The sequence below is a fragment of the Glycine max genome, chromosome 15, assembly GCF_000004515.6.
Source record: "Glycine max cultivar Williams 82 chromosome 15, Glycine_max_v4.0, whole genome shotgun sequence".
Taxonomy (NCBI): domain Eukaryota; kingdom Viridiplantae; phylum Streptophyta; class Magnoliopsida; order Fabales; family Fabaceae; genus Glycine; species Glycine max.
Genome location: NC_038251.2, coordinates 10,163,085 through 10,235,173, shown reverse-complemented (window position 1 = coordinate 10,235,173; position 72,089 = coordinate 10,163,085). Strand labels below are relative to the sequence as shown.

Sequence of the window (72,089 nt, the reverse complement as noted above, 5' to 3'; positions counted from 1 at the left end):
CTAAAATAAGTATTTTAAAAGCAAAAAAATAGAAACGACTTAGACATGCATGTTCTCTCTCTCTCTCTATATATATATCCTATACAACAGTCTTATTTAGTTGAAACTTAAAGCTAAAACCTATATATTATAGTTATCTCTTAATTTGAATTTATGTTTTAATTATTAGTTGATATTATCTTCAATTTGTATTTTAAATAATTTTTATCTATTTGATTTTATCTTTAATTTATATTTCAAATAGTTGTTACTATATAGTAGGTTGTTATCCTATTCTATTTCTATTATACAACCACTTCTTCTATATTTTCTTATGTATTTGATGTATTTCATATAATAGATTAATGAAATACATTCATTTAAATTACTTCTCAATAAAAAACACTTAATTTAAAAACATTAAAATTTCTATAGAAATGTTTTCACGAACTCTTGCATTTTAACCATCTAATATAAAAGAAAAAATTATTACTGATTTGATAAACGAGTTTTGCTCGGGGTACGTAATAGAAGTAGCTAGGAAAGGATTTGCTTTAAAAACAAAAGACGTGCAAAAGAGTTAGCTGCAGTAGCAAGAAACTATGAATGGAGTTATGATATGAAGAGTAATTATAGTTACCTGAACAAAACAGTCGTGAAAATGGAGCCTGATGAGACTTGCAAGTATGCGGGGATCAGATTGAGAAACATTTGAGAGCACCTCACGTACAATTGAACTTACATTTGAACAAGTGCTATCGTAAAATGAAGGATCTAGCTGTGCAAATGAGAAGTGTGGTAGTGCTCCAAGCACTGCCACCACACAACATATAGTGAGACGAAGGGAATTCATTTTTTCTTTCTGATGTTTGCAATTATGAGGGTGTTGTTGTTGTTGCAAGAACACGCAGAACCGGGTGCTTTTTATATAGAGAGAAAAATGATCAATGAATGCAATATCCTTGTTTCAGGGTTAATTACTTTCTTGTTGGTGGTTTGAATTTTATTTCATACTGTTGTAATAAGCAATTTTTTTAGTACGGTGTATTAAATGGAGTAGTTTGTAAAATTAGGATAAATTTAAGAACCATTATTCTATGTAAAAATAAAAGGGTAGTACTTTCGTGCACTTCATCACCTTATTACCAAAAGCATATATATACCTCACATATACAAGGGGATCAAGTTACATGTAAATCGATAGTAGTACTTAAGTGATAAAAGTTATACAAATATGATAACGGCTATCGCACCTGGGGATGGTATTTATTTGTAAATTCATCAATTTAAGTTTGTTATTTTGCAATATACTTTTTATTAAAATTTAAAAGCATCTAAATGATTACATATGCAATATAAATATGTACTTTTTGGTGAGAATATAAGTTTATTTGTGTTTATCTTGATTCATTTAAATTTATAGAAAAGGAAAACTCTCTACATTTGAGTTATGAGGTGGGGACATATATCGTATTCAATCACAGATGAGTTCTGCTTTTAGAAGTTTAAAGCAAAAGCCGCACATACCAAGCTTCTTTAGTTGGTAGAATGTATATAAAATCATATATTATTTTGATTAAATTATTAAAATATAGGAGATGTGTCGCTGTTAAGGTAATGTTTGAGAATTTTTCACTAAAGCATGAAAAAAAAACAAAGCATTGAATTTTTTTATTGAAAGCTTTTAAACGAGGATAGATTGTTATATATAGAGCATGTTTGCTAAACGTTTAGTGAGGATAAATATAATTTTGTTAACCGATCAGGATTCTCTTTGTTATGTTAATTTTGCATCAGTTGGATTTGTTTCAAAATTTGTGTGATAACAATTTAAATGCAGAATCAAACATACACTTAGACAATTTTAATTATAACAGTCAAAGAAAAAAATACACCACTAATAACTACTCTATTTTGTAAAAAACGTTAATAGAAAATGAAGAAAAAAAATTGAACCGGACGTTTAACGTCCCAGTCTCCAAGTAAATACTTCCTAACTTGGCTACGATATGCGAGGACATACTTAACTTCTATCGTATTAAGTGAAAAAGTAATGTGAAACTTTGTGCATGCACTTCTTTTTTAATTTTCCACGCGTTCATGTTCGAGTATTGACTACTTTCTGGACTTGGTTCATAGTTACTAGAAGAAATATAAAGAAAGAAAATTCCTTTTTCATCCACTTCTACTTTTCTAATTTCAGTGTTCCCTCCAACGTTACTTGGAGTTCTTTTAAACTACTACAAATAAACAGACAGTCTGTAACCTAGAATTATGAATTATGAAAGTCTCCCATCAAAACCTGCTTTTTTTCCCCCTCTCTTTCTAAAGAGCATATTCCCATTTCCCACACTTAGCTCGTTATATTTTTTCTTTTGTTTAATTTACCCAAGAAGAAAGAGGTTATTTACATTTACATAAAGTTACAGAACACAGAATAAAGTATCATTGAAAGATGTCCTTTAAAAAATATAAACAACTTAAAAGTTCATTATGTGAATATATGTTATTAATTAAAATCTGTTTCTGTTTTCTCTTTTAAAATATCTTTAAAAGTTATTCTAGTTGCTTACTCATTGGCGATCTTCCCATTGAAGTTGTCAATGTGGTCTCCAGTTAGGTTTTTCTTCCAGAATATATAAATGTCTGCAATTGCTTTCTATGATAAAGTTGGTTTGACAATATCTGTACAGATTAATTTTTTTTACCAATGCCTTCTATAGTAAATTTATAGTCTTTTTGCTCATCACCTCTCGCAATACTATTTGTCAAATTTATTGCACTTTGTGCTTTGTCCGGCCGTAATCTCTTACTTTTTTTTAATTTTTTTTTTATCTAAAGACAATGTTTGTATTATGAACCAAGTTTGGGTCTAATTAATTGAAGTAATACTCTTAACTCAACTTCATTAATACATATTGAAATTTAAGGCAACGGAGGTCATGATTGCTTGTGACAGCAATTATTTAGTAGTATATAGAATACAGAGCTAGGTGTAGTGTATAGAATACAAAGTACAAAGTTTATAACGGTTCACCACATGCACACACAAAACTCTTTATTGACACCTCCTTTAATCCCAGCATTTTCCAGCATAACCTTTGCCCATCTAACCATGCCATCTTGTGATGATTCTTTGGTGGTAAGGGCAGAAGAATTTCCGTTCACAAAATTACATTGTGTTCGAATTTCTCCATCTGATCCCGTTAGCACTCCAATGTTGGCCATTTTAATCATTGATGCTGCAAAGTTTTCAAAGAAAAAAGTTTGGTTACTAGTGAGACTGTTAACAATGGCAACAATATCGGTACCATTTGCACTAAGAAGCTCTTGGTCACTCTGAAGCAAGCCCTTTTGAAGTTGAAGATTGGAATAGTAACTCGAGTCCAACGTGCCAGGAGTGGTTAAGTCCAAATTGGTAAGATCAGACTCAGGTCCACCATTGGAACATATTACTTGCAATGATTCTAATTAAGTTGTGTTGAGAGTAGGATCTGGATTGCCAGTGCCATTGAAATCGTACAATCGATCAACAATAAACTTGCATTGAGCTCTACCAATAGTATGAGCACCTAAAAATGAGACATTTTCAATAAGTAATACAACAAAATAATACCATTCTTATTAAAGGGTTTAATTTCATTGCTTTTTTGGCTACAAGAACATTCTTCGAAATATTTTTTTTTTGTATGTGAGAATCGAAAAAAAATATTAGAGATTTATAAAAATTCATATGCCATGCTCAATATATCAATTGAGTTGCACTTCATTGATATTGTCATTTAATTATATGCATTTCTACTCTTGTCTAATTAAATTTGATTATATACAAGAGCATAGATTACCAAAAAGAAATTTGATAAAATGTATCTAAATTATTGGTTAAGTAATAAAAACAAGAGTAGCAAAATGGATGTATGTACGGCTATATAAAAAACTCATGACGTTTAATCATTACTTATTTAAACAATTTAAAGCATTTGACAAGATATATTGAATATACTGTGCTTGTAATCACACACTATAAAACCTTTTATTTATTTATTAAATGTAAGAAATTTCATACCTGAAAGTGCAACTAAATCAGTGTAATGTTGAGGCCTTGATTAGCAAATGCGGATATAAGTTGATCAATGCAAAGAGAAGGAGCTGGAAGATTTTCATTAGCAAGGGTCTGATTTGCTGAGAAACCATCCCTTCTTCTTAATGGAACTTCCCAAACAGGACCACAAGCCTGCCAAACAGTACAAAAGGTGGACAAAATAGAATGCAAAAGGTGAATTTTTTTGTTGTTGAGAACTTATGGTTTCAATTAAGATTAAAATTCCACCAAGAAATTTAGTTATATCTTTGGCAATGATTTGTTTGAATCAATTCCGCCTCTCCATTCTTATTTTCTTTATTCTTGTTAAATAATGACCCAATATGTGAGCATACTCATAATTTAAAGTAGACCACCAAAAATCCTAAAAACAAATATATTGTTTTCTTAATAAGATTATATTAAGATTAAAGTTAAAACAAAATGAAGGGCAATCAATTTTTTAATAAATCAATTTTTTCACAACTGCTCTGCATAAATTCTAAAAGCACCATAAAAATACATAGAGAAAATTCCTCTACTTCTTTCTTTTTCTTTAGACAGATTTATATAACTATTAGATCAATAATCCCGTGCTCGACACAGAAGAAAATCAAAGCAGTAAAATTATTATTGCAAATAGAAAACGATAAAATAAGTAAGACTAGAAAAAATTACACTGAAAATTGACATGTGTCAACACCTGGATAATTTATATATATAAACTAGAGTCCGCTTCTCCATTTGCATGGAAAGAGGAAATAGTATAGCTAGTACAATTGTTTCTTTTTATATGTTTATTTAGGAGGATAATATATACTCATATATATTAAGAAATATAATTAATATTTTTTATTTATGTTAAAATTGTTTTTCCTTTTTTATAATAATTTTTAATATTATTTTTTATTTAAGATAAGACTGTAAAATATTTAATGATAACGTGAGAATAAAAGTATTATTAAAAAAAGTAGTAAATATTATCTTAAAATTCGAAATGGACAAATAAATTAAATCAAAGAAATTAACCTTTGCATGAATCACGAACAAAAAAAGCGAGAAGTCCAATTTCATTGCGAATATAAATTAAAAAAGAAGCTAATTATACCTGTGATCTCTTTAATTTATATTATTTCTGATTTTGATTTTTTAAAATTATGTTCAAATCAGTTTTATTTTGAATATTAAGCAAAATTGATCATTCCAGCTTTCTTCTAGATTTCTTAAAAAAAATAATTCTTCTACCTAAAATCTTCAAATTCTCATTTTCTACTTAAAAATTTAACAAATTGAATCAGTTAAATTATTTTAAATTTTCTTTTACTCATACTCACTAACTAAAACATCAAATTTTACATAAAAATAATTTCTTTAGAATTTTCATTCTTTAATTTCTAACCTCGCGTCCTTCAAACTCACTAACTTATAACTTTCTTTGTTTTTATCAAATTTCACGATGTAAATGAGTTGAACCAAGTGAAAAAACTTGAGGTTGAGTTATTAACTTATTAAGGTGTCTTGATTATTTTTTCTTTATTAATTTTATTTTTATATAAATCTTTTATTTTTATTAATTTAGTATATAATTGATATCTTTGTGCTAAAATAAAGTGAAATTATAATAAAATATATAGTCATTATTTGTGCGTGTAACATATCATAGTAATTTGTAATTAAATAATTATATAAAAATTATATATATATATATATATATATATATATATATATATATATATATATATATATCATTCATGAAATATTAATGTCAAGCCTACAAAACTTAGATTTCACTTATTTAAAATAGTTAAATCTAACTATAAATTTGAGATTATTAATTTATTTAAAAAATTATTAAAGTTGAATAAATAACTAACCTATAAAACAAATAGTTTATAAACAACTCATCTTATTTATATTCCTATCACATATCAGTTGAGTATTAATTAATTTGTGTCTGAGGTGTTTCTTTCTTAGGCCATTTAGAAAAAAAAAATCCTATCACATATCAAGTTAATTATTGTCTCTAGTTTTATATATAGGTTTCCATTGAATTTCCAAACAATATTTTGAAACTTCAAGGCGCGTTTGATTTCTATTTTTGATTTTTTAAAGAAAGAAAACAAAAATCAATACCAAGTTCATACCTCACCACATGCAATATCACTTCATATGATCCATATCCTATAGAATAAGAAAAAGAAACTGTTGAGAAAACATTAATTTCTCATATATTTATGTTTTTTTTTAGTTTTTAAAACACTTTTTTAAAAAATATCTTTAAATTGAATAGATTTTGGATTAGAAATTAATTATTGAGTTGGATCAAATAATTAGTTTAAAAATCAGATTTTTCAAACCAAAACTGTAAAGGAAATCAAACTAAAACTGTATGGAACATTGGTTTTTCTTATTTTTATACGAATAAAATATATTTTTGATATTTCTAAATTTTCTTAAAATCGGCTTTGGCCGTCCAATTTTTTTCCTTATTTTTGTTCTCTAACATGTAAATATTCTATTTTTAGCCTCAAAAGTATATTTTTTGACAATACAGTTACAAACCGTCATAAAATATTAATTATAACTAGTTTAAAGAGTAAAAGTTGAGGATATAAAAATAGAACAATTTTTTTAGAGAAAAAAAATTAAATTTAATATTTTTTAGAGAGACTAAAAACATATATATTTTTCCCTTTTCATAATAATACTCAATATTTTGATTTTCTATAAATTAAACTAGAGATTTATTAAACAAATTAATTAAAATGCATATATATACCAGCTCAGAAGATACTTCAGCTGCTAGGGCAAGAGTATCAGCACAAGAAACTATGCCAGGACAAGCATTTTCCAACCTGGTCTTTATCTTGTTCACAACATCCAACCCTCTTATAGAGTTGTCATTTGGAAAAGCAGTTTGCTCACTATCGATCTCATCCGTTTGGTTCAATAGAATTGATGCGTCACACCCCTGGAAACATATATAATTCACTTCAATTCTCAGCAACAAGAAATTTGAGTCATATTAAAACAAAACACTCTTTCTCTTATTTAATTAACTCTTGATTTATCAGTGCCCATAAGGAAAGCTTGACATTTCAAACTGCGTTTCCTTTTACGCATAAAATTGATGGAGGGGACCAAAGACATGTTTGATTGATCCCCTTCTCATTGTTTCATTTAAAAAATTATTTTCTAAAACGATTTTACATCACTCATTAATTATTAATTAAATCTAATAAATTTTAAATTGTTTCTAAAATAAGTGTCTTAAAAACCAAAAGAAAAAATAGCTAGGAGGTATTTAATTTTCTCATCTTCATGTTTTTGATTTTATCTTATTCAACTGCTCTTTCAATTTTACACTTTGACCTATGTGGTATATCGTGAACCAGCCTTTACCAACTGTAGTATGAGCAGTCTTATTTAGGTTGAAACTAAAATCAGTTTTAAAAATAGAACTCAAACACATCTACTCTTTAAAATAGTAAAATTTCTATAGAAGTGGTTTGAGGCTTTCCTCCGTTCATGAATCCACATATATACATTTTAACTATGTAATATAAAAAAAAAGTTTATGAATGAGTTATTCTCGGGGTAACAGAAGTAGCCAGGAAAGGATTTAGTTTAAAATAAAAAGAAAAAAAAAACTACATATCACATTATGGAGTTAAGATATGAAGAATATAGGTAGTTACTTGTACAAAACAACCGTGAAAGTGGAGCCTGATGAGACTGGCAGGCATGCGGGGATCAGACAGGGAAGCATTTGTGAGCACCTCACGTACGATTGAACTCAAATTTGAACATGTGCTATCGTAAAACGAGGGATCTAGTTGTGCATATGAGAAGTAGGGTAGTGCTCCAAGCACTACCACCACACAGCATAAAGTGAGACGAAGGGAATTCATTTTTTTTTCTCTTTCTGGTGTTTGCAATTATGAGTTTGCTGTCGTTGTTGTTGGTGCAAGAACACACAGATTTGGTGTTTCTATTTATAAAGAGAGTCAACTTGCAAGTGAATGCATTGTCCGTGTTTCATGGTTCCATGTTGGTGGTCTGAATTTTATTTCATATTGTTTTCGTAAGGAAAATTGTAGTAAAGTACGTGTATTAGATGGAGTGTTTTTAAATTCGGTTGAATTTAAGAACAATTATTGTAAATAAAATAAGAGAAATGTTACATGTACAACCATTCATAAAATAATAAAATAATTTGTATATTCAAAAAATGTCAAACACTTTCTCTAACATTCTTTTTTTAATATCTTTTTTTTATTGACTAAAATGTATTAAAATTATTAATTTTGATAACTTACACCTATCATTTAATGATTCTTTTTTTTTTAATTTAGATATGAGATTTACTAAAGTTATTATTAATTTTAAATTTTTTTAAATAATCACAAAGAAAATGTCAGAAAGAATATTAGTAGTATTCCTTTTGTTTATTAATATTTTATGTGTGTCTATCTCTTCCTTTTACATCATTTATTATATGTCTTAATGATAAAATCTTGTACAAATTATTATATGTCTATCACATGTCATAAAGAAGTAATCATCATTCAAAAAACATATCAAAGTTTAATGCAGATAGGTTCTTTAAACATGTTGGGTGATATACGATTCCCTAGTCATGTTAATGGAAAATTTTGGCGAGACAAATAAAATTCATTTAAGAATTGAAAAATATCTTTGATTCATTAAAAATAAAGGAACTTGTCAACTCATCATGTGAATATTATCATGGCTGTTGGTATCTTTTATTAAAAAAAAAAAAAAAGAAATCAATGGTCTACGTATTTTGGTGCACTTCGTCACCTTATTGCGAAATGGATAACCTCATGACATATACAAGTGGATTGAGTTATATGTAATGGATAGCAGTTAAATAATAAGTTATACAAATATGAGAATATGTATAATGCTCGGGATGGTATTACTTTAAGCACAACACTGCCGTATGCCATGAAAACCATTTTTTATAGCACTTGTACAAGTTAAATGAAAAGAATAATAATATATGAACACCTCATTGTTATTTGATATATTAAGAGAGAAAGAGTCATCGGAGAAGAAATATAAATATAATAAATGCTATAGTATATATAATAAGAAAAATAAGATATATATATATATATATATATATATATATATATATATATATGAATGATTGTAATTAATTAAGGTGTGTCTATATATTAATTTTGAATTTTACTAAAACACGTATTTCATTTAATTCATATATTTCTTAAAGATTTTTTTTCCTAACATATATAACATTGCTGTACTTTAAAAATTTAGTACTTAATTTGATTTATTAATAAAAAAATGTTGTGAAAACCAAGGATAATAAAACATAAAAATATCTTTATCAATACATCACAAGTATAGCACACAAATAAATTTAATATTACAATTTAACCTAAAATCTCAGAATATCATGTTTGTAAATCTTTCTCATTTATATATTATACAACTTTCTCATTTCTATTCAAAATATGAGATTTCATACTTGAACTCTAACAAAAATATTTATAAAGTTAAAAACAATATATTATTTTGATTGTCTAAATACAAAATTTCACTTAATTTGGTCGAGGTTAAATAAAATTTGATTTTATATTGGTATTTGACTTTAAAACATTAATTAGTCTTCCTAATTAATCCATTTTTTAAGTTGGGAAGACAAAATTTGTCAAAATAAAAATTATTTATATTTAATATGCTTTCATATATTTTTATTTTTTTAATTAATTAAGTATCCGAATAAACTGGCATGGGAGGTGGTTTGAATTTTATTTCATTCTGTTGCTGTAAGAAAAAAATTTCATACAGTTTATTAAATGGAGTAGCTTGTAAAATTCGGTTAAATATAAGAACCATTTTTTCTATGCAAAATAAAAGGGCAATCATCACTCTTTCATTTAAAACTAAAGGAACATGTAAATTAACTCATCTCGTGGATATTATATATTCTCACTTTTTAGTATTTTTTAATAAGAAATTAATGGTACTATGGTGCAAATTCGTCACCATAATATCAAATGCATGACGTCACATATGCATGTGGACATGCACATTTATTTTTAAATAAGCAAACATAATATATTACTGGAAAACACAAGCAGTGCCAGAGTACAATGTTATATAATAAAGGTTATATATACAAACATAGCATGTATAATACTTAGGGATGAATTTTTTTTTAGTAAAGCACAAATAATATATTACACAATTTTATTCAAATCAGATAAAAAGAACGAATTTCTTTAAACACAACTGTTAATAGCCAAAGAGAAAAAGATTGAATTTTTTAATGAAAACTTTTAAACGGGAATTGTAGAGTTAGAAAGTTTTAATTAAAATAGCCAAAGAGAAAACAGGCCATTAATAAATGGTTTAAGTTCAAAATAATATACTATTAACTATTTCTGAGGAAAAGCTGATATAAAATGAAGAAAAAAAATTGAACCCCAAGAACACGTTTACCGTCCCAGTATCCAAGTGAAACAGTAATATATTGCCTTTGGAATGGGATTGCATGCACTTCTTTTTTAATTTTCCACGTGTTGATGTTCGAGTATTGACTACTTTTCGGACTTGGTTCATGGTTACTAGAACTAGATCAAATAAAGAAAGATAATTCATTTTTCGTCCACTTCTATTTTATTGGGGGAGATTTGTAATCAATTGGTTATTGTGTATTTATGTATAGCGGTACATAAATATTATATAACCAATTTGGGGAAATGATTTGAGTATCATATTTGTATATATTAATGATTAATGATAAGTAATTTCTCTGATAAAAAAAAAACTTTTCTAACTCAGCGTTCTCTACAACGTTGCTTCCTTGGAGTACTTTAAAACAGCATATAAAGAGACAGTCTGTAACCTATATTTTTAAAAAAAATTATTATAATATTTTTTAAAAAGAAAAGTTTACATGTAATATTTATATATATTTATTACTATTATTTAGTTATTTATAATAAATTTTCAAATTTATGAAGCATATAATATGATATTTAATATTAATTAAAAAATTTATTTAACTTTTTTATAACATTAATTTAACTTTTTGTAACATTTATCATTTCCAAAATTTAATATATTAACTCAGATTTGATATCTTAACCCAATGTGTAATTTAGTTGATAATGCAACATAAATCTATGGAATAACTCTTGAAGAAAAGTAATAATTAATGTAAGATGTGTGACATATCTGATCTAAGAATCAAAACTTATAAAAATAACGAGAATTTCACGGGGAGTCAAATTTCTTTAATTACTATGGTTGAAAAAAGACTCGATGTGTTCGGGTGATGGTGATTTATCAACTCGAGTTTTGTCGGTCTTGTTTGTCCGCAAAGTTGGTGTGACCTTTGGCGAGATAATAGGACATCGTGTAATTGACGTGCGCGGTGTAGAATTTTCCCTTCATTCATCTAAATTTGACAGCTAAAATTCTTTGAATATGAAGATTATCTAGAACCACATGCCACTATGATTTGATTTTTTTTTTTGACAGAACTATGATTTGATTATTATTACTGCTTTTCTCCAACTTTCAGTTAGGTTCCAACCTAAACATGTAGAAATTTGAATTTTGGGGCCTGGTTGCACATATCTTACCTTTTTTTTTTGCATAAAATCAAATCAACTGTCCTGTTTTAACTCAAGGTAGTATTCAAAATTGTCTTAACAAAACAATTAAAATGTATATAGTCTCAGCATGTACCCAAATCCGGATTTATTTCCGTATAAGTTCATGCCGTTGTTTGCTTGAATATTGTGTACATTTGTAATTAACATTTGATTTGATTCAATTCATTCCGTTTTTATGCTGTAATGCCTTATAAAATGTAATATATATGGGATTATTTGAAGGAGCAGTAGTGTTATATTTTCATATAAATCCTTTTAAAATTTTATAAAAAAATAAATGTATTTAATGTTTCAAAAATAAAAATATATTTCATATTTAGAACAAGTAAGAAGATTAACAGAAGAATTTTACAAGAAAATTTAGAATCTCTACAATTAGTTACGTTGTTTGTCTTTCAATTGCTTCAATATTGCAAGTATATATACCACAACATAGCTTGTTTCTAACTCTTAAAATGCTAGAGATCATGTATGAGAATGTATAATGCTATATATATATATATATATATATATATATATATAAACACTTGGTCCATCTTCATTAGTATGGACAAAAAAAGATTCATCAATTATCATTTTCATCTCATAAGAAATACCCCAGCCACAGCCTTTTCACATGATTATCAAATCAACATGACAACTTAGAATTCTCATAGCATAGGAAATCACATCTTACAAACTCTATGAAATCACATTCTGAAGCTCAAGGATACACACTAACTTGTTTTATGATAGGCACACTAACTTTGTTTATGTCAATTTATTTAGATTGAGGAAGTGCTAATTATTAACCATGCCATCTTCCGATGATTTTTGTGGCAGCAGAATTGATTCCTACCTATTAACAAAATTACAGTGTTTTCTGATTTCTCCTTGAGACCCCGTGAGCACTCCAAATGCTACCCAATTTTATCATTGCAGACTTAAAAGCTCTCAAAGAAAAGAGTTTGGTTACGACTGAACCTCTCTCTCTCTCTATATATATATATATCGACAATTGCATGTCAATGGTATAAGCATCAGCCATCAGACGTGGATAACAGCTCTTGGATCCGTCACACCCCTGCACAGATGTCTGAAAAGAAGGAGAATTACACTGAGATGAGATGGATTGAAACCCTATTGGGTGGTTCAGCACACAATGTATGTGTCTATGTCCACGGCTATACTAGGAAAACTTTTTATTACTTGCACATAAAAGCTTACAAGGTGTCTCTATATATAACACTAATGAGACACAAGTTTTTATGTGCAAGTAATAAAAAGTTCTCCTAGTGTAGCCGTGGACGTAGGTATATACATTGTGTGCTGAATCACGTTAAATTTTGTGTCTTTTTCTTTCTTCCCTTTATTTCTTTATCTTATTTTATTGCTCTATACTAACAAACGGCATGTAAACACTGCTTTTTTACTTACAAGAAAATTTGATTATGTTCAGAGAGCTATTCCATGAGAAGGGTTGGAGTGTATATTTAAAAGGATTATTAAGTTGGGGAAATAGGGCTTGCTTTCAACCCTTATGGAGGGAAAATTGCTGAGATTTCTTCTGATGCGACGCCGTTTCCTCACCGTAAGGGGAACTTGTTCAAGATTCAGTACTTTGTGAACTGCTTTGATCCTTCACTTGGTGCGGCTAAGAAGCTGTACAGTTACATGACCCCTTTTGTGTCAAAGAATCCCAGAAGTGGTTTTTTGAATTATAGGGACCTTGATATTGGAGTTAACAGCTTTGGTGAGAATAGCTTTCAAGGAGAGGTTTATGGGGCCAAATACTTCAATAACAATTTCCAGAGCCTCGTAAGGTTGATCCAGATAATTTTTTCAGGAATAAATAGAGTATTCATGTATGTCCGAGCAACAAACAAAAGGGGTCTTTTAATGTAATCGTCTAACGTTAAAAAAAATACAATTTAATATATATAAAAAATAAAGGATTTTCGCTAACCAGTGCCCTAGACATTGGTTAAAAAACTAAAAGTAAAAAATATTTATGATAAAGATCATAATGACAATATAAAAGAAGTCATCAACATCATAGTTTTACGCATCACATCTTTTTTCTTTTAGTTTTTTAATTAATACTAAGGACACTGTTACCATTTGGCCCAAAAAAAAATTAGAGAGCAATATCATAGACATGGCTTACTTAACTAATGAGAAAGAACCGGTTACGTACTGGGAGAAACGTAACAATCCAGTTTATACTTAAATGGGTCCGTCACACCCCTGCATGCCACAGGCACTACCAACATAATCAATGCTCTTCATTATTTCTTGTGATCATTCTCAACAACTACACATGATTTAAAAGGAAGACTAAATAAATAATACACTAAAAAGAGTAAATTGTATAGCTTATCATTTCTTAATCAAAATGGTGTTGGATCCCTTTCTTAGCAAAGGCCAAAATGTAAGAATTTGTAGCTTTTATTTAACTTTTACAACACACCAAAATGCGTTTTTCAATCTTTGGCTTGATGGAAAATGAGTTGTATATGTAAAAATTAGAAAAGGAGTTGATAATTAATGACACCAAAAACTCGATGAAATTAAACGTACTTGAACGAAGCAGTCATGCTGGTGGAGCCTTAGGAGGCTAGCATGCATACGGGGGTCTGAATTAGAGACATTTCTAATGACTTGATGTACAATAGGATGCACTCTTGGACATCTTTCCTTGTAAAATGAGGGGTCTAGTTGTGCATATGAAGAGAATGGTAGTGCTCCTAGCACAACCAATGCACAACACACAACACAGCTATTACTTGCTCACAGAGGAGACTCATTTTTTCGAGTTAATTTAAGTATACTGAACCTGTAATTGTGAGCAAGTATTTCAAATAATTTTCAATCATGCCACATAAAGGAAGAACGAGAAAATTGAGCAGAAAGATCTCGAGGATTTCAAGTGTAAGTAAAAGTTATGTATTTGATTTCATGTTTCAAAATTAAGTTGAAAAATCACCTAATCTAATTTTATGTTAATGTTCACATGGTTGGTTCTGTGTTGAAAAATTGACTATATATAGATTCAGAATTAATTTTGTGTTGAATTAAAACTTTTATAATGAGTTTACGTATCTCTCTTGAATTGTGTCTCCTCTCTTAGGTTATGAAGTTTTCTTCACTATTCACGAATCATACGACTTTATCTAGTTAAATTGGACCATCCTAATTCTCTGTCCTCACTCAATTGCATGTTTGAATCCAAACTTTAGTTACAACTGGCAAAATGTTCAACATGTGTGTTGGAACCACGAGGGTACAAGCAAATTGTGTGCACTAACTTTTTCAGATTTTTAACTATACTAGGGTGCATATCAACATATTATTGTAACTTTACATTCATTTGTTGTTAAAATAATAATTTTAATCCAATTAATACAGGTAGAAGATTAAAAGCAGCATAGATAATAATACTTGGTAACAAGATTCAGTAGTTCATCAACAAATACCCCAGCCTCTACTATGCTATCTTTTCACATGTTTATCTGCATGATATGACTTAGAATTCTCATAATATATATATTGACCAGATCTTACAAATAAAGTGATAGCATAGGTGACGCAGTGCACAAAAGTACAGACATATATATCATGGTCCACCGCAGGCACGAGCCATGTACGTGCCTATTGAACTCTTTATTAGGTACCTTTTAATCTCTGCATTTTGAAGCATACACTAACTTTTGTTTTTGTTAAGTTATTTAGATTGAGCTAACCATGCCATATTCTGATGATTCTTTGGTGGCCAGAGTGGCCAGTCCAGCAGAATTCCCATTAACAAAATTACATTGTTGTCTGATTTCTCCTTGAGATCCCGTTAGCACTCCAATGTTACCCATTTTTATCATTGAAGCCTTGAAGTTCTCAAAGAAAAGAGTTTGGTTACTGCTGAAGCTATTGACAATGGATATGGTATCGGCACCGGTTGTGGAAAACAGCTCTTGATCACTCTGAAGCAAGCCCTTGTGAACCTGAAGATTGGAGTAGTAGTTCTTGTCCAATGTGTCAGGTGTGGTTGGGTCAAAATTGGTGAGGTTAGTGCCAGGTCCACCATTGGGGCATATTGCACTAAGTGTTTGCAAGTAGGTTGTGTTAAGAGTTGGATCAGGGTTGCCAGTGTTGCTGAAATTGTATAATCGGTCGACGAAAAATCTGCACTGAGCTTTGCCAATTGTATGAGCACCTGAAAAGTGAAGGGTCAAAATGTGCTGACATTTTTTTAAAACTATAGAGATGAATTTTCTGTAGTGTGAAAATGTTCAAATGTACCTGAGAGTGCTACTAGATCAGTAGTGTTGAGACCTTGAACAGCAAAGGCATCTTTGAGTTGAGTAAGATTGAAGAATGGAGCTGGAAGATTTTGATTTGCAAGTGTTCTGTTTGCTGTTAAACTGTCCCTTCTACCCAATGGAACTTTCCAATCAGGACCATGAGCCTGTGGATGGTTGTAAATATAAGAAGGGATAATAAAGTAAAAGCAAAAGTCATACCTGTTAACTTAGACTTTGATTTAACACTTTAGTATATTAAGAATGTTGTAGTATGTAATTTTCAATGTCGGCTGCGAGTGGACTTTCCTTACTAATAATTTGTTTTAACTAATTCATCAACTCACTTTCATTTTCTCTGTCTACTTAAATGGTCAGTTAATTTATGAGCATATGTTTATGGGAGACCATAAAATTGATCTTAAAATATATGAAATATTAAGGAGAATCTTAGAAAAGATTGCTAATGAAATCAAAGGAAAGTGATTTTAAGAAGTGAAACCTCCTTTCTTATGTCAGTTAAGAATTAAAATTGACACATTCTAGAAACTAAAAGAATGAAAAGTTAAAATATTAGGCATACAATTTTGATAATATGCACATTAAGAAAACACACACTAAACATGGAGAAGGTCTAATCTTATAAAGTGGAAAGTACTAATGGCATCAAACATTTCAGAAGAAATTTATTTAAAAATAGAATGAGACATATATACCAGAACAGAAGATATCTCAGCAGCAAGGGCAAGAATATCAGCACAAGAAACAACACCAGGACAAGCATTTTCCACCGCAGTCTTGATCTGGTTCACAACATCCAAACCTCTTATTGAGTTGTTGTTTGGAAAAGCTTGTTGCTCACTTTCTATTGTGGCAGTGTTGTTCAACAAAATTGATGCATCACAGCCCTGCATGCCACAAGCATGAGAAACATCATCAACTTATTATTACCTGTTAACATATGACTTAAACTTAAGACTAAATAACACACTAATTGGCAGAAGAATTTGTGATACATTTTCAATCTTGTGCTGATTGAAAATGAGTTGTACTTTTAAAATTAAGTAGAAAAAGCTTAATTAGCTTAAAGTGAAAACTGATCAACGTATGTATGTGTAACAAAATAGAGTTAACAATCACACAAAACTTTGGAAAAGTGATGAACAAACATGAAACATACTTGAACAAAGCAGTCATGAAAGTGGAGCCTTATGAGACTAGCAAGCATTCGGGGGTCTGATTTAGAAACGTTTCTAACAACTTCACGTACAATAGAATGCACTGTGGGACATGTGTCCCTATAAAAGGAGGGGTCTAGTTGTGCATCTGAAGAGAATGGTAGTGCACCAACTAGCACAACCAATACACAACACACAACTGTTACTTTCATTTTTTCTATCAGTAATTTGTTCTAAATACTGTGCTGAAGCTGTTGATGAGGAGCATCTATTTATAGAGACACATGGTCCCTAAATGAATGCAATGTCCTCCATGCATTTCGTACTTCAGTGATTCAAATAATTTTCAATCATGCCACTTGAGAGGAAAACGTGTAAAGTCGTCAGAAAGATCTGGAGGGGATTTCATGTGTATGTGAAAGGTTAAATTTTGGCTATACTTTCAAATTGCTTCTCGAAATTACATCAGTTGTTGAGCATTTTAAGCCCTGGTATATATTTTAAAAACTTGACTTTACCATGACTTTCATTTTTACATATAGTCCTAATCAGTTTGATTTCTTTTAAAGTTTTATTTTAAAATGTGAATTTTTTTGTATAACCATTTATGATAATGTAAAAAAAAAGTTTAATAGAAGTTTCAATTCAATTTCTTAATAAAGCCACATTTGATTTTAATAATGTGCAAGGTGACTATAAGAAATAAAGTGAAAAAAAACTAAAATAAATGTCTTTTTATGAAATCAAGAACTGATATAATTTTTTTTTAAAATCTCATAAACTAAACTCTATAACTACACAGTACCTCAGCTAAAATCACAAAGTTTTAGGCTATGTTTGTTTTAACGTCAAAACCCTCCAAACGGACATTCAATGGCATTTCAATGCTTTCCGAGACAATGCTATGTGAGGGAAGCTCTAAAATGAGGTCCCTTACGTTCCATTCAACGTTTTCGCAAACACACACTTACTATCTAAAACAAGGGAACAAATATTAATTTGAGTAATTAATGAAACAAATGCTGAAAACTCTTTTTCTTAATACCTTATAAAAATATTAATTAAAAATAAATGTGTGCATAATGTTTTAAAAGCATAAAATTATTTAATATTTTTATTTGTAAAATTATTATATTAGTATCAGAAAATATTTTAATTTTTATTGAGGTTAACATTGTTAATTTTATAATTATTTTATATTTTAAAAGAAAGAAAATACCCAAATATTATTCTTGTCATTTTAAAATAACTATAATTAAAATCATTAAATAAATTATCAAGAAATTAACAACATTAACAAATAATTTAATTTTTTATATTAACATTTGTACTAAATAAGAAAAAAAATAAGATAACAGCATAACAGCTGTAACTAAATAAATTTATAGCATTAAAACTTGAAATGTAAGTTTTTTTTTTTTACGATTAAATAGAAAGATTTAAACGCCTTTTAAAAAAACCATAAGAATGTTTTAAATAATTATTGTTTTAAAATTGAAGAAAACATTGTATTCAACTAAAGATGCAGTATGTCTTAAATCAAGCAGTAAAGCCATCTTTATCCATAAAGTGAGAGGTAATTTTTAGAGAATAAAACACAATTATAGTTATGGATTAAAAATTTTAATAATCATAATTATAATATAGAGAATAAATTTTAAAATTATTAAATTTTAATTTTTTTGTCATAATTTTATTTTCTTAAATATACCTTACTCACTTTTAAGTTAGAAACAAAAGGGCAAATTAGATTTTCTTTTTTGTTGTATATATAAAAGCAAATGAGATGGATCCTTGTTTTTTTATAGAGACTAAAGTTTGTTTTCTTTTTGAGATGGAACAGACTTCTTTTTTAATTTTCCACGCGTTTTTTTGGGTTCTTGTCGATCCATTATTTGCAAAAGTTACTTCCGTTAAACATTTTAATTTTTAAAACTAGAAAACAGAGCAGGAGCCATTTCTCCATCATAATGGGTTTAAAGTCTTACAAGTGTGTTTGGTTTATTGTTAGAGAAAAAAGAATTGAATCAAAAGTTATGAATTTATATTTCTTACAAAACATACTTGAAAATATATATTCTTTCGAATTAACTTAAACCAAACACACACTTTATAAATAAATGCTTTCCAAAAAATACTTTCTCAGTTCCTATTTAGATAATTCTTTCTATAAATATTTATAGAAATAAATGAATAATTTATTTATAAATTAAAATCAACTATTATATCTACCTTTTAGAGAAGTTAAATGTAAAATATTTATATAAAAGTTAAACGGAAAGTCAAAATCATATCATTTTAAAATTAAATAGGATGTGTCACAAATTAAATCAGCCCATCTAAATTATAGGCATTGAATATAAGCCTGGCCAAGTAATTCATTTTTTATAAACTCAAAGGTACAAACGTGATAATTGATTGAAGATAGATAACGGGGGAAATTATCACAGAAGAAACACAATTCAATGATAACTTATATGAATTTATAATTATTATTCTTCCAAAAAAATTATCTATTTAAATTTTTCGATTTTATAATATCTTGAGGATGACATTGACAGGTCTTGGGTATAATTAGAGGTGGGCATTTGGTCAATTCTAACAAAATAATGATTTCAAATCATAATTTAAATAAAAGTATAAACAATATTTTTTATTAAGTCAAACCGTGGTTTGCTAATTATAAACCTGACACACATGAATCTTGAATAGCTGGAGTACGTTCGGGGATCTCTAGTTTGTTTTATTAGCATCTATATCTTCTTATGCCAGTTTAATTTCTTGAGTTTATGAGAAAAAACGCATAAAAAAAAAGTTTATGTGAGCAAGAAGACAAATGTATTAAAAGTAGGCAAAATCAAGATGGCTTGATGTTTAAGGGACACATTTTTAGAATTTTTTTTTCTTAATCCTCTTAAAAAAAGATTTTGACTAATTTAAAATTCAATTTAATCAAAACATAAGTAAAATCTGACCAACTCGAATGATTAAACCTTACTTATTATTATTATTATTATTGGAATTAAAATGCTGTGAATTATATAAACAAAATTAAAAATTAATATTTCAAATAAAGATTAAAAAAAGTTATATTGTCTTTGAGTTATGTGTAATATTTATTTTGAACTTTATTTATATATTTTGCTGTATAATATTTGGATTTAATTTTAATATATTAATAGTATAAAATTTTATATTATTATCTAATTATAAATTATTATGTATAACAAAATTTTTAATTCTTATAATAATTAATTTTGAAAATATATTGTTAATATTTTTACTTAATTAATAGTATAAAAATGTGGAATTATAAGATTGGTTTAGTGATTAAAGGAAGATATTGTGGGTTAGAATCTTTTTTTAATAAATTAATAGTTAATATTTATCAATAAATAAATAGTATAAAAAATATTACTGAAAACATGGAAATCAAACATATATTTTTTATGAATAAAACGGAAAATAGATATAATAATTATATTTGATCTCGTTTAAAAAATAAATTTTAACATATTTATTTTCAATTCTTATTAATTTAAAGATTTTCTTTACCGTTCAAGGCAACAACTAGTGCATATATGTATCAGTAGGACATGAACAAATCAACAATGAATACAGCTAAGTAACGTGTCAAACATAAATGACGAGAGACCAATTGGGGAAGCTTGCACCTCCTTGAAACTCTTGCTTCCAATAATTTCTAATGAATGTGAGGCATTGACTTACACTAAGTTTTATTATATAGTTATTTATTTTAAAAAAAAACTTAAATAAGAAGGTAAAAGGCTCGTAAATAAAACATAATATTTTTTTTAACAAAATCAAACATAATGTACGGGTATATAGCAACTCCTTTGGTCTAACAAAAAAAAATAGTCTATATCACAATATAATAAATCAAGATTTGAAATTTGATCACTACTAAAATAGATTTTACATTTAATATTTAAGTATGTCTCGAACAAAATTACACGTTAACAGAAAATACTTTAAAAAAATGTATACATATATGTTTGACATTACTTATGTTTATGTAAATACGAAAAGAATCCGAGTTTCGAGATCTTCGGGGAAGAAATAAAACCTACTTTTGTCGGTCTTGTTTGTCTGCCCAGCATATTGCTGAACTTTTTGCACAGAGAAAGAACATGGTGTGGTAAAAATGTGCTTGAGGCAGACACATGCATCTAACTTGGACTGCTAAACTTTTATTGGTGGGAAGAATATCTAGAACCATATGTGACATAACCCACTATAATAATTTATCACATTGTTTCAAAGTTTCCGTTAGGAACCGATCTAAACCTATAGACTTTTAGTGCCTCGGTTGCTAATATCTTACTCCATTGTCTAATACTAAACCAAGTGTACGTACGTGTCCAATCTGACATGAAGTTTTATTTTTGAATGTCAAAAAAGAGTTTGAAAAAAAACCGTTTCTAAAAGAAAAATCTTCACTTCTAATACTACTCGATCATTAGTTAACTTTCTATAAATTTCTTCTCTTTTCTTTTTTTTTGGATAGAAAGATTCGTTATCATAAATTTTAAGAGGAGCTTGCGGTACTAGAGTTTAATTTTGATATATTAAAATTTTTATATTATTAACTAATTACAAATAATTATATATGTAAATTTTAAAGAAACTATTGTAAAAGTTAAATTTTTTTATTTTTATTTTTATTATAATTTTATGGTTAAATAAAAGTATAAATATTCCTGATGAACAGACCACTTTAATCAGCTCTGTCTTAATTAAATTATTGCACACACAAACGTATGAGGTGACTCTTTATTTTAAAAATGTGAAAATTATAAATCCTAATTATATAATAATATATGTATAGTCGAAATTAAAAATTAATTATATTACATACTCGCTTAATAAATTGTTATATAACCACTTAAAAAATAATTTCATTTTTTAAACATTTAAATATAATTTACAGTCATATTTATTTTTTATTTACCAAAATAATCAAAGTTTTAACTTGATATGTTAGTATGTATATATATAACACATATACGTACCCAGATTAGATCAAGATTTGGCCATTACCCCTGAACCATATAATACCTCCCGCAATTCAACAATCAATTGGATAATATAAAAATATTATGAATCACTTCAACAAAGAAATTTGAAACATGATAAAAAGACAAAAGAGCAACAACCATCTAAAAATTGATTTTCCTTATATATTAATTGTTGCATATTCAACTTACTAGTGTTAGCTTGTGTACCGTGCAAGGCATGCCTTAATTAGAAGGAAAAAATACATAATCGTATGTTAATGATCTTATTCATACTTCTTAACGAAAAACCCAACTTATTTATATTTTATTCCAACAATCTCATTCTAGAGTATAAGTTTATTTCATATACTAAGCTTTCCTCACTAAAAAAAACTTTTTTAACTTCCGTTGATAGATGGCGTGGAAATCATTTTTACATTGGTTGTAATTTTAACTGGTAATTTTAACTGATGTAAGAAATGCATGTGTCAAAATTAAAGAGCATTTATTACATCAATTTTTATTAAATCAATGCGTAGGAAATATAGTTTGACATCAGTTTCTCTTAAAACCCATATAAAAGCAAATTTTGTTGTCGAGAGGAAAAGGTAAAAGAACAACAATGTATACTAATTTTGGTTGTGAGATGTATTATTCTTATAAATGATTTACAAAGTCAATCTTAACTTTAACATGGATTAAAAGTTTCTTTTCAACACAGACAACCAGCTAATAGGTCAACAATGAACATGCTCAAGAATGTTTGGGAATTTAAATCACTCACTGGCCTGACATGGCTCATGATGCAATGACATCTGATTATCATGTAATGCCGTGATCTAAATAAGGAAGACAGAATTCACATTATGATTTTCCACTTTATTGTATCACAAATAAAGCATGAATTATGATTTTAGCTTTGTACATTTGGTGTGGATGTTACTTGAGTCCATGTTCAATATCATGAATATGCTAAATGCGAAGTGATAACAAAAAACATATTTAAAGTCAATCAAAATACACTAGAAATAGTAATTAAAACCATAAATGTATCACACTTATTATATAGAGCACTAAATTTAATTTATCTAACATTACCGTCTTTTCAGAATAAAATTGGCTAATAAAGCATCAATACCTGATTTTATAATGAGTAAATTACATTCGTACCTTCTATGTTTTTTTTAAATTACATTTGATATTTTTTTTCTTTTTCATCCTACAAAAAATTTCTTAATTATTTAGCTCATATTATATTCAGACTTTCTTTCTTTTAAACACCTTTTAATAATTTAACAAAAAATAATCACATACTGGTTATATGACTTTTAATGAAAACTCATGTTAAAAATACTTTCATCTTTTTCCTCACACTGGCATCTATGTGTCTTTTCAAATTGCACCTCACATCCTTCCTTTTTAGTACCTTACAAAAAATTCCTTAATTGTTTGGTTCACATTACATTCAAACCCTCTTCCTCCTAAATATTGTTTAATAATCTAACAGAAAGTACATGTTGGTCACATGACTTTTAATGAAAATTTATGTCTAAAATATTATCATTTTCTTCCTCTTAACTCCTTAAAAGACATGACACCATTTTCAACTTGAAAATATTTTAACATTCCTCCTTCTTTTTCTTTTTTCTCTATTTGGATGTGAATTCAACTTATTGTTGGACGTGAACTCACCTTGTTGGTATGCATGTGTTAACATCCTTTCTTCTTCTTCTTTTTTTAGTTTAACTTTTTTTGTGCATGATAGGTTGTTTGGTTGTTATGTTTTTGTTGGACGTATTCTCAGTAATGCTTATTGATTGAATATGATCATTTGCTTCAAATTTTAGTATTTTGCTCATATATTTGTGTTTTTAACTCCTTTCTTTGAGATATTTATTTTTGATAACTAGGTGTTTGATATAATATCTCAATCAAGAATAACATCTTCTTCAAGTGTTAGCAACGTGAAGTAAGAGTCAAATATTAAAGAAAAAATTGTTATTGTCTTAAGAAAGGTCCATTCACAGGGTTAATTAATTTATTATTAAGTATTTAACAAAGATGTTAGGACAATTTCATCTGCTTATACATTTCAATTGACATTAGTTAACGATATTAATAAAATGAGAACAAAAGTAATGTAAAAAAGGGAGGGGTATTGAATGTAATTCGAGAAAAACACAAGAGATGCGAGTGTAACAAAGAGTTGGACCAATTTTGTCTGCTCATATATTTCAATTGATGTTAGTTAACAACATTAATAGAAAGATGATAAAAGTAATGTAAAAAAAGAAAAAAAAATATCGAATGTAATTTGAAAAAAAAGTAAGGAATGAGGGTGTAATTTACTCTTTTGTAATTGATTTAATTCTAGTGAAAAAATCAAGTTTCTCAAATATAAGCATACCTGTACAACACATAGGCACAGATACTTTCACAAGTAAGAATCCTCATCTGTCGAGGCTCTTTGCATTGGCATTTATCTCCTGTGCAAGTGCAAGCATTACCTTGCAACCCATTTTCAACAGGTTTTTCTGTCTGAATGACTGCACCAAATAGTTGAAATGAAATAGACACAAATTTTCTTGAGTTGCTAACAAGGTCTATGCCAAAGGAATGGAGACTACCACGGCTAATAGGTGACAAATTCATCAGATTGAGGGCTGCCAATATTTAGCTCTGTTTTCAAAGGTTTCAGCCTTGGAAATGTGTTGTTCCCAAAGGAATTACCCCAAAATTAAAAATTAAATCAAAATAATAATTTAAAAAAAAAATAGAAGAATCAAAATTAAAAAAAAAATACAAAATCAAAATTATGAATTAAAATTTACCAAGTTTCATTAATTTAAAAATATAAAAAAATAACTCATACATTTAATGGAAATCACATAAATTTCATCTAATAAGATAAATTTTATAAAAGAATAAATATTGAAAAATGTAACATTTTTCCTTCATGTAAAAAAAATCCTTAAAATATTACCGAGTTAATAGTTGTAAGTTGTCAGTTTTCACCAATTGAAATTAATGTTCACAGTGGCTAGTGTGATGTGTGGAACCCGCAAAAGCAAAGGCCAAAATTGCTGATTGCCACCAATTGAAATTAATGTTCGTATGTTATATTAAAAATTCAAGTGGTCCTGCTGAAATGACACGTGGGCGGCACACGACCAGGATTTGTTTATATAAATTTCATTGCCATTTACGTCATTAGAAAACATGGTGGACTGTTATCAACAATTATGTTGTATTGAAGTAAGTGGTGCTTTGCAAGCCCTAACACCGTGTTGGCAAGTTGTGTGGGGTTAGTCTAAAGACTTTTCAATTTTTCCACCCATTATTCATTTTGCTGTTTGTGGCTTGGACTTATCTTCCTTTTAATTTTGTCTTGCTTACTTTCTTGTACACTATTATTGGCGCCTTTAAAAGGTAAAGTCACTTATAATTTCTTTTTTTCTTTATTTTTACCTTGATATAGATATGAAAATTTATCGATTTTATCAATCATAAATAAAATTTGACTAATTATCCTTAATAAAATCTTTCTTTTTAATCATACTTTTTCATTTATAAGATATAAACTTCAAATCATATACTTAAATATTTTAACTCAATTTCACTCAAACCAATAAAATGTTGTAATAAAAATACCTATAATAATATTATGACTAAGTGTTCATTAGGAATAAGATATATCTTAAGGCTCCACGAATACTTACAGTAGTTCTTACGGATTGTTCACTAATAAAGTGACTACATGGGTAGTGAGATTAAAAGACGTCCTTGTGAAATATAAATATCATCCTTACCCACCTTTCTTTATATAAATAATACAAAAGAAGAGCTTCAAATGATTATATATACCAAATAGGTTGAACATAGAGATAAATTATTTTAAACTCTTTAGTATCTTATCTTTGATTTTTACGGATTATATCTATATATATATATATATATATATATATATATATATATATATATATCAAAGGATTATTTCTTGTTGAGATTTATTTTTAATTATAATAATTATAAAATTCGAAGTATATAATTAGTGAACTAAACTTAACAATAGCTTATTCTTCTTTTTTACACATGAAGTGAATGGTCAAGGAAACATTTTGGATTAAATGCGAACTAACAGTTAATTATTATTTTTTTGAAAAAATCCAGATGAAATATTTCGGTCATTTCTCTTATATAAAGAAAAAGAAAATGTAGGTCCACCTATGAAGATTTCTTTTAAGCTGGTATCACTATTAGATGCATGACAATCTGGTCTATATATAAGCCCAATTAATGGAAAAATATAATTTATAGTTAATGAAACACTTAACTAATTAATCATAAATTAATAATGGTTCATTATAAATAAAATATTGCCTGCTACTTTTTCAATAGCTTACCTTTTTAGTTATGCCACATTAATATACACATGATTGATAATATTTTAGTCTCAGGATCTTTTTCAAAACTTGGGGCTCAGTAAGAAATTGGTTATGAACACTGCATGATTCAAAATTAAAAAAAGAAAGTGTAACACAAACACAGTACACAACAAGTAGTGGCGGGCACATGGCATGAATGTGCCTATAGCTTCTTTATTTGTGGTCTCTAATCACACCATTTTAAGTGAAAACTATTCATCCTAATCCATTTAGATTGAGGTAACCATACCCTCTGTTGATGATTCTTCTGAGGCCACACTAGCAATATCAACTTCAACAGATTTCTTGTTAACAAAGTTACAATGTTTTCTGATTTCTCCTTTCTTCCCAGTGAGCACACCAATGTTACCCATCTTAATCATTGAAGCCTCAAAGGCGTCAAAGAAAACTTTCTGGTCACTGCTGAACCTGTTGACAATGGGGATGGTATCGGCACCAGGTGTCGAGAACAGCTCTTGATCACTCTGAAGCAAGCCCTTCTTAACCTGAAGATTGGAGAAGTAGACCCTGTCAATTTTATCAGGAGTGACAGGGTCAAAATTGACAAGGTTGTTAGGTCCACCATTGGGGCATATTTGGCGCAATTGTTGTAAGTAAGTTGTGTCAAGAGTTGGATCAGGTTTGCCAGTTCCACTGAAATTGTACAATCGGTCAAGAATGAAATTGCAGTGAGCTCTGCCGAATGTATGAGCACCTGAAATTGAATCTTGTGTGAATCATATACTAATCAATCCATCATGGACTTTCTTTTTCCTAGAGTAATGTTAATTTATGGTTTCATTAATAATATATCCCTTTGAATCTAATATATTACCTTACCCTGAATTTCAAGAAATTCCTTATTTATTATTCTTATTATTTTAATTGTTGCAACATATAGGATGAATTTAATTGGGAAAAAAATTCTTACCTGAGAGTGCAACTAGATCAGTGGTGTCAAGACCTTGAACAGCAAAGGCAGATTTAAGTCGAGATAGGTTGAAGAATGGAGCTGGAAGGTTTTGATTTGCAAGGTTTCGGTTTGCTGTTAAACTATCTCTTCTTCCCAATGGAACTTTCCAATCAGGACCACCACCCTATATTAATACATACTTGTAAGATATAGTATCATTTTAAGACCAATAAAGTAAAAGGTGTTCTTAATTGAACATGACTAATAATAATATAGACTTTGAGCTATGTAATAATCAATGTTAGAAAAAGATCATGATGGCATTTAAATATGATTAGAAGGAGTAACTCAGAAACCACCTTAGACATATCATTTCTAATTGATTGCAACCTTTTGGTTAGTATACTTTATGATAATGATTCTATCTAAACTCTACTCTCGAAATTAAATATTTGTCAAACATTGAAACATATATATAATGTGATTTTATTCTCAGCACAGAAGCAAAATGAATAAGAGATAGCATTAATTTATACCAGAACAGAAGATATTTCGGATGCAAGGGTAAGAATATCAGCACAAGAAACCACGCCGGGACAAGCCTTTTCCACTGCTGTCTTAATGTCGTTCACAACATCCAAACCTCTTAGTGAGTTGTTGTTTGGCAGAGCTTGTTGCTCGCTCTCTATGGTGGCAGTGTTGTTCAACAAAACTGATGCATCACATCCCTGTAGCATGCCACAAAAATCAATAACATAATCAATTCATATTTCTTGTTCATTCTCAACAACTACATATATGATCGATCGACATCAATTGGTAAATCAACTTCTGATTGATCAGATTTTAGAGTGATTGAAAAAGGGAACATGTTCTCACAGAAGATGACATTCCTTGACGTGAAGATAATTGAATTTTACTATTTTAATTTTCAACTATGAGTTTAATATTTATATATTATTCAACCATAAATTACTGCTTTAATTACTTGAAGACTTTTTACACTGATAGTACATCACTCTTTTTTCTTTAACTATATTTATTCAAACAAAAAAAAAAACAAAACAATGACAGAGGGTTCAAAATAATATATAGGTAAAGAATAAGTGATGTAATTCTTAATAATTTTCACAATATGGATCGAAAAGAAGAAAAGTGGAATATAAAATAAATGATACAGTGAAGTAAGACAGAGAAAGAAATATTGTAAAAAAAATATTATAAAATTAGTGAGGAAAAGTAAAAAAAGAAAAAATTTGGAGCTTTTAATTTTGGAAACTAGCTTGTCCATTATGAAAATCTCATCTGACACTTTTTCATACTTTATTCTTCTCTTATGTTATTTTTTTAATCCTATCATTTCACTTATTACGTTTATCTTTGTTTTTCTCTCTATGAATGCCCGGGAATCAAACGTTATAAATATTCTTAAGAATCATGAAAAAAAAGGAGGTCATAATGAGATGAGATTGAATCATACGGAAAAGGAGGTTATATAACATAGCCCACCAGTACTCCCTCCATAAATTAAACCCTTCAAAGCACCAATGGTTGAGAATGAAAGTGGTCCCATGCATCATGCATTGCATCATGCATAATACTATTATTTATTAGAAGTGGTGAGTGGAGGCCTCCAAAAGACCTGTCCTTTAAGATCAGGGAAATGGTGGTATTTTCTGATATCTTATAGTGTATGATTTTCACGTATATCTTGCTAAAACAAAGACATGTGGCTAAAGTGCACGGTCAAATTTAGTTATGTATGACCCATTGATATAGATATTTTTGTTGTTTATTCCCTTGAAAATTACTTGCAAGGGATAGACAAATACACATACATATTATATGATTAGCAGATAAAACTTAAAAGAAATAATAAAAGTGAAGAAGTCACTTGAAACTTAGTTAAAAATGATGATGAGTAAACGTACTTGAACAAAGCAGTCATGAAAGTGAAGTCTAATGAGACTAGCAAGCATACGGGGATCTTTCTTTGAAACGTTCCTGACGACTTCACGAACAATGGAGTGAACCCTGGGACAAGTGTCTCTGTAAAAGGAGGGATCTAGTTGTGCATCTAGGGAGAGTGGAAGCACTCCAAGCACAACCACTACACAGCACAAAGCTGTCACTGTGAGATGGAAAGACTTCATTTTTCTCTCTCTCTGCCTTGTTCTTTGTTTTTGCCACACTTGACCAGCCTTTATTTATAGACCCAATTCACCATAATGGATATTGCATGTTCCCGTCGGCTACGGACGAATAATTTGAAACGATGCTTCACTCTCTCTTTCGTATTGTCTTTATCTCGTTTAGTTTTCTTTTTATTTACATCTATCATTTTTCTTTTATATATATTTTTCTCCTCTCTCTTGTACAAGAAGAGATTAATAAAACACTCCATGAGAAAAAGATAACAAAAAATGGGCTAAAGTAATTTAAACATATTCAACGAAAGCTACAAAAGACACGAGAATATATATATTACATGATTTTTAATAAAAACAAAGTCCATCTAATAAAAATATTTTATGAATATAACAATTTTCCTTAAAACTCTTTCAGTTCCTAAATTTTAACTTTTTTAAGCATTAAAGCTAACGAAATTTCAATTTTTTTTATAAAAATATTTATTTACATGTAATATTTTATATTTGTATGTATTTATAAATAGAAAAAATATTTTATATACAATATAATACATTGTTTTTAATAAAAATTGTGTATTATTGATTATTAATTTTGGTTTGAAATTTGAGGAGTGTTTTTTTTAATGGAAAATTCGAGGAGTGTAGGTGCTAATAATATATTCAACACTAATAGTATTTTTTATTAATTAATATTTTCTGAATTTCACTAATTTAAAAATAATCAGTAAGTCGTATACTGGTATTTAATAAAAACAAAGTCCATCTAATAAAAATATTTTATGAATATAACAATTTTCCTTAAAATATTACCAAGTCTGTTGCAGTGCGTAGCTAGTGCTAGTGTCATGTGTGGACCCTATAAAAGCGAAGCCCGCTATTGCTGATTGGCACAAAATCGAATAAAGTTTAGTATTCCTATATATATATATATATATATATATATATATATATATATATATATATATATATATATATATATATATTCGTATATGAATTAATAATATAATAAAATCAAGTGGTCCTGATGAGGTGACACGTGGGCGGCACGACCAGGATTTGTTTTCACAATCTAAATTTTCTTGGCATTTACGTCATTAATTATTTGCTCCAAATGGCATGGTGGGAGTATGTTATTCAACAAAGCATTAGTAGTGTTGTATATAAAGTAAGTCGTGCTTTGCAAGCTCTAATAATAACCAGTTATGGTTTAGTCTATGGAGTTTTCAAATTTTTCCACCCATTTATTTCGATGTTTTTTCCATGGATTTCTCTTGGTCTTCTCTTGCATTATTTGTTCAACCGCTGCTTACTTTCTGGTATAGTCATTATTGCCAACTTTAAACATCAGGTGAAGCCATTTATAACAATATAAAGTAAAACATGTGGTATGAAATAAAAAATAAGCTTGTCGATCTTTACTTTTTACTTAAAATTAATATATCTCAAAGTTAACTCATTTTATCAAAGAACGTGAACGTTGAAGAGTCAAATTTGGAAGGTAGATTGGGTTTAGCAAGTTTTATATATTCTATGCAAGTGGCCATCAAAATTATTGTTCTGTTTACCATCCAATGGGTAAATCAATTGACATGTAAGTATTTGATTTGAGCAAAATTATCTTTAAAAAAGGATAAATGCTATTTGCACCCAAAAAAAAATATTTTGTTTAATAGAATGATTATTTAAATTAAGTAGTAACCATGATATATTTTATAACTAAATAAAACATTTGCAAGTCATGAACCAAGAGAAAAGTATGAATACCTAATTGACAAATATTATTTCTTTGTTTTTTCTTTAATTTTTTTACTAAATTTAAATAAAATTGGTGATTTTTTAAAAATCAAAACAATATTTAGAGCATATGCTCTATAAATGTAGCCGATGAATACAATTTAACTTTCTCATCGTAGAGATATGGATATTAACTCTAGGCAGTTCGTACAAGAGCTGACTTTTGTCTGCAGAAAAGGACATCACGTGGTAAGTTGCTTGCTTCATACAGATAACTTGGACAACTGAGACTTCTTTTTTGATATATGAATTGAAGAAATAGTCATGTAATATTCAATATTGTAATGCTCCTACCACATGCTGATATGGTAGTTAAATAGACTAATTCAACATTTTTTAACTTGTCAAAATATTTTGTTAAGTTAGATTAAACTCATTTTGATAATAAATTAGGATTTTCCCAACTCAATAATCCTATATAGGTGAATTGCGGGTTAAATTAGGTTAGCTTGTCGAAACTTTTTAAGAAAAAAAAACTTAAAAGAATGATCCATGAGTTGACCAAAAAAATAAACAAAATTAGAAAGAAAAAACATGAATTTAATTATAAAAACATAATTATAACAATTATATATTGATTAATCTATCAAAACATTCAACGCTTAAAATATCAAATGCATCCACAATTGACTTTAAAAGCAAATATCAGAAACATTAAACTTTAACTTATTTTTAAAAGAAACTACAAAAATAATAATGGGTTACAGTAAACACAAATTTTTATTTATTTATTTTAAAAGGAAAACTTTTTAATCCAACCGAATTTACTCTTAATTTATAGAAATGGACTAAATTTAGTTGGATTCATTTTAAGAAGAGGCCTAACTTGTCCCTTTGCCACCCCTATTGATAGCGAAGTTCGGCTAAAAAGTACTTAAGATTTTAGACAAAAAAAACACATTATTAATAATATGGAATATGTTTTAAAAAAAATCCTTTCCATACAAAATCAACTATTCAATTTCTTTAGAAATTAATTTTCTTCAATTGATAAAATAAATTTTTTTAATATATTACCGGGCATATTTTAATCTAAATAATATTTTATTAAATTATTAAAAAAAATATTTCTTTAAAAGTTACAAGTGTAATAAAAGTAAACGTTAATAGTAAATTAGAATATATCTAAGTAATTGATTTTAGGTTAGAAAATTGATTTTAGATTATTTTTGAGATGCTTAATTTCACATGGAAGAATAGTTCATAATTAATTATTAGTCTAAAACTAATTCTGAATTGAAACAATTTTAGATAACTTATGCATTAGATAAAAAAAATATACTAAATTTTATTTTTAACTTATTTTTATGATAAAAACATACAAATATAAATTAATCAGTCGTTTAATACATACTGAAATGACTATTCAGTCGTTTGTCCACGACAAATTTGTTATATATGCCAACGTACGCAACCATGTATATTCTCTAGTGCACGAGAGAATATGCCAAAAAAATAGAGCTAGCTGTTCTGCTTGATACCATATGTAAAGCAAAGATATCTTCACTATATTCATAAATCGGTAACACATTTAAGGTTTTTATACTTTATTATAATGTCTGTGTTGATTTGGATTAGAGCCCTCCCCCTCTCCAATAATAATTAATAATAGCATAATTGCTTTATTCATTATTAAAAAATTCATTTTTTACCAGAAATCCTCCTAACGACAATGTGACAATTTTATAATTAAAAGAAATTAATAATTTTTTATGCTTATTAGTGAATGTTGAAGTCAGCATTAGAATGTTTTGCAACTTAATTATTTCTTAACTCAGGTGGGGTCCTGTAGTAGTTATCAGCATTAGACTGATCAATCGGCTAATTTGCATCTTATTGGTTTAGCTGGATTTCTAATAGAACAAGCATATGCTTCTTATCTTTTGTCTAACTGTTTACTTAGTGGAACATCTTCTGTCTAACTATTTATTCTACTTTTTAAACTTTCCCTTATTTGAGTTTTTCTTTTAGATAGAAGTTGCCATGATTTAAATTTACTTCCTTCAGGACATACGTAAAAATAAAGTAAAGTAAATATGAAAACAATTTATTTATAATTAAAAGAAAATATATTTATATTTTTTATAAGATTATTTTATTAATGGAAAATTTTTTAATTTAATAACCTTTCCAATAAATAAATATTGTATTTATCACTATCTTAAACATGAGAAGAAATATTTTTATTTATAAAAACATGAATGCAATTTTGGAAATAACATAATGAGCTGAAAAAACAAAATGGAAGAGGGAAGTTAATTCATTTTTTTTCTCTTTTTACTTCACCTGATCATGCTTTTATTTGTTTTATTAATTTTTTCTTATAATAATCTTTTTTTATTTTATTTATTGTTTAAAAATATAAAGAAAATAATATTTTTGATATTTTATTATATCTATATATTTTTTAATAATATTACTTTTATTATATCTATAACAAAAATAATATTTTTAACTTTTTTAACTTTTTTTTAAAAAGACATTTTAAGATTTTCATTTGAAAAATCGTCTTAGAAAGTGTAGATTTTAAGATAGTTATTTGAAAAATCATTTTAGAATCTTTAAATTTTTTTATTTTTTTTAAAAAACGAGAATTCAAATATGATTTTCCAAAAATCATCTTAAAAAGTCAATTTTTTAAGATGCAATTTTTTAAAAAACTATCTTAAAATAAAAAGAAAACACATTTTAAAACGATTTTTAAAATAAAATCGTCTTAAAAGAATATCATTTTAAATATTAAAAGGATAACTTTCTAATACAGTTTTTTAGAATTATCATAAAAATGAAAATAGATTTTATAACGTTAGATACAACTGACGATCAAAAATCACTTAAAATAACCATGATAGTAGCACTATTTTCCGGTAGTGACTATATGTATATCCTAGTGACCATATAATTATAAAAGTCTAACTATTATATGTTGTGGTAAACAACAGATGAGGTATCGAAAGGACAAGAGAAAACAACTCTAAATTATAAGTTGATACATGGCGGCTTTGGCTGCTTCTTTCCATTAAAAAAAAAAATAGTTGACACATTAATTATAAATAGGAAACTTCTATATTTAAAAAACTAATTGTCGGTTGTATTTGGATTGGTTTTTTTCACTACATCTCTTTAACAACTTTTAACATTTTTAAGTAAATGTTTGTTTTATGTTTTTTTTTGTATAAAAAAATGAGAGTATGGATTAATAATAAAAAAAGGGAGTTGTCGATAAGTAGTTACATAATATATATATATATATGAGACAACTTCAATCTTGTTTCTAAAATTTTACTGAGAATGTAATTAACGTCTTATTGACGTTGGATTAGACTAATCCACATAAGATATGGAAGGTTCAATTTTAAATAAAATGTTCATTAAAATAATTATTAAAATATGAGAAAAAATTTCACTATTTAAATTTGATAACGCCATACAAAATTAACAATAAAGTTTAATGAATTTTAAACAAATAGTAAATGTTGAATAATATAACATCATGCAAATTAATTATAAATGAAATAAGTACCGTACTTCTTGACACTAAATTTTTTATTAGTAAAAAACTACAAATGTTTTCGAAATTACACTTATCATTAAACCAGTCAAAACAATAATTTAAAATTCAATGATTCAACCAGTATCAAATTGGTTTTAATAAAATACCGATAACAATCAAATAATATATAAAATAATATTTATAAAACATCATATTATAACCTTATAATACTAAAAGTTAAAAACATAACGTAGTCTATAGGTTCTAATTAGCATCTAGAGTACATATAAACGTTCAAATAAAATATGTTGTAATACTTAAGTTGAAGTTTTAACAATATACATAAACATTGATTAATAATAACAAGTTTATATTTGGAACAAAAAAGAACATGGCAAATAATTTAGGTTTTTTCTTACTTTTTTAAGAAAAAAAAGAAGAAAATGATCGATGTTATATTAAGCATTTTTTTATTGACCCGATGTAAATCGTTTTTTTTTTTGTTGCATTTTTTTATTAATTTGAACGGGTCAGGTGACTCGCTCACCTATTTTAATGGTCTATTTCTTGTTAAATTTCTGGTGAAGTAATTTTTGACAATTTTTAATGACAAAAAAAATGTTAAATGTTTTTCAAACTTGTCCACTAAAATTTTCTAGTGGTTAAACTGCCACAAAATAAACCGTGACAAAAAATTAACACGTAACACTCATAGTTACAGTCACGTCTTTCATTAATGACAACACTTAACGGGATAGACAAAAAATGTTAACGAGCATAAATTTCAGGGATTAGGAATATTCATTAATTTTTTGTTTAGGAATTAAAAGTAAAAACTCGAAAAAAATGAGGGAAAAAAACAAGATTAACCATTTATTATATATTGCATTTCTGTATAGAATTTCAAGCCATATTTGTCTATGTCTGGGATTTATATGTACAGATTCTCTGGTTAGCGCGATGGGAAGCACGATGATCTAAGACAAGATCCGTGTAAGATAGAGTAGAAAGTACTAAAAGTAGTATTAATCCAATACTGCTAGTAGATTACACGTAAAATTCTGTAATATGTGTGGAACACTGCGCTAATAACAACATATTAAGATTGTTGCACCCCACGTTTATTATACAGATTTCCTTATGACATGTTAAAAAAATGGGAAACAATTAATATTACAATAGGAAATTAGTGAAACGACAAGAGAAACGATCCAAGCTATATATTTTAATTTTAATTCTTTAACATTATTATTTATGAGGCTTTCTTTAACTAAGCCCTTTTATTTAGCATACGGGCAGCTTTGATCTAACACGTAGCACTTAGCACGAAGCAAGGATTTGGTTTAGAACTTAATTACTTGGAGTTGACCGTGCATGTTTTATATTGATATTTTATAATATTATAATAGTTTTTTATGCTACTATAGTTATTTATTATTTAAATTTTAATTAATAAAAAAATTATCATAATAAATAATAATATGATAAAAAATTATTTCGTATGTTAATATAAAATCCTCTTAGAATGAGAATGTATACATGCATTAAACTTTTTTGTTACTACCACTATAAGCTTTAGTTGATTACTCTCAATTTAATGCTACTACCCTAATCAGTTTGTACTATAAGTCATTGTTACTTCTAACAGAATTTAAATTCAAGTTAATTAATATAACCCATTCAATGTTAACTAATGTTGAATACTTTTCTTTCTTTCTTTTTTCTTGGGTATTATCCCTCTGATCTCTCTGATTGCTCTCTCTCTCTGTCTCTCATTTTTAAAATTATAGATCCCTCATGTATTCTACTTGTTTTTAAATAGACATGCAATTCAGCTGCAACATATACTATATGCTAAAGGACTTACAAATTAAGCCAAAGTCTTGTTTGAGTTCTGATTTTTAAAATTCGTTTTACTTTCTTCCATCACGGATCCTTTCCACTTTAAGAAAAAATAAATAAAGTGGAGTGTCCAGATTAAATATCTTACAATTCATACATATTTTTCCAATATTTTATATATTAAAATTAAACAAGAGCTGAGATTTCATCCATTTTTTTTAAAAAAATGGTGAGAATCTTCTTCCCCCTTCATCCATCGTGGTGCCAACTTATACACAAGAGGAAGTTTGCTAACCTCTAAGTCGTCTCTCAAACATGTTTTGTTCATTATTTTCAACTAATATTTTTTGAAAATTTGAAAAGTTTTAGATTACATTCAAAACACGTTTGTCAGAAATGTGTTCATTTAATTATTAGTATAATTAAAAAATGACTTAATTACACTTTTGATCCTCCAAATTTAACATAATCTTTGGGTTCCTACATTTTAAAATAAGTTGATAGTTTGGTTTTATGATATATATGATTTATTTAATAATAGAAAATATGTATACTATTTTGATACTCCATTTAAGTGTTATATATTATAATTTTCGCTCATACACTGTCAAAAGTGGAAACTTTAATAGTGATTTCATGATATAAAAGATAGACATGCCAGTAAACTAGGGAATACTTCCAACACTTCCTTACACTTAATCTGAAATGTAAAATTACATTTCGAAAATGTCTTTCCAGAATATAAATTTTTACATTCTGGAAATGTCTTTCTTGAATTAAGTGTTTTGGAAGCTTAAAAAAGTGCAGAAAGTAAAATTGGAGGAGCAGAAAGAAAGTAAATGCCGATAAACCAAAGAACAAAGAATGAATGCAAAAGTTCAGCACCAACACAAAGAGTCAACACAGGTAGTAGAAGAAATGAAAAAAAGGCTGGCCCACATCAACAAGAAACACCAGACGCTAACGCCATAAGCAAAAAACCCACCATAAAAGGAAACAAAATGGAACAAGATGTAGTACTATAATAACTCCTTTCACATATTAGCATCAGTAATTCACAAAATTACATTGCGAGCGAATTTCTCCTTCATCCCCAGTCAGAACTCCAATATTACCCATTTTTATCATTGAAACTCTAAAGTTGGCAAAGAAAGTATTCTGGTTACTGATGAAGCTGTTGACAATGGGAATAGTATCAGCACCAGGAGTGGAGAAAAGTTCTTGGTCACTCTGAAGCAAGCCATTTAGCTGCTGAAGATTGGAGTAGTATCTGTTGTCAAATTGATCAGGTGTGGTCAGGTCCAAACTGGTGAGGTTATTCTCAGTTGCATTCTGGGGGCATCTCGCACGCAATAGTTCTAAGTAAGTTGTGTTCAGAGTTGGACCAGGGTTTCCAGTGTTGTTGAAGTTGTATAATCGGTTAATGAATGTACTGCAACGAGCTCTTCCAAACGTATGACCACCTGTATATATGTCAAACATAGTTTGAAATTAGGCTTACTACATGTTGTGTAATTGTACATTTTTCTCTTTAGATCAGATAAACCTCTACATTGATCGATGCGCCTTGATTTTTGTAGAAGTCGAATGCAAAGAGCTTCTATATATAAAATTTAAGTACATAAGTTGATGCGAGAAGTTCAATTTATTTTACCTCTTCTTAAATTAATTCATAAGATGAAATCCATTGATGCACCTTAAATTAGTTTATATGAGAAGCTTAATTAATTCATTTTATCTTCTTATTTCATTTATTATAAATTTTTATGGTGAAATTTATCTATATATGCCTATATTAGTAAATATGAATTTGACTATATATGTATACCTGAGAGTGTAACTAAATCAAGGGTGTTGAGACCTTGAACAGCAAAGGCAGCTTTGAGTTTATCCAATGTGAAGAAGGGTGCTGGAAGATTTTGATTTGCAAGAGTTCGGTTTGCTGTTAAGCTATCCCTTCTTCCTAATGGAACTGTAAATTAATAGATAAATTGAACTACTTTAAGTGGATATCTTATAAAACAAACAAAATATTAATGGGGGATAATTTTAGCTAACATAAATTTAAAGTTATATGCCTGGAAGAAAAGTACAATTTATGTTTTGGGGATACCACCTCTTGTACGTGTAAGAACTTAACCAATAAGTTCACTAGTTTGCTTCACATTAGATTCCGATTGTACATGTAAAAGAAATACTAATTAAATTGATTTGATCCAATCTACTTGTAATGAAAATAGTAGATAAAACGAGGAATAGGAGAAGACAGGTAGGTGGGTGCATTGCCAACGAACAACTTAGTTTTAAAGATTTCATTCACCAAAATTTCAAACATACACAAGAGCCCACAATTTCCTTTGCCCGAGAGATTGATAACTTACTCGAGTATATTATTATTCTTATTTTTTAATGTTTTGAACTCACTCAAATACATTGTTTGTTTGTGTAGTGGTACAGGAGAATAGGCGATGAGGGGATGCATATTTATTTGAGAGATACAGGAACATAAATACTGTTTGATTATTTATTTATTATCATCGTCAAGGAGAAATTTTTTGTTTTAAGTTATTTTGAGCCAAGTTTTTGAACTATTATATTAAACCTTTTTTTTCTAGTTACATTTTTTAATTCACAAGCACACGTTATTTATTTACATTTATTTATTTATTTATTATTATTATTATTATTATTAATGACAATCATTAAGGAATCATTTCTCCTAATTATAATTTTTTATGTATAAGAATCAAAACTCAGACTTCACTTAGAGAGACCAAATTCAATACCATACAAAGGATTTGTTGGTCAAGCACATGCATATCTTGTGTTGACATATTGGTTTTCTTTTTTATCTCAAATTCTTCTCGTATGATTTTAGAGAAATTTCCACAAAGCCCTGTTAGGATATTTAAAGACTCGATCAAATTTAGGTTTAATTAAAGAGGTAAAACAGTTGACAACTGCTTTATCCAGACACATTGAATCTTAACCAGTGACCCGGTGCCATAAACTTCGTGCTTTGTAACTTGCAAGGTATGAATCATCCCACCTTTTTCATTCAGAACTCAAATGTTACGATCCCTTTACAAATACATAGGTGTACATTTACCGAGCATACTAAATTACCGTTTTGATCCTGATACATTAACATTAAATGTCCAATGAACAATATGTAACAATTATATGATCGATGAACAGAGTTTTAAATCTTTTCTGAAGCAACCCAGCCCCCGGGTCTCTTGAGAGGGGGGGAGAAAAGAACTCATACAAAGAAATCTGTCAAAAATAAAAAGCATTGGAAACTGGCATCCAGGTTAGTTGATCATCAATATGTCGTGCTTGGTGAAAGCATTAACTAGCTAATGATTATAGTTTGTGTTTCTTTTTCCCCTCTCCATGTCTTGACCTCCTAGGTGCCTCGTCCTCACTTTCACTATCATCATTCCTGAAGTTGTTCACAGCAGGATGATCATCTTGGTTCCCTTTGTATCCTTGTTGATACTGTGCGTCATCATCAGGTCCGCCACTTTGACTGAGCATGTCTTGACTCTTACCCTGCTCGGATCCTGAACCAAACCTATCATTCCGATCAGCAGTTCTTTGATCTCTTTTGGCAGCACGGTTTGCGTTCTGTGGTAGCGGTGGAGGTGGTGGAAACATTGGAGGCATATTAACTGGCCTACCACCTCTTGGTGGATTTGCACCTCCAACCCCCATCCCACCCATGAAAGGACCACGTCCAGGATTCATCATCATCCCAAACCCACCACTTGGAAACATCCCAGGTTGAGATGGTCGCCCACGAAACATCATGGCTGCTGGGGGACCTCCAAAATCACCAGAGAACCTAGGACCATATGGAGCAAAACCACGGGGTCCCACACCGAAAAGATCTGGCATACCAAAGCCATCAGGTCCAACAGGACCAACAGGCCCATACGATAACCCATCACCCATCATTACAGGGTTAAAGCCCTGCATTCCAGGCATGGGTCGGGCTCCACGCCCAAGAGGCATATGAGGCGGCCACATCATACCTCTTCCCCTACCTCTGCCTTGGCCAGCTGGCCCTACACCATGACTGAAGCTCTCCTCCTCTTCATCACTCTCTTCTTCTTCCTCTTCTTCATTGTCTTCAAATGGTACAATATCTGGATTTTCTCCTCCATTATCTGGATTCACTCCCTTGGCTTTCTCTTCTTCCCGTTTAGATTCGGCTGCAACCGAGATAGCCTGTAAAAACAAGAGAGCTGGGATTAATCCAATTCTTAAAACATCTCAGTTCAATACTGAAGGTTGACAGCTCAGACAACATGTGACTATTGTAACATCTTAGAACCAAGCTTAATGATGATATCTGTGTCTTTTCAGGGACTTTCAACTACATAAGTTTGTTGAGACCAACCAATAATCATGTATAAAATTTCTTAGCAAGAAAGTTCCATTTTATATCAAGTAAAACAATTACCATATCAATCCAGATTCCAGAGTCACTCAATTTCTCACAGTAACATAACAGAACAATTTGGTTTTTTCCCATTTGTACATCATGATTATTGCTTATCAGTTTTTATTCACAAAGCAAGATGATGACTCAAAGGAGAATATACCATAAGTTCACTATCTGGCTCAAGATAAAGCAAGGATGCCAGCTGCTCTCCAATAGAGGGCTCCAGCTCCTGACAATCTCTACTTATCTGCAATTGCATGCACAAGCACAATATTTAGTACTTGTCACGAACAAACTCTCCAACAAACTTAAGCTGTTAGGTGAAAGCTCATAAAGTGAATCAGAGGTGCAATTTGGTGAATAAACATAACAAAGAACAAGAAAAACAACCAATACATGTATAGCGATAAAATATGTGGGCACACACGGCTCAATGATTTAAAAATACATCCCATTTTCACAATACAGAACATGCAACATCTACACAAAAATAAAACTTCAAATAGCCTTGAGCAGCCATAAGACCTGTAAAAAATGGTTTTTCTTGGTCTTGTTATATATCATTACCACTTTTCTGTAATACAGCACCATAAAAATTTAACCTAAAGATTAATACCTAATTTTAGTTTCCACAATCAGCATACATCCAGTGTAGCAAGAAATAGACATTGTGTCTCATCATTAGGAAGGTGAATGATGTTGCTGACTGACAGCTGTGGCCAGATATAAATCAACCCTCATTTGTTAAATGCCAAGCAGTTAATAATGATATCCTACAATGGTCAAAAGTGACATAAGACTGCACCTATTTATATTAGAAAGAAAATTTTCTCTCTCATGGTAGCCTGCTCTAGTTCCCTTACAAAACTGTTTGGTAGATCTAGGATTCCCTAATAAGTGTTGATGCAGAATGGCTACTAAAAAGAACCAAGGTAGCAAATAAAAAATTTTAAACAAGAAAACAAGGTAAAATTCAAAGTATAGCTAAGGGAGAGGTGGACCAACTAACATTTTCACAAAGGATCACATCAACAGCCAGATGGATTCAATCCATGACATATTCAAGAAAGAAGTGATTTCAAAACACAATTTCTTTTATATAAAAACCACTCGAAAAAGAGTTGAGTACCAAGTCAAGAGTAAAGCAGGAAAACAACTATCAACGAGCTTTAATACCTTCACTGGTAAGTTCTCATTGTATGGATTCCTTAAATGGCGAGTTTTGTGGAATGACAGTTCACATAACTGCAAATAAGAAATGTTATTAGACAGATTATTTAATGTACAGAAGATTTCCTTATATCATTATGCAGTTTCAAATGCTAGTTCATGTATACAAATTTCTACCAGTAGCTGAAGCTAAGACACAAAACCATTAACAAAGGAAACTCTAGTAAACAATGAAAAAGAAAATTATATTATTGGTTAATTAGACAGCTCACGGCTGCTTAGGTGTAGTGAGTTATTTGAAATTTTGAGAAAGATTTCTTCTTTCTCCCTTCTCTTTAGCAACCCAAGAAAAATAAATAAGAAAATTGACTTCCACCAGAATAACCCCACCAAACTTCTTTTTCTTCACTTTGGGAGAAAGGTTGAACCTTACTTCTCAACTACTGAGCAATCCTAAAATCTCAAACCAACTAACTAATGGACAACCATTAATGATGTCCAATAATATTCACTGATAAAGGAAGGCAATGGATGATCAATTTGTAGCGAGAGAATGGTTAGGTATGGGATGCTTGATTTGATGGGAGGTTTGAACATTTGAAAGAGGAATGGAAGAGGAGAAATCTGAAAGCTCTTAGGACAATTAAATTGCAGCATCTGGATAGAGTATGAAAACAATGGGTGCTAGAAGACAGATAATTGAAGCAGCTTCTCAATTGAAAAGCTTCTTCAAGGATGTGACAGCAGTGAGCATCTTTAGAAAATTATTTTGAAATCAATGTTTAAACTAAGAGTGATGCTATATGTTACAAAATTATTCTCTACGAAAGTATGTACAAAACAATAGTTTTCTTTTCATTGGATAAACAGTTAAATAAAAAAGGAAAAAGTAAAGGAATTTTGACGGAACTCACAAAGTGCTTATAAAGCTTAGGCAATCCTCACCTTACAAGCCAACTTTATGGGGCTGAGTTACATTCTAAAAGCTCAAATTCTAAGATGGTATCAAAGCATATTCTAATAATTATTGTTGGGCCTATCAAGTCACCCATTATTGGGTCATTATCAGACCACTCGTATTAGTCAAGTCTTGCAAACTTCATACTCAAAATGTTCAATCATTAGTCTGAAGGGGTGTATTGGAAATCCCACATCAACTAATGATATGCCCAAAATAGTGTAAATAAGTGGGGGGCAACACCTCTTAAGTTAACTTTTGGGGTTGAGTTAGGCCCTAAGCACAAATTCTAAGAGTAATAATGTTTTAATCTTTTCCTATTTTCCTTAGTTGACTCCAATCCCTATAAGTTTAGGGATTATTCAAAATTCAAATAGTGTAAATATGAAATATTCATTTATTCTTTGCTAGGTTCCTACTTTCTAGTTTCCTTAATTTGTTGATTCAAATCCAATTAGGAATTGATTCTGTTATTGATCCCATTCTCATGTGTGTGTGTATTCAAATCATTCATCTTGCATCAATAAAAATATTCAGATTCAAGTAAGCTCTCGAATTCCATTCCAACATAGATGGCATTGCTCCACACAATCTAACATCTTGCACCCTTAACTTTAAAAAGAGTCATCAGGATTCTCCTCAAATTATACGGGCAACTGCTCACCATAAAGGACAAAGGGACTGTCCCAAATATTATAAACTGTATTGTAACTAAAAACACAAAAAGGTAATAAATTTCTCCAACGTTTGTAATTTTAGTTTTCCTTTAGCTATGGTCCTATTTAAGTCTGCTTCCAGGGTGTTTGGTTTCTCCTATGACACTATTACTATCCGTCAGATAAATAAACTCATGGAAGTTGTTGGGAGAGATTTCATACCTTCAACCATTTAACAGAGAAATTTCGTCCATAATGTGCAGTTCCATGAGCATATTTCCAATTCCCCCCAGCAACAGAACCACCAATTCTGGATGTCATCTTTGCACAACCCTGCCAAAACATAGATACCTTCAAGTTCAGGATCTTGGCCACAACCACAGCAAAGCCATCTAAGGGTTCTTTTTCATTTTATAATAAATAAAAAATGTTAAGTTCAGACAGGCAGCATTTGATTATGTTAATGAATTCAAGTAACCTAAAGGGTAAACATAATGCAGATTTGAAAATTATATGACTATACCTCTTGTGGAATTAAATTGTCAGCAGAAGACCAATTAAAAATCAATCAACAATACAAAATTAGTTGGGTTAATGCATTTCTTCATGCCTAAAATATCAAATTTAAACATCACAACAAAATCAAAGAAGAAGCATCAATTATCTCTCCGTTTCTCCCACTAATCCAGTACGATGAACTTATCCCAGGTATTTAAAGACAACGTTAGCAAGTTACTTTGCATTCTTATACAGGACTGTTATGAGAAGTTTCCATTAAAAAATAAACAAATGCATAGATAAATAAGAAAAACCATCTACACGAACATTGGGGTTGATTAAATGTCAAAAGAAACCTACAAACAAAAAATTGTTAGATAGAGGAAGAGCTGTGATTTTTATTGTTGGTTTGTAAGCTAAACAAAATACTCATGATTTATATAGAAAGTATTATAGGTCATAGCAGCTTCTAAAATCAATCATTGATCTACTTCTAGAAGTCTCCAAATCAAAAAGGCAATACTTTTTGTATATTGCATTGATAGCAGCAGAGAACTTGATGTGCCATTGAAAATTTAGAGATAAAAAGGCCAAAAACAGTGCACAATATGCAACATTAAACTACCTGTGATTGACATCAAATTTTTTAGGCTTCTAATCATTAAAAGCAGTACCAACAACACTTTCATGGATGTAACTTACATTAAGAGGCTGGATTGAAGATTTAAAACATGAGTGCCAGACAGGTAGCATGGTTCAATCACCATATTAAATAGGAAATCTTCTCAAGATTATTTTTTAGTTACTAACATTGACAAGGGATTTCTTAGCCAAGAATTGAGCCAGTAGTAAGTCTGTAAAGCTGAATATTTTCATTTCCACAGTCAATTGGATAGTGAAGAGATCTTGGCCTAAATCCATAAAATTTAGAACCTAGCCAAGTGGGGGGCTTGATACAAAACATACCTGGAAATGTCTAGTACGGTTGACTGAGAAAACTAATATCACATTTTCCACAGAGTCAAATGCTTCATTTAGTTTGGATTCATTGCTCCTTTGAGTTGCCCAAACTCCTTGTTGTACAGATAACTCCAAATTTTCACGATTGCAACTTTTAACAATAAAATACCTAATGTTTTGGTGGAGAAGTATATTAGAGCAATTCATACAGGTGAGAAAATAGAGATTCAACTGAAGCAATACTTTATAGGTTTGTTTAAATACTCAAAATTTGAACCCAAACACCTCATGGAAACTTCTCCATCTTTTAACTTCTGGACCAGTACATTTGTATTAATCTCATGTTTAGTAATGGGCACTTGATTAAAATCATGCAGCAGGTAATGCTAGTTTACACTCTAAAAACAGAGAACCAACACCAAAAATATTTATGTCAGTAATAGACACGACTCAATAAACAAGTAAAAAAACAGAGAGCTCTGACAAATTTTCCTTTCAACATGTCAAACCTTTTTATATATTAAAAAACTTCCTTCTCACCTTCAAGGTGTCACGACTAAAAATCTGGACAGTATTGAACTAAAATGAATGAAGTTCAGCTCCTTACAACAGAAAACTTCTCTGCAAACACAAAATCAACGGTAGAAAAAGCAACCTATCCAAAACTTTGCTGAAATCAGTCTGACTTTTGATGTCCAGTTCTTGACATGAGCAGAGATGTTTGAGTTCCCACATTGACTAGTAAAATAGGCAAAATAGTGTATATTAAGCCCAAACCCAAACCTGTTTGGTTCCCTATCCAATCCCTTTACCTCCTTGTGTCTTTGGGTCAACATGTTTTGTCCATAATCTTAGTCCTAGTCCTGATAAACTTTCTATTCGTTCTCACAAGTATGTCTTCCTTGGTTACTTAGTCTCAAAAGGGTTATAAATGTTATTCTCCTTCACTTGGTCATCACCTAGTCTCAACGAATGTTACCTTACTTAAGTCTATTCCTTTTCTCAGTTGCACCTTGGAGTCTGAGTATATTGCTGCCTTCCTTCCTCCTTCTATTGTTTCGGTCACCTATACCCAATGTTGTCAAAATCACGAGTAAACTCACTAACTCATTCAATACTACGAGTTTTGGTGGGTTGTCGTGCTAACTCACACAAGGGATCGTTACTTGTGCAGATCGTTTGTGGATTGCAAGCTTCCGCAAAAAATTGTTTGATTGTCGATCAGCTTTGAGTCTGGCAAAGCGAGCTTCTCTCTTGTCTAGCCAATCTAGACCCAGTGTTATCAATGGTGAAAAGCCGAAATTTCGCCATATCAACTTGCCATTGAGCCTTATGGCATCGCCATGGCAGGCCTCCCTTCACAAATAGCCTATGGCGGTTGGCAAAAAAATCCACCACGCCATTCCTTCCTGGTGGCGTCATGGCCTCTATTTAATAACAGTGTGTAGACCTAGTTCAAAAAAGAAAAAAATACATATCGGGTTCAAAGAAATCACAAAACAGACACTTGTGCTTTCCTCTTCAGCCTCTCCCTTCCTCTCTATTGTTTGCCCTCGACACTACCATCGCCATCAGTCGTCGTCGATGCCATCATTAGTTGTCATCCATGCTCACACCAACAGACTTGGCCTTTAATTTGTTGCGCATTGAGGTGCTTGGAGCTATTTGGACTTTAGTGCGCGTTGGGTGTTGGCTGGTGTGTGGCAGGTGTTTGGTGTGTGTTGTCCTATTGGCTCTTCTTCTATTTTAGCCTATTTCCTATGTTGTGTTCTTAATCTTTATGATTTATATTATGAGTTGAGTTATTTTATTTGTTACTTTTTATGTGTATATATGTGCATAAATATAATTTTTCATTTTAGAGAGGATCTTACGATGAGTTACAATCCCAGAGTAGTGACCTTTTTACACCCCCCCTCCCTTCTAATCTCGAGTTTGACAACATTGCCTATACCCCACCAGATATATTTATTGGGTCACCTAACCCGCAAGAGAATCCACCTCCGTTGGAAACACTTCTAACTCACCTTTAATCCCAACTTATTTGTCCCCTTCAGCCCTCTCACCACATGCACGGATTTAGTTTCAGTCATGTCTCTTGCTTTCTCTTCTTTTCAACATAGAACCAAAGAGAAAAATAGGAATACTAGGGCACACTCTTCCAAGCCAAGGCCACCTTCACAACCCCAAAAGTCTCAAATGCAACCCTCACTTTCTTACACCACAAGCCTTCACTACTATTAGGCCCATCTTTATGTTTTCTCTTGTTATATATAGATGGGTCAACGGCCCATCAATTTTTTTAAAGGTAATTAAAATTAGTAGCCTGCAAAGTTTTAACATTCAGCAGTGAAGAACTTGATGCTTAGCCTGTTTGGTTATCATATTTCTAAGATGAACTAGAAAATAGAATGAGTAGTTTGTAAAATTCATCCAATTAAGTTTAAATTGTTCAAAGTCAGTCAGTGGTAAAAGAAAATAGAAAATGAAAGAAATAAACTAAAGCATATGTGTGTAACCAGCCAACATTTTACAGCATGAAATGCATGTGTTGACTGTCAAGTAGCAGTAATACTGAAAGAAACTAGCAACATGAGGCAAATAATGGTATAATGTCCCAAACAAAAGATACATAAATATGTACCTCGCTTATAGTATTTATGTAACTGTAAGCATACTCAACAGATTTTACATAGCTCAATTGAAAAACACAGGACCCTGAACACACCTAGATATTCCTTGAGGTAAAGGGGTTGCAGTTCTATTTGCTTGATTAGGCTGGCCATTAGCAACATTTTGCATTTGGCTCTGGTTAACCTGCTGCTGGGACTGCTGAACTTGTTGCTGTGGCTGGGCATTTCCCGACTCTGCTGGTAATGGTTTTCCAGTCACCCCTTGGTTTGTAGAATTAGTTCCTTGAGGAAGCTGGGGTTTTTCAGCTTGTTGATTATAACTAGCACCTCTTTGTTGGAAAAATTTGTTGGATGAGTTATAATTGTAGGAAAATAAATGTTGGATCTTTTGAAGAACCTCTTCAACAGGAGGTGGAGGTCCAGGAGATTTTGCATGCCTATATCGACAATCAGGTCCATTAGGACAAAATCCCAACTTGTACCTGCAGATGCAAAAGTTTTAAAATTATAAGCATACAATTTGACAATCTTAACTTGAGTAAAGAAGTTAAAGTCAGACACTACAAAATAATCAGAATGAAAAAAATTTCTTTGATAAAAGAGGGGGGTTAATAACACAAATGAAACAACCAAAGAATAGCAAATCCTCCCAGACAACACCGAAAGGCAGAATAGAGGACTGCCCACATAATCCAAGCACAACAAACCAATAAATCCTTCCATGTAAAACTTCATTACTCGAACATAACAACGATGCCAAGAAGTAATTAGTAATGCTACATCAATAACAAATAAGGTAGAAACTTCTTTGAAAAAATTCATTTCCCAAAGTCCAAATATCACAAACACCCAACACAACTCCACAGAATCTCACCCTTCCTTCCCTCACAACCCCTGAATGAAGTCAGTCAAGTCACAATGCTTCTCCAACTATTATGGGCCAGTCAACACACCGCTCAGAAAACAAGCTTAAGTCATCATCCCAAACAAACAGTCCAGCAGCTAGAATGCAATGCATAATGAAAGTAGAAACTAGAATTAAAAATGTCTGTTCAAAGTTTAATCTCTTTGCACAATCACTACTTTTCAATACTCCATCAAACCTATAACAAAACATCACTCGATTCATCTAATCAAAAGTTACAAGTGTAGCAGTGTACATATATCAAGCAACATGTAAGTACGAACTCAACCAAAAAAAAACGAAAAGACTGAAAATCAATCATCAAAATCTAAACAGGGACAAACATATACATATATATACACACACTTACATGTTACACTCCTTGATGTCTTCATTGGTGTGTTTATAGACGCAATCCTGTTCTCGGCACTCTCCGTAGAGCCTGAAGAAGCGGCACACCGGCATCCTCGCCTTGTCGTACTGGTGCAGGAACCCGCACGCGTCGCCCTTCATGCACAGGCTGCGCAGCCAGTGCCGGCAAACCGTCTGCCGGAAGCTCCGCCGCCCCGGGACGTTGCCGCCGGCGGGGTCCGCCGTGGACGGGGCGGGGGCGGCGTGGCCTCCGTTGGACACGGCGGAAGCTGCCGCGGAGGAGTCGTGCTGGACGAGGGGGCCGGAGGGAACGGCGGCGGCGGCGGAGGAGGGAGCGGCGTCGAGGCCGCCCTCGAAATCGAAGCTGAGGACTCCCTCGGAATCCTCCATTGGGATTGGAAGCGGATTAGGGATTTGAAGGGGAAATATGAATATGGTGCATTCGGAGGGGAAGAATAAACGCAAATTGCAGAGACCAAACAGAAGGACTCGCTTGTTCGTGGTTTTGTAGGAGGCACTTGGGCTTTTCTTTTTCTATTGGTTTTTAGGTTTAAATATAAGACTTTAATTTTCACACGCAGTGAGCCAGTGTATTCGATCAAATCACTCATTTTAGATTTTACACTGTTGAAGAAACGGCATTTAGTCATGAGACTAATTTATTTATTTTTTACGTAAACATGTTTACGCTCAGAGAATGCAATCCTTATTAACAAGAACTCAGTTATATACAAATTGTGTTGTAGCTTAGGTACAATGTAATAAGTGTTTGTAATATATATTTTTGCACAATTTTTTTTAATAAATTTTAGTCAATAATAAATAATTTATTTTGCAACCACCATATATAAGATTTTACCTAATTTTTAAATATTTTATTAGATGTCAGCGGAAGTTAGACACATTTTTTAAAAAACGCATACATGTGGCATCAAATTAACAAGTTTGATTTTAACTATCGCGTAACCTTAAACAAATCTACTTTTTTTTTTAACAAAAACCTTTATTATTTGAAAGCAACACACTCTATTATATTCTTTAAACACATTCTTTAAGATAGATTAAAATTTATTAAAAATCACAATTTTTTTTTATTTCACTTCTCGTTTAACAAGTCTTTATTGATTTTATAGTTTCAATAAATCGTAACTAATAATGGAGTGTATTAAAAAAATATGTACTCCTCTTAATATTTTTATTTACTTTAATTGAAGAAAATGCCATATTATCAATTGAACCGTCAAAACTTCCCACAAAGGATGCACCAAATTGATATGCACGCCCAAAATTGCATTTTAGGTTCGTTATCTCTTTCGTCACATGTTTATCACAATGCATTGATGTTGTTTCATGGACAATATGCAGTATAATACGGTATCGGGCACAATAAAATCACTTGGTATTTAAATCTAATATTTCTGAAGCCATGGTTTTCAACCTGTAGATTGAGATAGTTTAATCCATGTAGTCGATCTTATCTAGTGGGTAGATAAGACTTTATTGTTGTTGTATTGTTGCACATTAGACTCAAGTAAATAAAACATCAAAGGATTCAAAGACTACGCCAAAAGTTTGAAGTGGAAAGATAAAATTGGCAAATATGTAATCCTCCAAAGACTGCAAGAAAGTCTTACTCTTAACCCATCATTACCATTCAGTAACACATTGCACATAGCATCTCAATAGCCTGTAAATTAGCACTAACATCTATTGCAATATAAGCAAATTCTATAACAAATGAATACTTCTTAATTATAAATGCATCAATTATGTCATATAAATTTAATAATAGCAAATTACATTGTACAATCTGAAATACAACCCAAGGTTTCACCAATCTATTCCCAAGTCTCTAGAAACAAAGAGTTTGTCAATGTATTGGATTAGAGGTGCGGAAGCAGTGACATAACTTTGCATGTGGTCTTTTGCCGATGCCTCTGAAGCAAAGATGCCAACAACAAATAAAAAAGATAAGAAAAATGAACATCATGATCACATTAACTTCAATTTTCGAGACAAATTTGAATAAAATAATCTGTCAAAATTTGAATAAAATAATCTGTCAATAACTTTCCCTTTTCCTATTCTTCTACACTGTCTTGATTTACCATTGAGAAAAGGGGGGGGGGGGGGATAATAGTAAGAAACAATATGATTAAACATAATAGATTTGATATTCTCTCTCTATTATAACAGTGTGCAAAGGACACAGACAAGGAATTTTATATCATAGTGTTTTATGCTTCTACGAGCTGTTAAAGACATAGATTCAAATGTGGGATCTTAAAGAGGAAAAGCTATATCATCAAATATGGGTGGCAGATTAACATTACTATGCCCCAAACTTCAAGGTTAAACCAGAGATGCAACTGCTAACTTAGAAAAGTAAGGAAAAATGATAAGTATTAACCATTCCACATTCATCATAAATAGGTTTCACATAAATCATCTCTCTCCCTGTCTGCCACCCTGCTCAAGCTCTAGAACCAACTATACTTTCAAGTAATCTTTTTTCAGGATTTAAAGTTCAATAAAAGTGCAAGCAAACTTAATCCTAGACTTACCATCCTCATTGAGTTTCTTCAGAAGCTGTTCCTTTGTAGGAAGGGCATACATTCCCGCAGAAACAGCCTTCCTGATCGCCCAGCCATGGTGAGGTGCAAACACCTGTTCGTAAGCTTTGGAAGCTGGATCCCTAAGGGAATTACCCCTGCCAAAAAGACATACAGTAACTAAGCTCATTTACTATCAGATCTAACACCATATATTTCTTACACATAGGTGTATTTGCTGTGCAGATCGCTTAATATAAGAAACAAACCTTTGTTAATTTTAATATTTATCAATAATGCAACCCACCTCAGCACAATAAGGCTGGAGACATAAACAATAATAAACAGGAGAATATTCTCCAGTTTTCAATTTTCTACTAATTTTTCTGTTTCATGAAACTGATCAGAAGATTGAACCTAAGCCAATTGGTTGATGAGTACTGGAGTAGGCTTACATTTACTGGTCACTAGTTGCTAGTTATAAAGGTAACAAAGAAGGGAAGATAATTGGAGCAGTCACCAACCATAACAGATTGTTCCTATTTTTATTTTTTTTTTATGGAATGAACATTGACAATGATAAGGTATGAAGAACAACCACAAATGAACATATTGTTCGACTAGATTTGTTTTAAGGGAAAAACACATAGGCTATAATAACAATAAAGCAGTATGCCAACAAGCTAGTAGCTAAATTGGCACCAACACCAGCCTTTAAGATCAAGTTGTGATGAAGTTGAAGGTTCGACTCACCACTAGGCAGGCCCCTTACTTTCCTCCCCTATCCCATTATTCGCAAACACAAACTAAACAAGTAACTAAAAATAAGTAGTAAAGGTGGAATTCTTATTCCTTATGGCTTCTTTCGTATAAATCAAATGGGGAAGACCTCAATTGTCACTCTCCCTTTTCCCATGGATGAAAGGCAGAAGCCATCCCTTCGGTTTCATACTTCGATTGCACTCTATCTCCATTTTCCAGTCTTTGGCAAGGTTTATCCTCATAGAAAGTTGTGCCTGCATGTTTGGCAAATCATTTTCCCAGTTCGGTTGAACATGATTTTCTTCCAATCTAAGGTTGAGTCCAAAGTTACTCCTCTCTTGCTTTTTCGTTGAACGTAGAAAATTCAAAACATAAATCAAGTTACATTAAACATACTTTTTAACTAAACTTAAGTTTACAAAGTTGAGTTCAATGAAACTCAAACTCCACTTTTTCAACTGTAATCCAAACACACACTTAGAGGTCTCAACAACCACAATTGCAACCACATGCACAATTTTCGATAATATCAACAATCACAATTCAAAACCTTGCTCTTTGGTATCTTAGTTAAATTATTCATATCATAATGTACCAACATTTTAGATAAAAAGAATATACTTAGCACAAAGCAAAATGTAAATCAGTAAGTGATGCACATACTCTGTAACTAGAATCTGCTCAAAGAGCACTCTGACCATGTCAAGTCCGCGCTTCACTCTGAGCAGATTCCGCGTATGGCTACCTCCTTTCCTAACAGTGTTAGCTTGCACATCCAGCTCAATCAGAGACTGCAGATTCTGAATAGACTTGGACGCCTCTGCCAGATCATGAACCTACCATCATCACCACATCAACCACGATCCATTTTCAAAATCATCATATTCATAAACAAACGGCACAAACTGAAAACAAGTATAAATCAAGGATTCTCAGTAGTATTTCTACCACTGAATTATAAAAGCTCAAAGGATTAGAATACCTTGGCGACGTAATCCATTTCGGCGAACTTGAAGGCGACGCCCAAGCAACCGAAGAGAGGGGAGACGAGAGAGCAGGCATGAGAGAAGGGAGCAACCTTGACCTCTGCTTCTGCGCTCTGAGAATCGGTGAAAACGTTTGCAAGGTCATTGAATGCGTCTGCGATCTTTCGCAGAGTTTTGTCACCGTTCCCCTCTGTCATCGAGAACGATCTTTCTTTCGCACTCTTCCTCTACGCTACTCCTTCTTCGGGAAGCATCTTTGGTTGCGTTTACAAGGGAATAATAATAACAAGGGTAAAGATGAGACTTAGGTCGGTGAAAATTAAATTTTAGTTTTTGTATTTTTAAGGTTAATTAAAAACTTATATTGTCATTGTAATTTCTTTTTTTTTTTTAAGTATAAAAAATAGTCATAGTTTATCCTTTTAAATATAAAGAATGAGTCAAAGTTTATACTTTTATGTTAGTTTCAAACTTAGGACCTATTTGGAATGGTAGTGAGTTTTTTATTTTTAGTTTTTAAATGTAATTTTTAAAATAAAATGTATTTGACAAAAATAGAATTAAAATAATTTTTAAATCATTTTTTAAACATATTCACACTCATTTTCAAAACTAAGAAAAAAGGTTTGTAAATTTGGTTTAGTTTTAAAAAAATACAATTTTTTACATTTGATAATTGCACATTTTATTGTTCTTACCATATCACTACAATCATCGTTGTAGTGTCCTTATCATTGTCACCATGTCACTGATACCATCATTATTGATTGTTAATACCGATCTTGTTATTGTCACTATTATCACTATCATCACCATGGTCGATGTCACTGATATTATTACTATAACTACCACCAATATTATCTCTATCATCACCACCACCAACACTATCGATACCATCACTATCATTATCTTTATCGTCATTGTTAATGTAATCATCATTAGTGTTTTTACTGTCGTCGTTGCTGACACCACATCTATCACCGTTATCATCACCCAAACAAAATCACTCTTAAAATAATTTTAATAGAATATAAAACTTTCAAAAATGAATTTATTTTGAAATTAATCATATATTTAAAACTTGGTTTTGAATTTTTTGAAACTAAAACTAAAAATTGGTTTGTTATTTTTAAAATTCACCTAAAAATCACCCCAAACAGAGTATTAGTTTTTCATGTTTAGCATGCATTTTAAAAAACTAAAGAATGTTTTCTGAAAATATTTTTTAATCAATTTCTCACAAAAACTTTTTCATCGAAGAGGTGAAAATCTTAATTTTCTAAATTTAATTTTTCTTTTACTACAATTTAAACGTTATGTTATTCTTTATTAAATTATATAATGTGATAAAAAATTAAAATATTAAGTAAAAATAGACATAATTCTTTGATTTTTAAAAAATTTATCTAAAAATTCTTAATATCCAATCATATAAATTTTATTCTTAATTTTTAGAAATCATGATTTTCGGCTATGAAAAAATTTATTCCAATCAAATACTTTCAAACATTATTATTGTTTTGCATTTACAATAATTCATTTTAACAATGATAATTAAACATGACCACAATGTGATTCAGTATAAACAATTTATTTATTATGAAACATTTTGATAAACATAAATGTAGGAATTTGTATTTGATAACGGTATAAATGTGTTATGAAAGTGGTGTTCTAAAACACCTATGGTTGTTATTCTTCTAGAACATCAAACGCGCGCTTATTTCATAATCAAGATATCATATTTTTTAAATGTCTATTATGTAATACATCCAAAAATGATTATTTTTAAAACACCTTAAAATAGGTATTGGTCTTCTGAAATACATATTTCTTAACCAAAATATGATACTTCCATAATGCTTATTCTTTAATACATTAAGAAATAATCATGGAAGAAATATTCTGAAACACCTTATGGATAGGTTTTGTTTTTTCAGAACATCTATTTTGTAACCAAAACATCACACTTTCGAAGTACTCATTCTGTAATATATTCAAACGAAATACTCGTTCTCTAATATATTAAAAAAAATGAAACATATAATTCAGAAGAAACAATGGGTTGTATGCGTGACTTGGGCCATGGAATGAAAAAACAACTCAAATTCAACCTCAGAAGATTGAGAATAAGTCTATTTAACATCTATAATAACATCTAAAGAATAAAATAATGGGCTTACAATTTCAATATCATATAAAACTTAATTATTTTTTTACGTGACATTGTATAAAGTATATGTTAATTTTATCAATGATTAATCTATATCATCTAATTAAAATAACCATTCCAACTAAGTATTTTCCATTAATATTATTCATTAAACATATCCTGTAATGAAAAATTTTAAATTCCTAGAATTAAAGTTTCAAAGTGGATAAAATTCATACCTTAAATTCATAAATTTTAAATGGTCAAATTTAAAATTTTTTACTCTCTAAATGTTATATATTCTAAAGACATTAAATACTTTATTTTTTTAGTTAATATTTTCTTTATGAAGTATTAAGAGAATTTACAGGAAGATCAGTAACTATTGATAACAAAAAAATGTTATTAAGAAACACTAAAAGACAAAAATTAATAAATACTTTCAGACTAAGTTTTATATAAAAGGAAATAAAAAGACAAAATGATGGTAAATGATATGAACATATATTTGACGAAAAAGTATAAAAGATATGTATCAAGACTATATCGGAAATTATCTTAAATTTTTGTTCTAAAATGGTATCACACTTAAGTAACATTGCTTGAAGACTGACCATTCAATCAGATCGATTCTTCGATACTAACTTGTTTTGTTTTTGTGGATTAATTACATCAAGACCAAAAGACAACCAGAAGCCTCTAGGGAAACAAACTAGAGCCCTATCAGATAAAATAAAATCTAGGACAAAATCAAACAAATGGTAATCTTCCTCCTTCATCAGAGAATTCTTAGCCATTGGCCTCTCTAGGAATATGATTCCACACAATATGACTTGTATTAGAGTGAATCGTATGAGTGCCTTGGATTATGATAAAACAAGGGTGCTGCACACTGCAACCGTAAGTTCATTTACCATATTCAGTAGTCAATTAGCGTCCAATCTCTGAAATCATGCAAGCATCATTGACACAAACATGCATGCATATTAAAGACAGTTTAACATAATTCAGAATTGATCTCCTCACCGGGCATGGCAAGAGGATGATATTAAACCACCAAACACATCACCTATTCCCATCACTATAAATATATCTCCATCGCTACCTTTACTAGGTATGCTTGATTATTCTACATTATAAATATCATTATTATGCCAAACTAGCAACAAAATTTGTGCAAATGCACCCCCACAACACCCACAATGACCCTTTCAACATTTATAGGCTCCACCGACCAAAACAGTTCATGTGACACTTGCAAACCCACCATGCATGTACTATGATGCATCCAAACTGTGCAAAAGAAGGGTTTATTTATTTAATTATTTAAGTTTTTTAATTAAGGTAAACCTTTAATTATTTAAGTTAAATGTAAATAGTTTTAATAAAATTAATTTCGTATTATTGAATATAATTAGATGTTGAAATTAATGTCAGTCGTAAATTTACAATTAAGACATGTACTTTTTTAAGTAAAAAGATATGAATATTGGTTTTTTTAACGACACAATAAATAAGAACTGAGGTATTTGTTATTTTTGTACTGCTTGCCCCGTACCAAATGGTGGTCCTGTACGAAAAATCTAGTGAAAAATCTTTTCGTAAATTTCAAGCATTCATTTTTTTTCTTTGCATAACAGCATACTCAATTTTAACGTGGTGCTTAGTGACCACTTGATTTCAGCATACTACTACTAGAGCCTTCTTTTGGGATACAAGCCCTACACAAAACGTCAATACTAGTGTCATGCGCACGTATTAATATTTAATCGTGCTACGATATTCATGCTTTCAAGTCTACAACTAAAAAAGTTTCTAATGACTTTCTACAGTGACCCAATAATTTTAGGTATTTTGATATTGTTAGTTTTTTAGCTGATCGAATTATATGTTATTTTCTCATTAATTATTTTTTATTTTTTAAATTAGCATTTGATTATTATTTTTAAAATTTTAAAATTACAATTCTTTTAAATTAGACAAATATGATTAAAAATAGTTTTAAAAGTCTGAACTCTAAAACTTTTTAGTTACTTTCAACACTTTTCATAAAAAATTCTTTTGGAATCTAGGGTCTAATTTTTTTTTTTATTGTTTCTTAAGCATAGATTTTATAAAAAGTATTAAAAGTAACTACAATAATTTTAGGATTCAGACTTTTAGAGTTATCTTTAATCAAATTTTCTAATTTTAAAATTTTAAAAAATAATAATCACAAACTAATTTGAAAAAACAAAAAAATAATATAAAATTTAATTGGTTAAAAAATTAAAAATATCAAAACCTCCCAAATTATTGAGTCATAATAGAAACTCTAATCTTTAAATTGGTATAATAATTATTAATGGTGAAGTGAAACGGCTTCATTTCATTTCAAACTTTGATTTGAATTCTACTTCTGATTCTTCTCAAATATATGTAATTATAATTATTTGCAAATGATCAAAAACATCTATGAAATGTGCCAATTTCCAGAATTAGTGTTCTGCATTCAGTCACAATACTATTTAACTATCAGATGATGATGTTCTTACCGAACAGTACAATTCTCACAAATCAAGCACAGCTCTAACATTAAACCAAAAATCATGCCATGGCAATAACCATATACACAAATCACTATCATTACATAAAAATGTAATATATACCCCAAAAAAACTAAAGAAAAATAAAAAAAATAAATATAATGTAGGTAGTAATAGTAATAGTAGTAATTAAGGATTCGGCTCTGCACAGCTCAGTCTCTCAATTTGCCTTAATTTGGTCCCAAGCGGCAGCTACCCCAACACCACAAACTTAAAATAAAAAAGAAAAACTGGCATAAAAATTCAACCCCACAATGAAAAATCTAACTTTGGATTTCTTCCCTCTAATCTCCCTTGTCTGTTTCTGGTTTTAACTACTGGAGGACAAAGTGGACAAGGTAGTGGCAGAGGAAGTTCTGCTGGGTGAGGGTGAGGCATTATTGTTCTTCAACACCACCGTTGCTAAAATGCTTGTTTTTCTTCTCTCTTGCTCCTTAATTAACTCTCCCCCAAACAACTCTAACTTGTCCATGTTGGTGTTCTCCGCCACCTTCTTCCCCCTGAACAAAATGGACTCAACGTTCTTCTGGGCCAACATCTCCTCCGACATGGCAAACAAATCCGACGCCGTTTTGCAGGACTTGGCCTCTGTGCTCTTGTTTGCCATGATCCCGTTTGACTGAATCCGCACATAATTGCTCGTCCGACACTCACCAAATGCCATCGATACGGCTTGATCCACCTGCATTATTTTATTTTCATTCCCATTAGACTCAATATCAATACCAATCATTAAAGTATACAAACTCATACAATTTCTTTTTTATTGTAAAATATATCGCATGGGTTTGTTAGGTAGTTAACAAATTTACTCACACCCTAACTACCACCAAGTCTATTTTAATAAAATCAGTATTGTAGCATATATTTTTTTATAGCATTATTGATACAGAATATCATCAATAAAAGTCTATATTAATTTTCTATCAAAAAATTTGATTGATAGTTAAAACCTTACTTGTGGTAATAGAGTAGCATATAATGTTATTTTTAAATATTAATATTTATTTTAAAAACAAATTATGTATAATGTATTGTAATGTGTAATGCATAGTATAATTAAAAAAAAAATACAAAAACCTCAAATTATGCATTTTAATTTATAAAATGAGAATGCAGATAAAAGATGAAAATAATTAAATTTGGTAATTCTTGGTTTCTTACCATATCGGAAGCTCCTTCGCCGGCGATCCTTACGAAGCCAGAGGAGGACTTAACGGCGTTAAAGTCTGACTCTCCGTTACCGAGGGAGAGTACGAGGAGGTCGGAAACGCCGTTACAGAACGGGAACTCATGTTTGTTATTGAGCACGTGCGTGATGGCGGCAGCCGTTGGATTGTTCATGGCGACGCCTCCGTCGACGGCCATGATCCTGGTCCTGCCGTCGACGGACCGCATCTCTGTGGGGGCAGAGGATGGGTCCGCTGACGTGGCGGCGCACACATCGCGCATCTTGAAATCGTAGCCGTCCACTTCAAGCGCGTCGGCGCGCGAGAAAACGAACGGCGCGCGCGTGACGAGGTCGTAGCAGGGGATCAGCACGGGCTTCACCGTGTCCTTCAGCGTGCACTCCCCGAACGTCTTGCGGAAGAGCTTCTCCGCCTTTGCCGCAGGCCGGAGCACTCGCCGGAGGAGCCCCGCCCGCCGCGAAATCCTGCGGCGGTTGTCGGTGAGGAACCGCAGCGCCCCCTCGGCGCTGCACAGCGGCCTTCCGTCCTTGCCGCGAGTGAAAAGCAGCGCGGCGAGGACGCCACCGACCCCGGAGCCGGCGGCGGCGTCGAAGAAATCGGCGACGCGCGCGTTCGCGTCGCCTGACTTGCGGCGGAGGCAGGCCTCGAGGTGCGCGAGGGACTTCGCGGCGAGGATGCCGTCAGTGGCGCCGGCGCCGTCAATGCAGAGGATGCGGACCTTGCCGGCGGCGTGTTTCGCCGGTTTCGCGTCTCTCGGCGGAAAATTAATCGAATTGGTGCGATTTTCGGTGTCGCCGTAGCCGAAGAGGAAATTGTTCTCGAGAATGGAGAAGATTTCGTAGGTGAGCTTGTCGACTTCGAAGTTAGAGTCAATCATGTTGAGGTTCATTGGAGATGCGGACATTGTTGCCATTTTCTGCAATTCGAGGGAAGCTTTTTTGTTTTTGCTTTAGAGAGAGAGAGAAAGCGAAAGGTTTTGAAGGGGATTTTGTGTTTGTGTGTTGTGTTGTTGAGGAATTGTGATGACGAAGAAAGGAGTGGAAGAGTGGGTTTATATAGTGAGGAAAGAGAGTGATCCAAGAACATTCCTATGGTGGGCGATTAATCGCCACGCGATTTGTGTTTTTCTTTTTCTTTTTCTTCTGAATTTAATATTGGGAAGGAGTGAGGGAGGGAATTGTTTTTGAGATGGATGAAACTGATGGGACTTAAAAAGTTACAGTAAAAGTATTTTTTATTCACCAAAAATTTCATGTTTGTTTTAAGCATTATTGTTATTTTTATTCACCAAAAAAAGTTTTTTTTTTATTAAATATTTTTTAAAGTAATTTTTTAATATTCGAAAACTCTTTAAATTATTGAATATGTGAAGAATTATTTATATAATTTTATCATTTCGAAAACTGCTTTTTTTAAGGCAAATTTGTTATTGGATGACATTTTGCATGTTGCATGAACTATTTACCCATTGTTTAGATGGTTTCGGTATTACTTTTTAACCTGAATTAGAGTGTCACTTCTGTAGCATCAGTGTTTTTCCGCATTTGAAAATTCAACTGCTTGATTTCCAATCATAAAAACAGATTTTATACGTTAAGTTTTATAATGCGAAATGTAAGTTTAAAAAAATTCGACCGTTTGATTTAAAACTGCATATACGATTTTGCAGTTCATTTTAAATTGTAGGTGATCTTGAATCCTTGACACTTGGGTAAATTATATTAATTTTCAACACAAATTTATATCATGCAAATTACCACTACCGAAAAAAAGATATTATGCTAATTACCAACACTCTAATTCTAGTTAAAGAAGACAAAAAAAAAAACACTTAAGTAGCTGAATTCCCTCTTAATATTGTGGAATTTTGGGGTGTTAAGGAGTGATGGAGGGAATTGTATTTGAGATGGGTGAAACTGATGGTACTTAAAATAAAATGAAAACAAAAGCGAGGCGTTGAAAAGAAAGTAAAATTACGAGACCACAAACAAAGTTGCGATTCAACGACTTTATAGTATGAATTTAAAATTTTGTTGGTGGGTAGAGTCTTTCTCTTTCGTTAGTCTCTCCTTCTTCTTTCTTCTTTTTGTGTGTTGCACCCTTTTCTTCCGTGCTGTTGCTTTATTCAGATTATAAAATTTAAAACTTAGTGGGGGGAATGTCATGGAGTTACGGAACTCTGTTCTTCTTATTCTAATGTTTGATAACTATCGTGTTGTGTTTATCATTATTTAAATGAAAGTGTTTTGGCACACTAGGTTTTTAAAAATATCATTATAAATAATACTACTATTTTGTAGGTGTTTATGAATTATGACCATTTGTTGAATTTGATCTAATTACTCTTAATAAAGATATAGTGTAATTAGTTTCTTTTGATAAAAAAAAACGATTTTGAGAAGTTTTTATGAATAACTGTGGAATGAGATTAATTTTCATATACTAACAATCAAATAAAATTCTCTTTAGATAATCATTAAATAATTATACTTTATGTGACCATTTATGCTTAGACTTATTAATTTAGACACAGGTAGGATGGTTTATATAATCTCTTCCACAAGTACTTATAAGTAAAGAAAATAAGAAGGAAAAATTATTAAGTTTTTTCATAAATTAAAATAAATGTATACACTTAAACTTTTATAGAAATAATTTCATTTTTTTTTCAAAAGTTAAGGTGCATAAATTAATTTAATTTATGAAGTTCAATGTATTCTTTTTCTTCTCTTATAGGTATCTATAATAAAAGGCTACCCAAATTGAACCATAACATTATATCATTTTAAAAATACTGTATTTGGTGGTGAAGTAATGCCAAAGAAATGGAAAGAGGGGGCATGGTAGTTGGTAGCATGGAGATAGGAGGGAGCGACAAAAATGAGTCCATTTAATATATACACAATAGGGTGTAGAAATAAATAAATTAAAAATGATGTATCTTAATTGAATTTATTTCCATGTAAAAATGGAAAAAATATATAATCAATTTCACAACTTATAATAGATTTTACATCAATTCCTAATCATCAACTACATAATATGTATGAGCTACTAGCTCGCATCCACTTTTATCATATATCACTAGATGAACTCAAAATTCTAAAGTCACTTGTTTTGACCTAATTTCTATAATCCCTTCATAACATAAAAGCACATCAACTACATTAATTTCATTATTATTTAAGATTGACCCATCTCTATTTAGGAGTGACAAAACAAGACAACTTGGCCCACCATCAATTTGTCTAGAGTGGGGTGGGATCAGCTGGCTATCAATGGAAAGTGAGTTAAAAAATACAACCTGCCTCAAGGGATGAAAATAAGTTAGACTGTTTGATAAAGATCATAGCCTAATTTACATAAGGTCTAGACCAAGCAAAAAATTTTCATAAAATAAGTTAGGAAAAGGCTTTTATTGAAACCTATTCAGTTAAACAGGTCAAACCCTTTGTCATTCCAAAAGTCTTCTAAGTATAAAAGATTGACCTATTTTAAAAAAAACATAAATAAATATTCATTGTTATTATATTAAATTTTTTATAATACATTAAAATCTTACATTTAATTCTCTTCTTAAATGTTAAGCATGTTGATCTATGTAAAGAGTCAATTTATAAATTTTATTTAATTTTATTAAAAATAAATTAATATCTTATTTAAATGGCTTATTAACGCAAAATATATTTTAAAATAAATTATTATGAATGTTAAATTAAACCTTAAAATATGTTTATATCATATAAGTAAATTAGATTCAATTCTTATAAAACTTGACATGCATATTTTTACTTCTGTCTTGATATTAAAAATTAAAAATTGTCATAAATTAGGCCCTTAAACAGGTTTGACGGCCAAACTAGTAGGTCTATCTCAAGCCCTAAAATAGGTCTTTGACATGCAAACAAGTCATACTTAGACCATGTATACTTTTAATTAAGGTCAAATCCACGCCTAGTAAAGCCTAGCTCGACTCAACTTATTTTCACTCCTATATGTCTCGTTTAGAGGTGGGTTGTGTAACTCATCAAAAGATAAAAAGGTGGATTCGTGGGTCATGAAATGACAAGTTGGTGGATTGACTCGTCAAAATTTCCCTAAAAATATTAAATAAAAGAAATATATATAAAACATTAAAAATATATAAATTTGTTCTCCTTTAACCCATTACTCATTTTATTGAGAGTTATAAGATTAGTTTGGTAGTTGAAAGGAGAAGGGGTGAGAGAAAGATGGTGAGTTTGAATTTCTTTCACTAATAAAAATTAATAAACTAATAATTATTATAAATAATCTATTTGTAGTTGTCTATATCTTTCATTATATTTTATAATCTTTTCTTATTTATATTTATCTTTTTTAAATTCCCCAATTATCTTTTGAACATATAAATAGGTTACTTTTATTGGAAAATATATACACAATTCTCATTATCTCTAAACTCTTGTATTATATTTTTATTTACTTTTCTTTTTACTTTTCCGCTTCAAGTTATATGTTATTTAACGCGTTATTAACATAATTGTTTTTCTTTCATGGGTCATCAACAATTGGTATTGCAACTTGCAAGGGAAAGTCATGTAAGAAAATCAATTGAAAAAAATTGTTCTATTAAATTCATTATCAAGGTTGGATTTTTCGTTTCTCTAGTTTTGTTATTCATACTATGAGTTCGGTAGAATATTTGTGTTTTATTTATGTAATTGTGAATTTAACCATTTAAGAGTCTTGAAAACTCTATCATAGAAGGAAATTCTTAGAATATTTTTCTCACCCGACGCGAGAAAATAATGCAAAAGTGAAAATAAAAGAATAATTTTTCTCACTCGAAAAGAAAAAAATAATACCATAATGATTGAGGCATATGAATTTTATTATAATTTAATATTGCACAAGAGAAAATCATTATTTTGAATTCACATTTCAAGATAAGACTTTTTTGACCTCCTCAATCATATTATTTATAATTATGATATGTATAGTTATATTTTTCACACAAATGTAAAATTTATTTATACATAATGTACCTTGAAGACACTATCAAATAAAGAAATTCTAAAAATATTTTTGTAAAAAGTTTTGAAGATCTTACCAAAGAACAAATTTTGAAGATTTTTTTTCTCTCACCGAAAGTGGGAAAACAATACAAACAAAAGGGGAGAATTTTTCATTCTTAAAAGATGAGAATAAAAAATTAATTCTTTCTCATCGGAAGTGAGAAAGTAGTAAAGAAAAAAAAATTATTTTTGAAGAACGAAAATAAAAAAGACTGATTCTTTTTCACCAAAAGTAAAAAATAATACAAAAAGAATAATTTTTATTCTTGAAGAACGAGAATTGTCACCCTATCTCTATCTTTCATAAATCAAATATCACTATCAATAAAAAAAATATGATAATATTCATATATCATCTAGTTTTAAATTTACTCTATTCTTATTTAATCCCATGCCATTAACCTATTTCTTGCTTCTCTATTTTGATATATTCATATATCATCTAGTTCTTTTCCTTGTACCAAACGAAGCTGTTAGAGATTATAGACAGATTTGAGTAAAAAACAAAACAAAAAAACAAAATTCATTCATTAATGTAAGGGATAAGTACTAATGTTTTCGCAATTAGTCATGCTCACACGTGTGTATGTAGACATATTTTGGACACTCTAGCCACCAGGTCCCTTGCGGCGGCTACTAGCCCAAGGTAGTACCGCCACTGTGTTCCTTGGTTCATCGTTTCTACGTTTTCCTTTCTTGGATTGTTTCAACTTTCAAGTTTCAAGTCTCTAATCTTCAAAAGCAAAAAAAAAATAAAAAATTTCAAGTCTCTAGCTGCTGCTATCATCTTTGATGTGGTTGATCTCCAATTGAAAAACGCGACTACCGATGCAGCCAATTAAATTTAGGCTGTTATGCATATAATTTTTATTTTTCACTGGAATAATCCCAAACCATTCAAGCGTGAAAATATTAGCAAGTTCTGTTTAATGGTGAAGAATTCTGAGTAATATTTTACTTAAGATTTTAAATAATGTCATTGTATTTAAAAAATATTGGCCCAAAAAGTTATCAACGCTGCTTTTGACGTCGAGTTTTAAATGCATTAGGTCCTTCTTCGCAACCAAACATGAACGTACAAAAGCCAATTGTTGGTTATGAAATAATGGGAGCAAAGCCAAAGACACTGATCTAGTGTGTGTTGTAATTGGTGTGTATTTGTAAAATTAATTTTAATTAAAAATTAGTTTTTAAATGAACTGATTTTGCATATAGTAATATTGTTTGGAGATATTCGTTAAAAATCGCTTTTTGATCTGCAAATAATATTAAAAGAATATTATTACACAAAGGTGGTAGATGGGTTGTGGTTACATTTGTGAAAATATCTATGATTTAGAGCATAGAATTGACTTGCAGAAATTTGTGAAAATATGATTGTACACAAAAACAAAGCATAGTGACACCCTTAATTTGAATGAACTTCTGGTGACGCAAACGTTTTAGCAAATTAAGCATGCACACACACACGCCTTCCACTTGTTCCCTTTTTTGATTCAATACTCAATTGTCAATAATACTGAGCTTTCTCAGGTGAATGTCTCACAACTAAAAGTCCGGAGGAAACTCTGAGATAACACGGTCATTAAGGCTATGGGGAATTTTGAATTCCTAATATTAGAGAGAAAGTAAAAATAAAGGATAGGGTTTTTGACTCCTGACATTTTCCAAATACCTAAACAAAATATTTTGAAAAGTTTTTCTCTTCTTTCTAATCAAATCTTACATCTTTGTGCGTGAGATCCATAGTTATTTTTCTTTTCTTACAATGACAATAGTGAAATTTAAATTTAAAATCAAATGCAAATTATTCAACTTTTTCCATAATGAGACCAACCCCAATGCGTTATAGTTATTTATTTTCATAAATAGTATAGTACTAATTTAAATATTTGTAAGAATTTAATTAGAATGTACCGATGATGTATAAAACTTTTACATGATCAATTGTGAATAAGATGGTTGGTTTTTGTAAAATTATTATAAAATTCATACATGAAATTATTTTTAATTGGTGTAAAAATATTTATACTTATAATATATAAAATTAAACTATATTTGTAAATGTTAAATCTGAGAAAATCCTTTCTCCCATTTTGGAAAAATAGTATTTAGGCATATGAAAAATAAATAAATAAATAGAAGAAGACAAGCATTAATGAGAGAACGTGCAGAAACAAGTTGCAAGACAAAGAATTATGATCGTGCGCCATATATACTAGTACTAGAAATAAATTAATGGAGTGAATCTTGTAACATTAAAATCTCTTACGAGTTATGACCCTTTAATCTACTCTACGAAATTTGTACTTTCAATTTTCAATGAATCGATCAAGAAAGCTGTGAAGATAGAAATTGGCTTCGCTGATGTGTTTTTTTTTAGCTGTTCTGGTATTGTCTATTTAATTTGTGTTAATATTTAATTTTATTAATATTTAATATTATAATTTAATTTAAAACTGTGTAATTTGTAAAAAACAACACGCGAACAACTGAAAAAAAGAAAACAAATAAGTTAGATTCATCCATATTAGTTAGTGCATAGTGGTGGGTAATAGTATTATTTTTTATTCCCGAGAGTAAGAATCCAAACATTTGATGCAAAACCCGGAGTAGTGTTACCTTAGATTCCTCGATCTCTCACTCTTCGTTTGTTATCCTTGTTTTTTCTACGCACAAATCTAATAATTTGGTTCGTGGCATTAAGATCCATCTCCCAGCTAACACCAAACAAACAGAAAGAAAAGGTGTTAATAGTTGTTAACCATTGCACGAGTAAATTAATTGGACGGGATTATTCAGATTAGTCAATTATTTTAAGTTTGAGTTTTAAACATGTAATCTGTGAGGGATCAATACAACTTTTTTAGTGGAAGCACAAAAATAGCTTATACTATTTTTACAAACAAAAAATATTATAAAGTTTTTAAAAAAAAATTAAAATACTCAAGTTTTTACAAATTTAAAAAGATAAAATAAATAAAATTAGTATAAATTTATTTTTTCTTTTAACTTTAATAATTTTTTACATTTTTTCATTAAAAATATATTTTATGGGGGCATTCTTAATTTTTTATGGAACAAAAATAATAATTATTTAATATATCCAAATAAAAAAATTAATTTATGGAAGCCATTGCTCCCATAGCCCTTAACGTACATCCTCCCGGTGCACTTACACTAAATAGTAAAAAAAAGATTTTATCACATAATAATAATTTTATTTGATTTAAATAAAATTATTTTAATCTAATTTAATAAAAAGATGTCAGTACAATTTGATTTACATTTTTAAATGCTGGAATACAAGTTTCAATATAAATCTAATAGATAAAAAAACTTGAAAATAAGAAGATAAAATTGTAAATTTGATTTTTTATTTGTTTCAGAATTTAATTTTGATCTTCTATCATTTAATTCACAATTTTAATTCTCCAATTTTTTACAATTCAATTATTTTAATCTCCGGTCTCAAAATTAAACGTTAATTAATTGTTTATCTTAATCTCACATGTCACGTTTTTATTAGACGTTGACTATCACATGTCATGAGTTTATTAGAATTTGATATTAATTAGGTGTATAGAATTAACGTTCAATAAACACATGACACACGAAAGTTAACATTCAATAAAAATATGACATATGATGGTCAACGTTGTCAAGTAACATTTAATATCTAATTTTGAAATAACAAGATAAAAAAAATTGAAAAACAATTTGTAAATTAAATTATAAGAAGAGTAAGATGAAATTCTAGGATATAAAGGAAGCCAAATTTATAATTCTAGCAAATTAGAATGATGATCCAGGCGAAAAGTTTTTGTTTGATATTTTGGACATGAATGTTGCGGATGAGATTCGCTATGACGCAGGCCATGACACGTCTTGCTCAAGGCAATTGCCCTCTCTAGCATAAGCAGTGTGAGGGTCAGAGGGAAAATCTGGGTAGGGCCTCTCACAAAGATGTGGTCTGAGCCTGCCATCTTACCTCTCTCTCTCTCTCTCTCTCTCTGCCTTTCCCTATACACACCCTCTCCCAAAAAGTGCTCTTCCATGCATTGTACGGTCGTACCGACATTCAGCTGCGGCCAAATATTTTTTTCTTTCTTCTTCACTTTTTTCCTACACTTCCTTGTCTGCTTTTCTAGCTTTTCTGCCATCCCTAGTTTGGTTTAATCGTTTAATCAGTTTTAGACCTATGATCTAGAAAGATTCTTATACCCATTAGGTGACTATAATGTAGATTGTGTCAGGAAATTAAACTAGTTATGTTTTTATGTATCTGCTCGTTCATTTTTTAATATTTTGTCATTTTCAAAGATAAGTCTTATTTCGTTTCATTTTTCGCAAAGCTAAAAAAAAAAAGAATAATCTTTTTTTTCTTCAAAATAAACTCGTGTGCTGATAGGTCTACTTTTTCATTAAATTAAACAAAATAAAAAGCATTAATAGAATAATTAAAATTTAAGTATTTTAATGAGTGACAATTTAGTCAAATATATTCTTTATAATTTTGTAAATCAGTTATTTTTTTAAACTTAAGATACATAAGAAAATATTAACTCCTGTATTATAAATTAAAGCCATTATTCTTAAATGTGACGGCATGTTTTATTGTACTCTCTTATCTCTTAGTACATCTGATATTGTTACACAAAACCATATATGCAATTTAAGAAATAAAAAAGAGATAGATAATTTCATATTTATATTTATATATTTTAAAGAAAGAATATTTTAAAAATTAAAATAATTTTGAAGAAAGGAATTTTTTTTAATAAAATAAGAGGTCGAATTGAGGTCTAGCAATGTTGGTGATCTGATATATAATTCATAATGATTAATACTTTTTAATCCGAACCACTATAAAATATTTGGAATAACTCATAATTGTTCAAGTTATATCATTCACACAACATTTTTTTATAATATTATTTTCTTCTGATATCTCTTCATTACATCAAACATCATATCCCAACTTTTTTTTTATTTTTATTTTCTTATTGTACAAAAGTTTGTACAGATATATAGTATAAATTCAATTTCTCATTTTTTTATAATTACTATATTTTCTATATCTCTTCGATACATCAAACATCATATCACAACTTTTTCTATTTTTCTTTTTATTGTACAATAGTTTGTACATATATATGGTATAAATTCAATTACTCATTTCTCTTGTTTAAATCAGCACGAATTCATCATATTCATGCTGAGACCTATGACCACACCTAGTTGTGGGACTATTAATTGAAGACTTCTAAACTTTATGATGTTCTTGTCTTTATGGCAAAAAAAAGAAAACAAACAATATACCAAAATTACCATATACAAATTAAGCCATGCCTATAAGTCCCACTGTTCATGACCGTATATATCCATTAGGATCTATTGGCATTGCCGTACAAACAATTGAGAATTCATACAGCTCAATCATAAAGACGTGATTCTAACCCTCTCTTCCTCTTTCTTCCATTCATTCTCTCGATTTTTCTGTTGATATTTTCTGAAAACGATATATCTATTTCTAGTGTTAATAGTTGACCCAGGTCCCCCTCTCTCTAAAATACAATCTCAGTGACAGTTCTCCTCACAAACCGTACCACATGAGTCCATGAACGTGTACCAGTGTACAACTATCAAGTGCTTAGCTGTGGTGAACAGACTCATGCTCTTCCATGACCCCAAAATCACATATATAATCTCAATTTTAATTATTATTTTTGCCTAGGATATTTTCGGTCGATATATCTAAAGATTAATTATTTGAAATATTAAAATTTATTTAAGAGATGAACATGTTTTAATATTTGTTATTATATATATATATATATATATATATGAATCTAAAGATTAAACATCTAATTAGATGCTTAGGTGATAATTGATATAATTATCTATCAATCACGCTACACTATATTGATTATATCATCTTGAATTAGTAAATGAGATTGGGAATCAATGGAGAAAAATCCGGGAAAATAAAAGAAAAAGACGCCAAAAGAGATTGAAATCACACGGTTTTGTTGGTACATTAGCATTTACGATTTGGTTGGTGATGGAATTGATATTTGATGGGCTTCGATACTTCTGAGATGGAAATTATAGATGTGTACTTGTTAGGGAGAATGACAAGTAGTTAAATACTTACACATGGGGTCAACTGAGCGACGAAGGTCACCATTTAAGAGCTGTATGAGCCAGCCATGGTGATAAATTACCAAGGAATGAAAGGTTATCTGTTTTCACTCTGTCGGCGGCACATGAATTATATTGTGCATTAATTACTTTTTGGTAGCTAGTATATTTGTATGAAGTGAGGAATTAGACCAAATGGGACTTTCAAGCATGTTGGAAATATTTGAATGTTATGGGAAAGAATATAGTTCATTTTATTCTATATTTGTTCATTAATTCTAAGTCCCTCGAAAGGGTTGCTACTTGCTAGTTCATTTTATTCTGGATCCCTTTCCTAATGCTCTGGAGCTACGTGGGCGTGTTGAAATTATTTTTGGAATCAATTATACACACATATATATGGAGAACTAATGGCAAAAATAATTTTTATGGTTGAATTTTAAATGTCAAAGAGCCAAAAAGTAAGAGTTGACTCATGCTCTGTCATAAAAAAGTCATACCTTCTATCATTTTTTTCCTTAATTTGGTAGCTAGAGTTATTATTTAACCATGCTAGCTACACATGCATGTTTGAAGTTGGAGCCAATATACCAATAAAGCTTTCGTGTTCCAACAAACTAAATACTTTTATTTCAAGTTTTAGTTATACTTTAAAATTAATTGAACGACCTAATAAAAATGAAAATAAAAAAGATTAGTCACTGTCTCTGGGCATGTAAGTTTTGCCCTTGTTGGAGCCCAATTCTTTTTCTTCAGGTCAAACCTTGATCTATTGCACTTAAACATGTTAAATCATTGTGATCACAAAATTAAGCTGAATAACTTGCAATCACATATCGCCATCCATCGTTGTCAAGGTTGTCGTCACACAATTACTGCCGGAATTAACAAGGATTCCCGGGAGTGATTGAACGAACTCAATGGGTCCTAGCTCCTCCAATGTGACAGCAAAATCATAATCCAAAATCTCACTAAAAACTTCAAAGAGAAACATGAAGCCACTCAAGGGTGAAATGTTTCGCTTTTCATCGTTCCTTAGATAGCGGCGTCAAAAAAATCAAATCATAACAACATATATTTTTACGCACAGTATCGTACTTACCTTGTCTTGCTTTCCACATAATTAATTATATATCTTTGTTTAATGCTTTAATTACACTCTCGATAAAACTCACAGGATTGATGTTATGGTGTGGTGTAAGTTTTGATTGCATTCATATGTAAAAAAATGATATATT

At 30.3% G+C, this 72,089-nt stretch overlaps 7 protein-coding genes and 1 pseudogene across 7 annotated transcripts in view; all 8 read right to left on the bottom strand.

Moving 5' to 3' along the window:
- The window catches only part of LOC106794224 (peroxidase A2), a 3,629-nt gene extending 2,674 nt beyond the window's left edge, over nucleotides 1–955 (bottom strand). Inside the window, exon 1 of the mRNA XM_014767464.3 lies at nucleotides 620–955. Coding sequence (XP_014622950.1) covers nucleotides 620–832 — 213 coding nt within the window. The 5' untranslated portion in view covers nucleotides 833–955. The remainder of the gene's footprint in view (nucleotides 1–619) is intronic.
- A 2,057-nt stretch (nucleotides 956–3,012) lies between these two features.
- Nucleotides 3,013–7,971, bottom strand: LOC100789417 (peroxidase A2-like; annotated as a pseudogene).
- A 7,266-nt stretch (nucleotides 7,972–15,237) lies between these two features.
- Nucleotides 15,238–17,435, bottom strand: LOC112997600 (peroxidase 15). The gene is made up of 4 exons (XM_026125873.2): nucleotides 17,191–17,435; nucleotides 16,727–16,918; nucleotides 16,012–16,177; nucleotides 15,238–15,925 (listed from the first exon to the last, which is right to left on the bottom strand). Exons 1-4 carry the CDS (start codon nucleotides 17,398–17,400, stop codon nucleotides 15,444–15,446), a joined length of 1,050 nt encoding a protein of 349 aa, XP_025981658.1. The 5' UTR covers nucleotides 17,401–17,435; the 3' UTR covers nucleotides 15,238–15,443.
- Nucleotides 17,436–26,696: 9,261 nt separating this feature from the next.
- Nucleotides 26,697–29,722, bottom strand: LOC547499 (peroxidase). The gene is made up of 4 exons (NM_001250448.2): nucleotides 29,475–29,722; nucleotides 28,080–28,271; nucleotides 27,562–27,727; nucleotides 26,697–27,345 (listed from the first exon to the last, which is right to left on the bottom strand). The coding sequence occupies exons 1-4, from the start codon at nucleotides 29,694–29,696 to the stop codon at nucleotides 26,861–26,863; spliced, it is 1,065 nt and encodes a 354-aa protein (NP_001237377.2). The 5' UTR covers nucleotides 29,697–29,722; the 3' UTR covers nucleotides 26,697–26,860.
- Nucleotides 29,723–35,635: 5,913 nt separating this feature from the next.
- On the bottom strand, nucleotides 35,636–38,798 carry LOC100788891 (peroxidase 54; the record flags this gene model as incomplete). The annotated part of the gene is made up of 4 exons (XM_006598287.3): nucleotides 35,636–35,647; nucleotides 36,189–36,238; nucleotides 37,875–38,285; nucleotides 38,651–38,798. Coding segments are annotated over 4 exons (621 nt in total), but the record flags the coding sequence as incomplete, so codon positions are not given.
- A 1,060-nt stretch (nucleotides 38,799–39,858) lies between these two features.
- Nucleotides 39,859–49,968, bottom strand: LOC100802826 (30-kDa cleavage and polyadenylation specificity factor 30). Its single transcript, XM_003546199.5, has 7 exons — nucleotides 49,422–49,968; nucleotides 48,243–48,629; nucleotides 45,521–45,683; nucleotides 44,279–44,389; nucleotides 42,449–42,517; nucleotides 41,433–41,519; nucleotides 39,859–41,055 (listed from the first exon to the last, which is right to left on the bottom strand). The coding sequence occupies exons 1-7, from the start codon at nucleotides 49,811–49,813 to the stop codon at nucleotides 40,189–40,191; spliced, it is 2,076 nt and encodes a 691-aa protein (XP_003546247.1). The 5' UTR covers nucleotides 49,814–49,968; the 3' UTR covers nucleotides 39,859–40,188.
- Nucleotides 49,969–51,165: 1,197 nt separating this feature from the next.
- On the bottom strand, nucleotides 51,166–53,968 carry LOC100305964 (uncharacterized). The gene is given in 4 exon segments (NM_001248664.2): nucleotides 51,166–51,360; nucleotides 51,988–52,133; nucleotides 53,401–53,573; nucleotides 53,720–53,968. Coding segments are annotated over 4 exon segments (627 nt in total). The 5' UTR covers nucleotides 53,921–53,968; the 3' UTR covers nucleotides 51,166–51,253.
- A 4,456-nt stretch (nucleotides 53,969–58,424) lies between these two features.
- On the bottom strand, nucleotides 58,425–60,858 carry LOC100802299 (patatin-like protein 7). The gene is made up of 2 exons (XM_014767386.3): nucleotides 59,625–60,858; nucleotides 58,425–59,142 (listed from the first exon to the last, which is right to left on the bottom strand). Exons 1-2 carry the CDS (start codon nucleotides 60,561–60,563, stop codon nucleotides 58,771–58,773), a joined length of 1,311 nt encoding a protein of 436 aa, XP_014622872.1. The 5' UTR covers nucleotides 60,564–60,858; the 3' UTR covers nucleotides 58,425–58,770.
- Between the last annotated feature and the right edge of the window lie 11,231 nt (nucleotides 60,859–72,089).

Bases quoted from the DNA above. Each gene is read 5' to 3' on its own strand.
- LOC100802826 (XM_003546199.5), bottom strand. From the start codon at position 49,813: ATGGAGGATTCCGAGGGAGTCCTCAGCTTCGATTTCGAGGGCGGCCTC. The intron at 48,630-49,421 runs GTAAGTGTGTGT...TTGCATCTGCAG, and splicing joins GACATCAAGGAGTGTAACAT to GTACAAGTTGGGATTTTGTC. The intron at 42,518-44,278 runs GTATGAAATCTC...TCTTATTTGCAG, and splicing joins TCTCTGTTAAATGGTTGAAG to TTATGTGAACTGTCATTCCA.
- LOC100802299 (XM_014767386.3), bottom strand. From the start codon at position 60,563: ATGGCAACAATGTCCGCATCTCCAATGAACCTCAACATGATTGACTCT. The intron at 59,143-59,624 runs GTAAGAAACCAA...AAAATAATGCAG, and splicing joins GCGAAGGAGCTTCCGATATG to GTGGATCAAGCCGTATCGAT.
- LOC547499 (NM_001250448.2), bottom strand. From the start codon at position 29,696: ATGAAGTCTTTCCATCTCACAGTGACAGCTTTGTGCTGTGTAGTGGTT. The intron at 28,272-29,474 runs GTACGTTTACTC...GGCATGCTACAG, and splicing joins TTCATGACTGCTTTGTTCAA to GGATGTGATGCATCAGTTTT. The intron at 27,728-28,079 runs GTATAAATTAAT...GTATTAATATAG, and splicing joins CCGAAATATCTTCTGTTCTG to GGTGGTGGTCCTGATTGGAA.
- LOC112997600 (XM_026125873.2), bottom strand. From the start codon at position 17,400: ATGAAAGTAACAGTTGTGTGTTGTGTATTGGTTGTGCTAGTTGGTGCA. The intron at 16,919-17,190 runs GTATGTTTCATG...TGTGGCATGCAG, and splicing joins TTCATGACTGCTTTGTTCAA to GGCTGTGATGCATCAATTTT. The intron at 15,926-16,011 runs GTACATTTGAAC...TTCACTTTTCAG, and splicing joins TGATCTAGTAGCACTCTCAG to GTGCTCATACAATTGGCAAA.